At 39.7% G+C, this 72,089-nt stretch overlaps 1 protein-coding gene across 1 annotated transcript; it reads right to left on the reverse strand.

Annotated features, from left to right (window-relative positions):
• Window positions 1–2,213: 2,213 nt before the first annotated feature.
• Window positions 2,214–49,609, reverse strand: rflna (refilin A). Its single transcript, NM_001011008.1, is given in 5 exon segments — window positions 2,214–3,063; window positions 3,137–5,639; window positions 9,737–9,846; window positions 46,135–46,491; window positions 49,491–49,609. Coding segments are annotated over 3 exon segments (663 nt in total). The 5' UTR covers window positions 46,354–46,491; window positions 49,491–49,609; the 3' UTR covers window positions 2,214–3,063; window positions 3,137–5,305.
• Between the last annotated feature and the right edge of the window lie 22,480 nt (window positions 49,610–72,089).

The following is a 72,089-nucleotide window of genomic DNA, read 5'->3' on the forward strand; positions in this document are numbered from 1 at the left end:
ATTACATGAATGCAACCTTGATCCCTTCACATAGCTCCAAACTGTCCTGATTTTTACAGCTCAGCCCGCAGTCCCAGATTCTTACTGAAAAGTCCTTCATTTGACTTTGATCTCCTGCACTAAACGCTAAAAAAGATACAATGTTTCTCAAACTTAATTAGATAAGTAGGGTTTTGGCAGAGACCCTAGAATACTCAACAGGCAACACCTGCACTTAGATACACCTGTAACTAATAAGCTAAACAGGTCTCTTGGGGGAATTGAGATTTGCATCTTAAAGGGCAATTTCACCTTCATTAGCAAAACTGTAATAACACATAAAACAAGACCTCAATACCCCCAGAAATGTGTTCAAACTTTAAATAACCTGCCAAATTTTGTGAAATAGGAGTGGTATTTAGAAGGTGTGGTTGCACAAAACAGGCAGGGTAAAAAAAAAATTCTTTTTGTCCCTTTCCATTTTTTAAATGTTGAGAGGTAGGCTTCCAAAGTAGTATCGATAGGGTTGCCACCTGGTTAGTATTTGAGCAGCCTAGCCAGGGCCAGCAGGAAATGTACTTGCCAGTAAATGTATAAGCCCTATAAATCCCTCCCTTCCCTGACCCTCTCCACTACCGATCACACTTACCAACTGTGGGCCCACCTCTGCTCCACCTATAACCCTGCCAATCTGCCCATTTCCCCACCCATTTACTGGCCCCATCCACCTTTCCTCCACCTAGCCCACCCATTTCCCTATCACATAATAGCCCCACCCCCAAATAACATCATACCCCACCCCTCAACCCAAAGGTCAGTATTAATAACAGAAAAAGGTGACAAGATAAAGTACTGACTAAAGCTAAGGTTCCATAGGTTTCTTACCTAGATATACAGGGCAAGTGCTTTGCATGGAATGCCATTTGTTACCAAGCCCTAATGAATCAAACCTTGTCTCCCTTTGAATATAATTTGCCTGTCAGTGTATTTACTCCATTTGTAAAGCAGCACAGGAAAGAAAGGGCCAGCTGTGCAGTGAAACTAATACATCAGGAGCAAATATAGAGAATACCTGCGCCACTGCCAGTCTCCATCTACTGCAGCTCCAGGTGCAAAGTGTGAGCAGGTAGGAGGGAAAGGCTGCAAACTCAGCACTGCTGGGCGGCCAGCACTAGAACAACGCCTTTTTCAAATTGATATATATTTTAAAAATTTAATTTTCTACAGTTTTATTGCATTTGGATGTGCACTGTTCAGCAATTAGTGCAGCTAATAGTATTTAGGCCCAGGGCCACCCTAGGCACTACACTTATGTATGGCGGACATGATGCCACGTAAACGGGTCACTTCCGGTGACGTAAAAATTGTTCCAGACCCCTCAACCCCCAGCTCCGCCACTGGATTTCCCCTAAGGCTGCCAAGCTAGTCACAGTTCCTCACGTGCCTATATATAAATACAGCCCTGCCTTTTGAGACAATAAAATGTTAAAACCTTTTGCTAAGCACTTTCTTGAATTGGGGCATCACCTTGCAACCTTTAAGTACATTGGGACTGACCATATACCTCCATTAAGGAGATGGGGTGACAGAATCCAGGATTCAGCCTTTTTCAGCAGGATTTGGATTTGGAATCCATTGTATGAATTATGTTCTGTATAAATGACGTGATCCTCTCATTGGCATATCTTGCTGTGAAAGGAATACCTTATACCTGGCTTATTTGGCAGTTTTTTTTCCATTAAATGTGGAATCGACAGATTAGTTTTGGGGACCCCCATTAGCCAGGATAACAACATTAGACTGACTCACCTGTATAGCACAATTCTTATCATTGTTTTTATATCATATGACTCTATTGATATTTCATCTGCACTTGCACTATGTCTTTGTATGTACTATATTCAATATATTTGATGGTCTGTCCACATTGTATTTTTTATTATTTGACGGCATTATTTACATTTACAGCAACACTTGGTCACTTTATAGCACTTATCACTTTGATGCATTGATGTCACTTCTTATTGATTTGCCTATTATGGGTATATATAATGGAATTGGGTGGAAGGCACGGTTGCCCAGAAAAAGGCCCTGATGGGGACAGAAGCCTCATGTTGATTGTTCATGCTGTTTTGAATACATGTATTCACATTTTTTGTACAATATATATATATATAAATTCCCAGTTACATCAATGTGCACTAAAAAGAAAAGAGAAGAAGAAAAAAATATTGTTTAATGTTCTATGGCACCAGCTTTATTTTCAGCCAAAGACAGTTTGCTGTTCTGCTTTCTTTAAACATGCCATATTACAGAAATGTTTTTTTCATATTATGAACTCCTTTGACATCCGTGCTACACCGCAAATAAATGGACTACGGCAGCGCGGGATCACAAGACAGCATTGAACTCTGCTTAGAAGCAAGCATTATTGTTAATGACATCCCAGTATGTCCTGTATAAAAATGACAGCTAGAACACACCAGCCATTAACAATTTCAGCTGGACATATACATAATAAGAAGCAAGCATTTTTTGGATTGGTATTTTAAATTCTTATTTAAATATGTAATTGTTTTCTAATCACAGCAAGAGGAGCCCACTGATGCTTAAATGGCCATAAAGGGTTGTTTAGCGCCTCTAATATAGGAGCCTAAAGAAAATGCACATTGTAATTCAGGGACCCGCTCTACGTGTATTTATCTAAAAACGAATTATTTTCCTGAAATTAGAAGGGATTTAATTATGTTTTAACCATCTTCTTGATGTCAAAAGAAAACAAACCAGTCTTGATATAGACACACATGATTATAGGCACATGCGTAATACACTGAAAATGAATAGCAACACAATTGTGCAGGCAAATTTACACTTCTATATTACATCTCTGCATACTTGTACTTGTACAAAAATACTAAAAAGTGCTGGTTTCCCATTAAACATTAACCTTTCTCCCTCAGGCATCTTAAAACCCCATATAAATGACATGTTTAAAAGAACTATTGAGTCATTAAACGTCAGCATTTAAGCACTGGGTCTCACTTTTTCCACAAACCTGCCCCAGCCAGCCTCACCCTGTAATGTCACCTACCGTGAGAAAGCTAGGCTGTTGCCGGGTATGTCTTTGTATAAGTGCTGCAAGGGGGGTGCATTTCCATCCAGAACACCTATAAGATGCTCATGCTGTTTGGCTCATTGCCAGCAAACCCATGCTACATGGCTGCTTTTAAACCAGGGCTATCTGCACCATCCATCTGCGCTATTAATGAATATTACAGCATAATTAAGCAACCTCAAAAATGAGCAACTGAATGAAACCTATGCTGCAGGCATTTTCTTTTTGTCACTCCCTCAACATTGCATTTATGCTAAATAATAACCTTCTTTTGAAACACACAATTTCTGAAATCCAACAAGAGCTTTTATCATATTGGTATTACATTCATACTAAAAAAAAAATGTATCTTCATTATTTAGCAGTTAATTTTATTCTGATTATGTTAATGAAGTTTCTTGTGGACATGTTTGTATACATCAGGGTGCCCAGCCAATGGTTTTCTAGTGTGTTGATCCCGGGTTCCCTCAAGCGCCTTCAGTGAATCTTTGTGCCTTGAGACACATTATATTATTGCTCTCTGTTGGAAAATGGCCCTCATTAGGTGCAATGCTAATTTTATTTCCTTTATTTTAATCCAATCAAAATGTTGAATATCATGTTTCTGTATGTTGACATTAATGGATACGTTATTAATTATATATTCTAGCTTTAAATGCCCCAACACCGGACTAAAATCTTACAAAAGGCATCTGCTTCTTCCCATGGTGCTCACATTTTTCTCAGAGCCTTCTGGTTTGTGCCTATAATCAAGTTATTCCAGTGTTTAGTAATGTGCATGCCTGGCCGCTGACCCTGAGGTATCATTGCTCACATGCAGAGTGGCCCAAATAAGGTCAGTAATAACACACTTTCATGCTACCAGTTTAACTCACACCTATATCACTGCAGCAAAAACCCCCTTAACTCTCTTTGTGGAACACTGAGCATACTCCACACCAAAGGCAAGTAGGCCAGGGACAGTGCCACCGGATGCTGACATGAGCCCAGATACTGAAAGCATTTCAGCAACATTCTCCAAGGCAGGTGACTGTACGGAAGGGCAGTGATTCTGTATACACTGAAAGTGGCCTTTGTGGCAGCAGGTTCTTATTAAGCAACATTCCTTGTTTTACAGAGAAACTGTAATGACACTACAGCAAGAAGGTAAAACTTAGAAAACAGAAGCAAGCATTCAGGACAGTTTCATTATGAGACCTGATATACTGTATATGGGAATTGCATCTTGCACGAGGAGGCACTATGGCTGCTGCCAATGTATACAAATATAAATAGGTCTCCATGCTATATCCATAATGTGTCTAGAATGTGTTACTGAACACTGACTGCAAATAAGAAAAATGAACCCCATCTTATGAATGATTTATATTACTCCACATGCATCTTTTATTTCTAAAGCTCATTTGTGGCTCTCTACACCTCCTTTACCTTCTGGTTATTTCCCTTTAGCTATATACGTCTTTCCTGGGTTTTTTTTATATATTTATTTACTTTAAGTAAAGCGGCCATGTGGCAAAGCAGTCAAGGCACCCACTGTTCTGACTGTTTAAGATTGATATGAAGCATTTTAAATAAGCAATAAAGTAAATTTCTATAATAGATAATTCCACAGCTGGCAGCTGAGGCAGGGTGGAAATTTCAATCCTGAATGATTAAGGTTGTGTTTCCTTTCTGCACATACTGAATTTCCGGCTGTACCTGGCTCATTCCTGGTAGCTAGGGCACCAGAGCCACCCATTGCACTGATCTGTCTCTATAAGAGCTCGACCACCCGGCCTGCCTCTCTTCTGAACATTCCAATGCTTTTTGAAAATAAAAAACACTGGTATTCCTCAGATTCTAAGCTTGTTCTGCCTCTCCCTTGGCTTAGGCACTTGGCAAGTCTCTGCCAGTCTTTCACATGAAACTGTCAACCTTTTTTTGCAAGAAAAATGTTTGGTTTTTTTTAACACAGAAATCTACAGCCAAGACACCATCACCATGAAACTTGCAAAATCCTTTCTTACGATACATATGATACAAATCTAAGAAAGCAGTCTTAAAGAAGACACTTGAATGTTGCACAAGTCTCTTGTGCAGCTTTACTCCCATACATCTTGTGTTAGCAATGATGGCTTTCATACAGTTAGTACTGGAGGGTCCCTACAATGTTCTCTTGTTATGAAGCCAAGTGCTTTGTTATAGGACATATTCATGGAAGTTTAAGAGGATTTAGAGATTTTCTGTGTATATGATACAGGGGCTGGTCTCCTCACAGAGTTCAAGTTGCACACTGGATGAAAACCATTTCTTGCTTCCTCCACAGTTGTAGTTGAGCGTTGTTCTGTAAATGTTTTTGGTGTGTTTTGGAAAGATGATGGTTGTGCTTTGAAACCTTAAAGGCTTGTTGCGTGGTTCAAAAACCAGCTGGGATTTGTAATTCCTCCATGTGCAGTTTGGGGTGGAAATGATGGTTTCGCTGTAAGAGGTGACTGTGGGAGTTGGTACATAGAAGACATGGTCACGATAATGCTTCTCTGAATCGTATTTGATCTCTGAGTTGCACCTGAAAGAGAATTTGAAGGCGATCAGCTGTGTGGAGCCAGATGAATATTTACAGAACAGACTTTAACATTGTTTATGAGTCCAATCAGCATAGTTGTAGAATTACAGTAGGAGGAAGGCATGCTTGTCAACTACCTTCTACTTCCACTCTTGTTGTCTGATCTTAGAAAAATACACTACACAAGAGTCATGGGCAATCTTATTTCCATTTAGGAATTGTAAGCTGTGAAGTTGTGGTGAGAGCTGTGAAGTTGTGGAATTCCCTCCCCGAATCAGTCGTGCTGGCTGATACATTATATAACTTTAAGAAGGGGCTGGATGGATTCTTAGCAAGTGAGGGAATACAGGGTTATGGGAGATAGCTCTCAGTACAAGTGAGGGAATACAGGGTTATGGGAGATAGCTCTTAGTACAAGTGAGGGAATACAGGGGTAGGGGAGATAGCTCTCAGTACAAGTGAGGGAATACAGGGTTATGGGAGATAGCTCTCAGTACAAGTGAGGGAATACAGGGGTAGGGGAGATAGCTCTCAGTACAAGTGAGGGAATACAGGGGTATGGGGAGATAGCTCTCAGTACAAGTGAGGGAATACAGGGTTATGGGGGATAGCTTTCAGTACAAGTGAGGGAATACAGGGTTATGGGGGATAGCTTTCAGTACAAGTGAGGGAATACAGGGGTAGGGGAGATAGCTCTCAGTACAAGTGAGGGAATACAGGGTTATGGGGGATAGCTTTCAGTACAAGTGAGGGAATACAGGGGTAGGGGAGATAGCTCTCAGTACAAGTGAGGGAATACAGGGTTATGGGGGATAGCTCTCAGTACAAGTGAGGGAATACAGGGGTAGGGGAGATAGCTCTCAGTACAAGTGAGGGAATACAGGGTTATGGGGGATAGCTCTCAGTACAAGTGAGGGAATACAGGGTAATGGGAGATAGCTCTTAGTACAAGTGAGGGAATACAGGGGTATGGGGAGATAGCTCTCAGTACAAGTGAGGGAATACAGGGTTATGGGGGATAGCTCTCAGTACAAGTGAGGGAATACAGGGTTATGGGAGATAGCTCTCAGTACAAGTGAGGGAATACAGGGTTATGGGAGATAGCTCTCAGTACAAGTGAGGGAATACAGGGTTATGGGGGATAGCTCTCAGTACAAGTGAGGGAATACAGGGGTATGGGGGATAGCTCTCAGTACAAGTGAGGGAATACAGGGGTAGGGGAGATAGCTCTCAGTACAAGTGAGGGAATACAGGGGTATGGGGAGATAGCTCTCAGTACAAGTGAGGGAATACAGGGGTATGGGGGATAGCTCTCAGTACAAGTGAGGGAATACAGGGTTATGGGAGATAGCTCTCAGTACAAGTGAGGGAATACAGGGGTAGGGGAGATAGCTCTCAGTACAAGTGAGGGAATACAGGGGTATGGGGAGATAGCTCTCAGTACAAGTGAGGGAATACAGGGGTATGGGAGATAGCTCTCAGTACAAGTGAGGGAATACAGGGGTATGGGAGATAGCTCTCAGTACAAGTGAGGGAATACAGGGGTATGGGAGATAGCTCTCAGTACAAGTGAGGGAATACAGGGTTATGGGGGATAGCTCTCAGTACAAGTGAGGGAATACAGGGGTATGGGAGATAGCTCTCAGTACAAGTGAGGGAATACAGGGGTATGGGAGATAGCTCTCAGTACAAGTGAGGGAATACAGGGGTATGGGAGATAGCTCTCAGTACAAGTGAGGGAATACAGGGTTATGGGGGATAGCTCTCAGTACAAGTGAGGGAATACAGGGGTATGGGAGATAGCTCTCAGTACAAGTGAGGGAATACAGGGGTATGGGAGATAGCTCTCAGTACAAGTGAGGGAATACAGGGGTAGGGGAGATAGCTCTCAGTACAAGTGAGGGAATACAGGGTTGTGGGAGATAGCTCTTAGTACAAGTGAGGGAATACAGGGGTATGGGAGATAGCTCTTAGTACAAGTGAGGGAATACAGGGGTATGGGAGATAGCTCTCAGTACAAGTGAGGGAATACAGGGGTATGGGAGATAGCTCTTAGTACAAGTGAGGGAATACAGGGGTATGGGAGATAGCTCTCAGTACAAGTGAGGGAATACAGGGTTATGGGAGATAGCTCTCAGTACAAGTGAGGGAATACAGGGGTAGGGGAGATAGCTCTCGGTACAAGAGAGGGAATACAGGGGTAGGGGAGATAGCTCTCAGTACAAGTGAGGGAATACAGGGGTATGGGAGATAGCTCTCAGTACAAGTGAGGGAATACAGGGGTAGGGGAGATAGCTCTCAGTACAAGTGAGGGAATACAGGGTTATGGGGGATAGCTCTCAGTACAAGTGAGGGAATACAGGGGTAGGGGAGATAGCTCTCAGTACAAGTGAGGGAATACAGGGGTAGGGGAGATAGCTCTCAGTACAAGTGAGGGAATACAGGGTTATGGGAGATAGCTCTCAGTACAAGTGAGGGAATACAGGGGTAGGGGAGATAGCTCTCGGTACAAGAGAGGGAATACAGGGGTAGGGGAGATAGCTCTCAGTACAAGTGAGGGAATACAGGGGTATGGGAGATAGCTCTCAGTACAAGTGAGGGAATACAGGGGTAGGGGAGATAGCTCTCAGTACAAGTGAGGGAATACAGGGGTAGGGGAGATAGCTCTCAGTACAAGTGAGGGAATACAGGGGTATGGGAGATAGCTCTCAGTACAAGTGAGGGAATACAGGGGTAGGGGGGATAGCTCTCAGTACAAGTGAGGGAATACAGGGTTATGGGAGATAGCTCTCAGTACAAGTGAGGGAATACAGGGGTATGGGAGATAGCTCTCAGTACAAGTGAGGGAATACAGGGTTGTGGGAGATAGCTCTTAGTACAAGTGAGGGAATACAGGGGTATGGGAGATAGCTCTTAGTACAAGTGAGGGAATACAGGGTTATGGGAGATAGCTCTTAGTACAAGTGAGGGAATACAGGGGTATGGGGGATAGCTCTCAGTACAAGTGAGGGAATACAGGGGTATGGGAGATAGCTCTCAGTACAAGTGAGGGAATACAGGGTTGTGGGAGATAGCTCTTAGTACAAGTGAGGGAATACAGGGGTATGGGAGATAGCTCTTAGTACAAGTGAGGGAATACAGGGTTATGGGAGATAGCTCTCAGTACAAGTGAGGGAATACAGGGTTATGGGGGATAGCTCTCAGTACAAGTGAGGGAATACAGGGGTATGGGAGATAGCTCTCAGTACAAGTGAGGGAATACAGGGTTATGGGGGATAGCTCTCAGTACAAGTGAGGGAATACAGGGGTATGGGAGATAGCTCTCAGTACAAGTGAGGGAATACAGGGGTATGGGAGATAGCTCTCAGTACAAGTGAGGGAATACAGGGGGAGGGGGGATAGCTCTCAGTACAAGTGAGGGAATACAGGGTTATGGGAGATAGCTCTCAGTACAAGTGAGGGAATACAGGGTTATGGGAGATAGCTCTCAGTACAAGTGAGGGAATACAGGGGTTATGGGAGATAGCTCTCAGTACAAGTGAGGGAATACAGGGGTATGGGAGATAGCTCTCAGTACAAGTGAGGGAATACAGGGTTATGGGAGATAGCTCTCAGTACAAGTGAGGGAATACAGGGGTAGGGGAGATAGCTCTCAGTACAAGTGAGGGAATACAGGGTTGTGGGAGATAGCTCTTAGTACAAGTACAGCAAATTAGAGAGGCTTCAGATGGGGTTTTTTTTCTTCATCTGGATCAACTAGAAGTTAGGCAGGTTATATATAGGCATTATGGTTGAATGTGATGGACATATGTCTTTTTTCAACCCAACTTACTATGGAACAAGCAACAAATGTTGGGAAAGGCAGATTGTATGTTGTTAGTACGAGGCAGTAATACTTACAGTCCTCCATAGGGTCAACCTGTGATGGGAACCACAGGTTGGAAAATAGCTTATTACATTGTTTCTAAATTACAATTTGGAGAACAATAAGATTAACAGTTATTGACTGTATTTAATTTTACCTTCCCCTCTATATAACGGCAAACGCATTAGCATAGACATTTGAAGGGATCTTATATGGTAAATTATTTCACAGTTACCTGATTTCTTGTACAGGCTCTGGATTGACTTCAATACTTTCTCCAAATACAACAGGATGCATTCTTGGTCTGGTCTCTTGGGGGGAATTGTTCAGGAGAAGGTATGGTATCTGCAGGTAGAGAAAGGAGAATGTTTAGACTGATGTATTGAGCGAATGCATGGAAATAATTATAGGGTACAATCTATTAAAAACAGAGACTGCTTTGACTTCAGGCTGATGAAACCATTTGGGATCTTCCTGGGCTATACAGTCTGCCCTTATATGACCCACTAAGCAAACCTCAGAATTTCTTTGTATATATTTATATCTGGGATAGAATTTGGATATACCGGGCATTTTTAAATTCCCTTACTGCATTAGCTAAAGTAATTCAATTTCTAGCTGTCACTGTGTAAAATGAAGCATAAATATGAGCTGGGGATTGGGGAGCAAACAGCTGGAACCTTACTGGCATTGTGGTATTTGTTATTAAATCCTGGGGCAGAATGAGCAGAGCTCATACAGCTCATTGTTATTTGCAAGATTTTTCTTTTCCTTTATTCAAGTAATATAAAACAAAAAAAATAAAGAAAAAAGGCTTCATGTAAAATGTATTATCCAATAAAGCTCTACTATTATTCTGTGTAACGCAAAATACACACTGTGTAACGCAAAATACACACTGTGTAACGCAAAATACACACTGTGTAACGCATATTCACTTCAAATGGTAATTATGCCATTGCGAGTGTTATGTACCAAACTTATTCTGGTGTAAATGTTTTGCATAATTACAACAGGGAATCTTAATTGAAATTGGTAATAACACTGGCAGATTAATACCATAAAGCATGCCTCACATGATGTTGCTAAAGTGGCTGCTGTGACATATTAATGGCAAAATTACTATTAGTGAAACAATGCCCTGGTGCTTAATAACTTGCCATACCTTTAAAGTTTCCCAGCGGCATAACTACACTTGGCATAAACATGCAAATGTCCTGCAAACAACAAACTCATGTGCTCATGTCCTACCAGTAGTAACTTGATGTCATGATGTATTTTCCTTTATAGAGAAAGTCTGTCCAATGTAACATTTTGCACTTTAGTAAATATGCTTTATTTATGAAGCAGTGGATTCTGCAATCAATGATGGGGCCCTGCCGTCCTTCTCAAGTGCAGGACCCAGGGCAGCTGCCTAACCCCCTGAGAACAGCTCTGCTATACACAGTACAGCTGATGTACTTATATAGGGTAACTTTACCAACAGCAATTAACCTTGTTCATACCACTACAAGTCAAAAAATAAAAGTAATTATCTGAATGGTTGGTACTGGTAACTGCACTGGTTCTTTTTACCACCTATGGTAACAAATCAGCCCCAGTGAACCAATGCCTTATAAACCATACCAGCAAAGTTCACACCGGAGAAAAATTAATCATTAACTTAACCTGTATATGTCATAATTATAACTATTCCTAGCAACCTTCCAGTAGGTCTTCATTTTTGATTTTGGATCATTAGCCTGGCAATTCTTTACAGCCAGTAACTAATGCGACCTATAAAGTTCCAGTTCTTTATTATTTTTTACTCAGGTAACTGCTTAGTTGCTGGGGTAATTAAGCCCTAGCAACCAGATAGCAATTTAAATGTCAAACCTTTGATATAATTGACTTTTTTTTTTTTTCATTTGAATAATTGACTTTGTTTTAAATGGTTACTTGTCATTGACAGGGTTGGACTGGGGTGTGCGAGGCCCACCGGGGCTGCTACCCCCGAGGCACCTGCATCCTCTCTGGGGCCCTTGGGGCCACCACAAAAGTGGTATAAAGGAGATACATTTATTGGCTAACTAAGACAATAAGCACAGACATGTTTCAGAAGATTTTAGTTCCTTGTCAGGCTCCCCAAGTACTGTGATGGAACCGTCACAGAGAACCATATAATGGCACCATTGCAGAACTGATTACCCCAAGACAACTATAGTGTAATATCTCAAGAATCCTCAGAGTGTGTACTTACTGCATTTTTTTATTGTTCAAGACAAGCAAGATTGTTTATAGCTCATTATAGCCTCATTATTGCCTTCACCAACCTTCCTATTGTGTTACAATTCCAATAAGGGACTTCAGCTAATGTGTATGGGGCGTGGCCATCAGAATGAGTTCAAATAAGGAATTTTTTATAGCAGAAAAAACTGTGGAAATATTCTCTAATATTCTCTGAGCTTTTCCTATGTGCAAGATTCAGCATGAAACATGTTTTCTAACCTACCCAATAGTGTGTGAGGATCCCATTTCACTGTGCTACAGTATTCTCATGGAACTGCGATATTACATACCTGCAATTATAGTAGCTTAGCCCTAATGCACTGTATTTACAGCAACTTGACACATAATTGCTGTACATTATAGATAGTACCCTTGTGTTTCCTGTCACATAGACCATTAAATACCATGTTAATGACAAAAAGAACTCACACTGTGCCAGAAAGGGAGCAAACGTGCAAAAAAATTGTGATTTTGTGACCATTTTTTGCACTTTTTTAGCGACTGCCAGTGCATCTGCTCTGCACGTTACCTCAGATTTTCAGTCCAAGCTGTGGTGCAAAATGCGTTTATGCCCCAGTGCTTGCACTTGTATCCAGGGCATTTCTAAATTCCTATATCTCTTAAAATAAACCATTACACTATCTACAGATATATAACGTTCAGGTTAAAGCTGGCCATATATACACCTCGTTTTATACGCTATTTAGCACATGTATGGTGAATTGACTAGGTGCTGCCCTTGAAGGCACCCAAGCAGTAGCTGTGTTTAGGGAAAAATCATCAGATAGGGGTAGAATCCCAATTGTTTCCACCTCCATATTCCTAAACGTCATTGGAGGGTATGAAGGGTCTTTCCTGCGACCAATGGGCGCAAGAAAGATTGCAATTGTTACATGTAAGGCCCCCTTGTTCTGTGCACAGGAGAAAGGAATGCTAACACCAGTTTACAGTGCAGGTTACAGCTGAACGTATCATGTTGCTCCTGCAAATGCTGTATGTAGCCTTTCCCACTACTGGGTGCTTTTATCTGATCATCTTCTATCAGGTGGCTTCTTGACAGGCAATTATGCCTTGACAGAAGCTTTTTGGGGGGATTATAAGCTTGTAGCCACCAAAGGCAAAAAAATGGAGGCTTAGGGAAAGCTGAAAATGCAAGCTGAGGCAGTAACATGTAGGAAAAATAAAGCAAGAGATCAACATTTATATATTTATATCTTTTTTTTTTAGATTTATATCTTGGTATTTCCTGTTCCTGTTGCAAAGGCAAAACATACACTGAAGGTAAAGTTATCCTTTAAGTTTACAATAAAGGGGACATATTGTGCCAATGAATTGTAGCCATCTAAATATAGAAGGAATGTGCTTTAAATGTATGTATTTCCAGGCTGTGTAGGGGGCCGGCAGTACTCAGCGCACTGCACTGTAGGAAAGGAACCAATCATTAGCGAGGCTGACCTAATATGGAACTGAAGCCTCTCTTTGCTTGTGTGACTGCAGGGCTGTAATTCTACTGTGCTTCTGTCAGGGACCCTTAGGCTACGCCCACCCCTCATTTGAAACAGGACAGGGACCTGAGAGGATCCAGAAGGAGCTCCAATAAAGGGGCCATTTTTATAGATCGTATTAATTTTTAGACCAAACTGAAACCAGTACCATAATTACCTAAAAAATTTGAGTTTTTTAAATTCATCTATCATCTATATCTATATGTCTCTTTAAGCTGATATCTGTATATCTGAGAATGTTACAACAAGCTTGCTAGCACACTTACATAAGTTATATGTCAGCCTCTGTAAAAGCATTTTAGGAGTTAAAAGACCTTGCATCCAAGTCAAGCAGTAGCATTTCCATTTAATGACAGACGCTGATCTGTATCCCTTAAACTATAAATTCTGGACTAACTTCTGGACTGACTTCTGTTTTCGCTCCTACTATGGGAGACGTCACTTCTGTTCTTTTCCTTATGTATCATTTAAGGGAATATTGTCATATAACTGAATTATAAATATAGTCATTTGCCAGTATCAACATTGTACAGCCCCTCAGTTACCCCAAACAGAAGCTGTGAGTAGAAAGTGAACATTTTTGTGGTCAGTGCTATGGTGTGCTGTGTCATGATAAGGGTTATAGTGACTGAGCTCTTCATAGACAGGAAATTCAGTTGAACCTCACAAAAGACCTAAGCAAAGTTTATGTATGATAGATAAGGTCTACAGGGAGTCCCACAAACTGAAAACTCAAAATGAAAATCTTTAAACAAAATGAAACAATATATATATATATATATATATATATATATATATATATATATATATATATATATATATATATATATATATATATATATATATATATATAAAAGTTATACATAATGTTTGAGTAAGATCGAAGACTTTAAACAGCAGGAATAAGTTTAATAAAGAGTAATATATTTGCAGAATGAGGATCAATTCATTGGTTTGGGGTGCTAGGGGAAGGAGAAGCTTTATAGTGCCATAGCATGCAGCAGCTATAAGGCAGTATACTACAGAACTAATGAATCCACCATACCAAGCCTTGGGGGGGGTGGAGATGTCTGGCATTGTGCCCAAGGAATGGCAGACTGCAGGTGGGGTGCCAGAACAGAGAACACAGTTATAGCCCTATAAACTGTATATCTGCTGTGGAGGGGGCTTCAGGCATTGGGAGATTATATCCAAGAATTCACATGAAGATCTTTATTAGCGCCAACTGACTGGTTTTATGGACCACAGAAAAGTCAACGCATGACAAACAAAAATACTTGTTTCTTTTGAAGATCTGCATCTAAACTTAGGTCTAAGTATTTGGCGAATACCCTTAGATGTTTCAGAAGCTTTATCCCATGAGTATGTCATTGACATGATACTGTTTTTCCTAACTGCATAAACAAGGCTCAGTATGCAGTCTGTCATGGCTATTTGAGAGGACACCACAGGTAGAGGTTTAAGTAATTTTGTTTAATATAACTAGAACTGCACACGTTGTACATTGAGATACCACTCATATAGATACCACTCATAATAAGTGTTACTAAACAGAAACATACATTGTAAAAGTAGTATCATACATAACAATTAGAAAATGGTAAATGTCTGCTAGAAACATGGATTTCTATTTAATTTTAAATGAATTTACACCAAAATCATGCAAGCTATGCTTACACAAGCCATTAGGACTCTTTCACAAGGGCATTTTGCCCTGCATTCCCCTAAGGCGGATCTCTCCTACGTTCCACTGATGGGGAACATAGTAGGAAATGCAGCCCATCCTCTCCGGGTCACTCTGTAGTCATTTAGGCACATGCAAGTACCAAACACCGGTGGGTTGCAACTTGATGCGTTCTACCTGTGCTCGGCACTTGAATGTACACCAGTGAGTACAGGTATTTCTGAATTAATTGGCCATGATTCTTCTTGCTTTTCCCTGCAATGGACCGCAGGAGAGAACCATGCATGGAGAAGCATGCAAGGCATTGTGGGAAATGGATTCTTGGATGGAGGACAGCCGATATTTTTTTTTAAATTCATAGCCAGCAGTGCAGAAATGGACACACAGACACTACATTAATTGGCAATTACATTTACAAATAACTTTTAATAAGTTAATTAATGTATACTAGAAAGTTTTCTTTATATTAGGTATTTATTTATTTATTTTTGGGTTTTCATCTTATTAAGACAACCACTGAATGCACACTGACATTTGATTCCCTCTATTTTTTTACATTCCAATTCCAATATCCAATATTTATGGACCATGACTTATAATAAGCAATGAGCACTATTTTATATTAACACACACGGACATCCATAATGGTATATTTATCAAAGGAAAAAGAAAGCACTTTTCCACAAAAGTCCCCAATAAAAATTCCAAAACCTATTTCTTACCTAAGAAAATAATGTTAGAGAAAATGCCTAAAGGAAAATTATACCCCTGAACAATGTAGGACCCCTATATGTCACATAAAACAGCTTATATGTCAAACCCAGCTCATATGTCATACAATTATACTTTTTTAGTAGTATGTGCTATTGGGTAATCCTAAATAGAAAATTGTCATTGTTACGTGCTAAGGGCTTCCCCCTAGGATCACAGGAGTCACAGTACACACAAACAAACCAAGGCACACATACATGTTAGGCCACATCAGTGAATTAATGGACAGAGTTCTGCCTTTTACTCCCACACTCCTTCCTGTTACAGTTAGAGCTGCAGGGAGGGAGGGAGGGAGGGAGCACACAGCCCATCATAAACTGATGCCTTTGTAAAAAGGCATTATTTACTAATATACATATTCCATTTTGGAAAGATTCTTTAGTAGGTCACTTAATATGATACAAATTATCTGTTGGTTAAGTATTCATTCTGGGGGTATAGTTTTCCTCTAATATGGCCCACATAGGTACAGTCATGTGTAGGTGAGATATGCCAATAAGGGAATGCAACATGTATTACCTTGAATGGGCCATTAGGGTGCATAGTGTGTGTGTGTGGGCAGAAGGTAAATAATGGGCTTCATTCAAAATAAGACACTTTTTCCCCATATGAAATAAAAGGCACTAAATTTGCCCAGGAGCAGTAACCCATAGCAACCAATCAGCAGGTAGCATCTACTGGTCACCTGATTAACAACAAACTTCTTATTGGCTACAATAGTTTACTGCTTTTGGGCAAACTTAGCGCATACAGGGGTTTGACCATAAAGAAAAGAGTAATCATCTGCTTCAGCAGGAAGGCTACATTCTGCTTTTGACATTATGGTTTGCCATTAGCAGATGGTGCCATTCTAAGCTTTAGTTCGTTACATACAGAGCAATATAAAAACAATGGTGGAATGGATGAGAAAATGGAAGTTGAGCTTCAACTTACACACGAGGTCATGGACTTTGGAAACAAAAATAAGCAATAAACTTGCACTCATAATGTGACTGTGATTGAGCAGGGCTTGGGAGTAATTACAGGTAATCAAGCCCACAGCTGGGCGCTATGGCTCTCAGGCTCCTAAACGTTAGAATTACATTATTTGTGCTAAAAATGGGTATAGAACAAAAAGAATAAATGGCATTTCTCTGTGATTATTTGGTGAACTCTCACCTTTGCTAACTACCCATCCCGTGTTTGTTCTAATTGGAAATAACCAACCAAGGGGTATATTAAAAAAAATACAACATACCTATACTACACTTTTATGTACAAATTTTTACAGAAAACCCACATTTTCCTTCAAAAATGTATTTAACTTCAAAAAGTTTGCCGCAGAGATGGGGCATTTTCCTGTGGGTTCTACAAGCAACATAGATGTTTTCTACAGATATTTTTTATGGGGCATGTTGAAAAGGAATGTCCTTAATAAATAACTAGGGCAAGGAAGTTACATAGTTACATAGTTACATAGTTACATAGGGTTGAAAAAAGACCTGTGTCCATCAAGTTCAACCCATCCAAGTAAACCCAGCACACCTAACCCACACCTACCAATCTATACACTCACATACATAAACTATAAATACAACCACTAGTACTAACTGTAGATATTAGTATCACAATAGCCTTGGATATTCTGATTGATCAAGAACTCATCCAGGCCCCTCTTAAAGGCATTAACAGAATCTGCCATTACCACATCACTAGGAAGGGCATTCCATAACCTCACTGCCCTCACCGTGAAAAACCACCTACGCTGCTTCAAATGGAAGCTCCGTTCCTCTAATCTAAAGGGGTGACCTCTGGTGCGTTGATTGTTTTTATGGGAAAAAAGAACATCCCCCAACTGCCTATAATCCCCTCTAATGTACTTGTACAGAGTAATCATGTCCCCTCGCAAGCGCCTCTTTTCCAGAGAAAACAACCCCAACCTCGACAGTCTAACCTCATAGTTTAAATCTTCCATCCCCTTAACCAGTTTAGTTGCACGTCTCTGCACTCTCTCCAGCTCATTGATATCCTTCTTAAGGACAGGAGCCCAAAACTGCACTGCATACTCAAGGTGAGGCCTTACCAGGGACCTATAAAGGGGCAAAATTATGTTCTCATCCCTTGAGTCAATGCCCTTTTTTATACAAGACAGCACTTTATTTGCTTTAGTAGCCACAGAATGACACTGCCTGGAATTAGACAACTTGTTATCAACAAAAACCCCTAGATCCTTCTCCATTAAGGATACCCCCAACACACTACCATTCAGTAGATAGTTTGCGTTTATATTATTTCTACCAAAGTGCATAACTTTGCACTTATCAACATTGAACCTCATTTTCCAGTTTGCTGCCCAGTTATCTAATTTTGTCAAATCGCTCTGCAAAGCAGCAGCATCCTGCATGGAACTTATAGTTTTGCACAATTTAGTGTCATCAGCAAAAATAGAAACAATACTGTCTATGCCCACCTCCAGGTCATTAATAAACAAGTTAAACAGCAAAGGCCCAAGGACTGACCCCTGCGGTACTCCACTAACCACACTGGTCCAATTAGAAAATGTTCCATTTACAACCACTCTTTGTACTCTATCCTTCAGCCAGTTCTCTATCCAATTACAAATATTATGTTCTAGGCCAATATTCCTTAATTTGATCATTAACCTTCTGTGAGGTACTGTATCAAACGCTTTAGCAAAGTCCAAGTAGATGACATCAACTGCCATTCCAGCATCAAGGTTCCTACTCACCTCCTCATAAAAGGCAACTAAATTAGTCTGGCAAGATCTGTTACGCATAAAACCATGCTGGCACAAACTAATAGTATTGTGAACTGCAATGTATTCAAGTACCCTATCCCTTATTACCCCTTCCAAAAGTTTTCCTACTACTGATGTCAGACTAACAGGCCTATAGTTTTCAGGCTGAGAACGGGATCCCTTTTTAAATAACGGCACCACATTAGCAATCCGCCAGTCTCTTGGCACCATGCCAGACCTCAATGAATCCTGAAAAATTAAGTGAAGAGGTTTGGCAATCACAGCGCTCAGCTCATTTAATACCCTGGGATGAATCCCATCCGGCCCTGGACCTTTGTTTACCTTTACATGTTCAAGTCTCTTTTGAATTTCCTCCCGAGTGACCCATGCGTCAGTAGCTAAATTACTAGCACTGGGCATATTACAAGGGAAGCCTTCATTATCTGGCTCCTCAGATGTATAGACAGATGAAAAATAAGAGTTCAAAATTTCAGCTTTTTCCCCGTTTTCATCAACCAACGTACCCCCCCGTGATAATAAAGTTCCCACCCCTTCTTGCTTCATTTTTTTACTATTCACATAATTAAAAAATAATTTTGGATTCTTTTTACTCCTAGCAGCAATATCCCTTTCCATCTCTATTTTAGCTTGCCTGATAGTTTTTTTGCATGCTTTATTTGCTTCCTTGTACCTGATGAAAGTTTCTGCTGTCCCAGCTAACTTGAATGCCCTAAAAGCACGTTTTTTCTTACCAACCTCGACAATAACACTTTTATTCAGCCATAAAGGTTTTGCTTTGCGATGCCTCTCCTTGCTTACTAGGGGGATATACTGTTGCGTATACCTACAAAGCAATGTTTTAAAGATGTTCCATTTTCCTTCTGTGTCTAACCCCATGAAAAGCCTTTCCCAGTTGACACATTGCAGAGATGCCCTTATACTGGCAAAGTCTGCACGTCTAAAATTGAGTGTTTTAGTTACTCCCTTATAGTGCTGTCTCTGCAGCATTATCTCAAAGGAGACCATGTTGTGATCACTGTTCCCCAAATGCTCACCCACACAAATGTTAGAGATAAGTTCATTATTATTAGAAATCACCAGGTCCAAAATAGCGTCATTCCTAGTGGGTTCTTGAACTGCCTGAAATAAAAAGTTGTCATTTAGCATATTTACAAACCTACTAGCTTTTTCTGACTTAGCCACCCCATTACTCCAGTCAATGTCCGGATAATTAAAGTCCCCCATAACAACAACTTGACCCAGTTTTGAAGCCTCCTCCATTTGCAACAATAGCTGGGCCTCATCCCCCTCATCTATACGGGGTGGTTTATAACATACACCAATGATCATTTTCTTTGTGACCTTCAGCCCTACTGAAATTTCTACCCAAAGAGATTCGACGTTTTCATTGGTAATGTCTTTATTACATGGCTTTAAGTCTGACTTTACGTAAAGACAAACCCCTCCACCCTTTTTAATCTCTCTGTCCCTCCTAAAAAGTGTATACCCATTTAAATTCACAGCCCAGTCGCATTTATCATCCCACCAGGTCTCAGTGATACCTATTAAATCATAATTTTCAATACATGCAATAGCTTGCAGCTCCCCTAATTTACCCGACAAGCTACGCGCATTAGCCAGCATGCAGCGGAGATTATTACTTCTCCCTCTGATGTTTACATTAGCTAAGGGAGAATTAGAGCTAAGGCAATTATGAGACTGCTTTCCTTGTAACGGAAGCTCCTTATCTGATAAACTATATGCCCCCCTCACTCCTCCCCCACAACCCTTTGCTAGTCCCCCTACCCCGTCTACACTAATTTTCCCATGGAATTCTAGCTCACCCACCCCCCCCTTGTCTAGTTTAAACACTCCTCCAACCTCTTAACCATTCTCTCCCCTAGCACAGCAGACCCCCTTCCATTGAGGTGCAATCCGTCAGGGCTGTATAGATTGTACCCCAAGGAAAAGTCAGCCCAGTGCTCTAGGAACCCAAACCCTTCCTTCCTACACCAAGACTTTAGCCACGCATTTAGCTCCCTAAGCTCCCGCTGTCTCCCTAAACTTGCACGCGGCACCGGCAAAATTTCCGAAAAAATGACATTGGAGGACCTTTGCCTAATCTTAGAGCCTAGATCCCTGAACTCACTCTTTAAAGTCCCCCACCTACCGTTCATTTTGTCGTTAGTACCGATATGTACCAAGACAGCCGGGTCATGCCCAGCCCCTCCCAATAATGTGTCAACCCGATCAACCACATGCCGAACCCTGGCACCAGGAAGACAGCAAACTGTCCGGTTGAAGCGATCCGCTTGACAGATTACCCTGTCCACTTTCCTAATGATCGAATCCCCTATAACCACCATCTGTTTAGGCCTAGCTCTGCTCTCCTCCCCACCACTACTAGTGAAACTGGTCTCCCGGCTGTTAGAGAGATCAGCCTCACCTAGAACCGCCAATCCAGAGTTCACACTCCCATCTTCTTCACACAATCTGGCAAATCTGTTGGGATGCGCAAACCCTGGAGCAGCCTCCCTTTTCCTTTTCCCCACACTAGATTTTCTAACTGTCACCCAGCTTACTGCCCTATCATCCTTTTGCTGCTCCCCTCCCCCCCTACTATCTGACCCCACTAGTTCTTGTTCAGTTAACAAGAGACCCCTCTCAAGATTGTTGATTGAACGCAGTGTTGCGACGTGTTCCTCTAGGACTCTAACGCGAGCCTCTAAAGTGGCAATTCGCTCACATCCACAACAGAGGTATGCACTTTGGAACTGTTGTTCCACAACTGCATACATGTGGCAGGCTGTGCACTGTGTCAGACCTTCAATGTTGCTACCACTCATTCTCCCAGTTACAAGAACAGTTAAACAAAAATAGGTGTAAGGACTTGTAGTAAATACCTTGTTTTACCTTGTTTTTAACTCCCTTAGTGTTTAACTCCCTGAGTTTATAACTCCACTTACAGAGCCCCCACTTCAAGAGCAATCACTTACAGAGCACCTACCACCAGAGCAAGCTCCACTGGAGTGCCTGTGGTTCTATTTATGCAGTCTGTAAAGGTGAACTAATCAAACCCCACCCTCCTCAAGCTGAGGGTAATTACAAGGGAATGTAACCTGCTGTAAGCCTATGGATCCCACAAACTTTGTAAATTAGCTCCAAAAACAACAATTACTTATGAAAAAAAATAAATAAAACCCAACAGTAAAAAAACACAATGGTTTTGATAAAGTTAGTAAAGAATACTTATCCCTTTTTAGTTGAAATGAAAGCAAGTTGATTCAACCAGCCACCAGCCTGTTAGTAAGCAGCTCACTGGACTGAAGTAAGCAAGTTACTTACTTCAAGTAACTACTTGCAAAAACAGCCCTATCAGCAAAGAATGATCAATGTGACCTATAAACAGTGTCGAACTGGAAAAAGGCCGGTAGGCCCCGGCAGCCCAGACCTGATCCCCGCAGGGAGCTCCACTGATCTGCTGGTCTCCCTCCCCCCACGTGCATCAGGTAAGTTAATTTAGGTGCACTCGGGGGAGGGGGTCAGACAGGTGTTGGGGGCACCAGTGGAGGGGTGTGTGTGAAGGCAGCGGGGGCTATTGGGGGGTACAGGGTCCCCTGAGGCAGAAGCTCGGTGGGCCCTGCAGCCTCCAATCCGACCCTGCCTATAAGTAACTTTTTATGCTTTATATATATATATATGTGTGTCTGTGTGTCGGAACTACCCCTTTAAGCTGTTTTATGTAAGATCTGCAATAAAAAAAACAATCTGTAATTATTTCCCAATGTTTGTACCCTCTGCCCCTTTAATCCCAATACCACAGTTCATTGCATTTCCCCATAGATTTTAAAGGAGTCTTTAGAAAATCTGACCTGCCCATTCTGGATAGAACATGAAATGTATAGTATAGTACATGTGTTCAGGGAGCTGAGTTTAGCTTCTTGACTATAAAATAAATAGCACAAAGAATAATGGTACCCCCCCCATACCTGGTTCTAGTACACAGAGTTTGTAATTATTAAAGGGCAAAGGTTCCTGAAAAGATGATCTGTAATCCTTTCCGGTAGAACTTGTTCTAAGGATTAGCCTCGGAATAATTTACTGCTGCATTATTACACTATATCTGTGTTCACATTTTAATTACACTGAAACATCCTTTAAAGATGTTAAACTACTCATCCAGTGCGGTGGAAAAAGGCTTCCAGCACTTACACGTCTGCAGAGAGCAGAAATTATAACCAGCCTGACATGTTTAAGCATTTCTCTGTTATAAAACCTAGTCGCAGAAGTGGCCCCTGGCCTATCTTACAAAACATCCTTATGAATGAACACAGTGTTCCAAGTTCTAGTCGGCTTCTGCAGAAGGAAATGCCTTTGCCTTTGTTTATCAAAGTCAGAGATGTGCTGTGGTGGCAGTGGGGGGGATGGATCAGAACTAATGTTGCCTTTTTGAAAGGCATTGATTCAGCAAAGCTAAAGGACAGTTCTGCTAATCTTCTGCAAACAGAGGCAAGTCTGTGCTGTTGAATATTTGGTGATTAGTCTTAAAGTATGCTGACCCAGAAATCAGTATGGCTGCACCATAAGTGCATCAGTTCTGATATATGTGCAACTGTACTTTACAATAATAAATACAATAATGATCCCTGTTTGTTCTATTAATTTACTGTGCTGTGTCATAAGTAGTATACATAGCAGCCATTTGTTGCTAGTCGGAGGAGACAGAACAAAAACAGACATACATTATTAAAAAGTATTAGCTTCCATTCAGTATTCTGGGGTGTAAAAATAGGGGTGACAGGATCTTCAAATGCTGTGGAGTATAGCAGTGCAACCTAATGGGGCCTGGGCTGGTGTGCAGTTGTAATTCCTGTTTGTAAAATTTGTCATCCTCTCAAAGTTTTGGGAGCCATAAAAACATTTTCTAGTTATATCACTATTTGGCTGTATCCACATGGGTAGGAGATAGGTGATATCACTTGGCAACTATTTCCATAGCCCAGCACTATGTGTAACAAATAACAGAAATAAGAGAATGCCTCCTATACAGCAAGTAAAAATTGCAATCCCTGCTCACATATACACTAGCTATGTGAATGCAAAGATTCAGAGAAGAAATGTTCTGTATTCATAGAAAGTCATGCCTAAAGCTATCTTTAGGTGTTCCAGGCAAGAACATCTGTCATAAGCCCAACACCATAAATATAGGTAACATGGTGACAGGAATAGTCTATATAAGTGTTGCCCAATCCGCAGGCCTTCACTTGTTGTTAAAGCAGCACACACTGATACATGAAGGGTAGGGTCAGGGAACCAGGAAATCCAATAAACAACTTGGGGCAGATTTTTGAAAGTTCAGTCTGGGAATTCTGCAGGTTTCAAGATTCCCAGATATCAATCCACTTCTACAGCCACAACAAAAATCCTACATTGTCATCATTAGGAAATCATTTTGACAGTGTTCAGTTTGCAGTGTGCTGCTGAGTCACATGTGCCAGTTACACAGTAAGCGAGAGTGGAATGAGACTGTGTGCCATCAAAGCTTAAACACTGTCAATTCTGAAAGTTACTTTGTGTCAGAGGGGTTCTGAAATTTTTTTCACAGTTCAAGTTTTTTGCACTAAAATTGGAGTTATGGTTCAAAAACTCAAATGCCTGTTATTTATTAAGTGCAAAAAAAACTTGAAAACTCGCATGTAACAATTTGTCAGGTAAGAGCTTGGGAGTCCATGTAGAAGTCAATGGGAGCTGTCCTAGGCAAAGCCAAACAATACTTTTAATTTGAGATATTCAAGTTTTTTATTTGAACAAGTTCATAACAAATCATATTAATAAATAAGGGAGCATTCATTTTTTTTTTAAAAAATAAGAGTTTATTTGAATTAGAAAAAAATGATAAATAAGCTCATTAGAGACTCTCTGTTAAAATGTTTTACATATAAAGCTAAAAGTTGCAGTTAAGCTCTTGAGTCAAGGTCTAGCTGAGTGGGGATGCTGAGCGGGCATGCTGAGTGGGGGGGGGGGATGCTGAGCGGGGATGCTGAGCGGGGATGCTGAGTGGGGATGCTAAGTGGTCATGCTGAGTGGGGATGCTAAGCGGGGATGCTGAGTGGGGATGCTAAGTGGTCATGCTGAGTGGGGATGCTAAGCGGGGATGCTGAGTGGGGATGCTAAGTGGTCATGCTGAGTGGGGATGCTAAGCAGGGATGCTGAGTGGGGATGCTAAGTGGTCATGCTGAGTGGGGATGCTAAGTGGTCATGCTGAGTGGGGATGTTGAGCGGGGATGCTGAGTGGGGGATGCTAAGTGGTCATGCTGAGTGGGGATGCTAAGCAGGGATGCTGAGTGGGGATGCTAAGTGGTCATGCTGAGTGGGGATGCTAAGTGGTCATGCTGAGTGGGGATGTTGAGCGGGGATGCTGAGCGGGGATGCTGAGCGGGGATGCTGAGTGGGGGATGCTGAGCGGGGATGCTAAGCGGGGATGCTAAGTGGGGATGCTAAGCGGGGATGTTGAGTGGGGATGCTGAGTGGGGATGCTGGGAGATGGAGCTCACAGCAGCTGGAGGGCCATCATGTAAAATGCTAAAGTTTTTTAGTTAAGCAGAAAGAAAGGGAAAGGCCTTCCTTGCGGCCAAAAGAAACTCTTGACGCTTGACAAATACTTTAGTCTGTATTTGCATATTGTTATTCTCAATTTAAAAACAGCATGGGTTATACAGTGTGAATTTGCCAGGTTTTTCTATGGGCAAAAAAGCTCTTGGTCACGGCCAAGAAAGTAAATGCCTTGGCACTAAAAATTCACTTTCCAACCAGAGTGGAACTAAATCGCTTGCATAGGCTCAGATTTCTACTGAAATCAGCAATGCACCTCAAAGATTTAACATTCAGTCCCCCTTGGCCTCCCTCTCTCCTGACAGATCAGAATTAGAAAGGAAAACAGGCTGGGGGTGATAAAATGTGTTCAGACCTGCCAATTTTCTTTCTCTTTTTTTTCCAGCTTTCTACATAGCATTTTAAAAAACAACTATCATAGACTTTCATGTATTATTTTTGTTTAACAATATTACCATTTTCCCAATAACAACATAATGCAGAGTTGTGTAACGTTTATATGTTTTTTAATGATTTCAAACAAAGAAGTCTGTGGAGCATTTGAACAGACTGGGGGTTGTTGTTGTAAATATAGATTTACTGAAACTGCAAATAGCTTTTACATTTCATGTACAAATACTCCAAAGAGCAAGATGGTTTCAGGCAGCATAGTGCACTGAACATTTGTTTTTTCACATGAACTTGATGAAAGAGACAACACTGCTAAGGTTTCCATTGTCCCACCTCACTGCCAACTCTACAATGATAAATGTACAAAGGATCAGATAAGTACTGCTTCTGCGGTTTGATTGAATATACCAGAAAAACCAGCACAACAAGAGCTTTCTAGATGCAAGAAATACCGGACATTATTTAAAAAAGAAATGGTTGCTAGAAAGTATGGATTTAACTTTCTACAGTATTTGACAGATATTCAGAGCAATAATTATTATTTATGAGCACAGAGAAGGATAAAATGTCCCATGTAGAATAAGACTTATATTAGTACTATAGTATTATAAGTACTGTCTTTCTCAGCTACTAAACTACAAAGGAGATTCTTATTTTTGTAAAAAAAAAATCATCATTATCAAACAAGGGCTTTGATATAAATCAGCGGTTCGCAACCTGGGGGTCGAAGGACCCTTTCACAGGGGTCGGAAAACACATATTTCTGATGGTCATAGGAATAATTTTATGGTTGGGGGTCACCACAACATGAGGAACTGTATTAAAGGGTCACGGCATTAGGAAGGTTCAGAACCACTGGTATAAATGCTGTGTACATTGTTAAAAGGCACATCACTGTATACAATGCAGAAGGTGATTTTAATATAAAGCTGTCTCAGTAAAGTGTTGGCATTCTGCACATTACAATTTCTAGGTAAAAAAATGCCTTTGCCTGTCCTTCTGTAACATGTGTTGTTGTGGATTATATACAACAGGGCTATAACTTTTTAAACACAACAACAAAAACAAAAAAACTGGAATGTTCAGTGGAAAAACATATAAACATAAATGTTCTTGGCAAGTCTCTCAAACTAGGGGCACATGCACAACAAAAAAAAGCAGGGGGTACATATGCACAACTCAATAATACCACACCTAGATATAAAACAATCATCTATGTACAAGAAGAATATTTTTGAAGGGCACCCAAAAAGCACTTTGGATTGTGTACAGTATTTTACTTCTGAAATAAGCGGTTCTATATTATGACAAACCAATAAACTAACACTTATGAACATACACCAGTAATGTTGGCACTGATGGCATTTTGAACTACTGCTAAACAAATAGTATGATTAGCATGCCTTAATATCAGCAACCCTATATAGTAACTCAGCCCCAAATAGCAATGCTGAGCAACAGGATTTTCCATTTAAAGTAACTGAAAAGTAACATAAGGAAACACTTCTTTACAGAAACTGTGATAAACTCATGGAATATCCTTTTAGCAGTAGCAGGAAGTAACTCAGTTAAAGAATTCAAGCACACATGGGATTGGTACAAAGCAATTATAAAGAAGAACTAAGCACTTAAAAGCCAGATAAGAAAGGCCAGTGGATGTCTATGCTTCATTGTACATATGTATAAGAGCACAGACAAATCTCATTCTTACCATATGGAAGAAAATTGATGGGCACCTTTTTCCACAATTTTTTTCATTTGTGTGAAAGAATAGTGACCCAGTACTCACAAGTTATACAGCTAAACAGTGCTTTTAACAATTTAACTTGGTGAGACCACTGGGTCAATGTAAGATACGAAAATGCTTGGAGGCATGTTTGCCTCCTGGAATGCTCATGCCACTCTCAAGAAAATCTGTCTATTTATCTCATAAGAATTATCTAAATAAATCTAGTTTCATTTGCAAAGGCAAAGTCAAATAGAAACTGTAATGAATATATGCATCTGAACCTTGCTAAACCCATCCTGTAGGTAAAGCTGTCTTTGATCTACAATCAATTACAGTACAGTCAAAAGCGGATTTCCCTGATGGACCTGCATACCCATTTCCTGCTACTGGAAAAATATTTTTGCAAATGTTTCTTATTGCTGGAACCTAGCAAGACCTGCATGGAATGCCGCTAAACCTGTACACATGGAATGTGATAAGGAAAATAACAGTGCCAAAGATATCTACTCTAAGTAAGAATTCTTCTGTCTGCCCTGTCAGGGAGTTGTCAGTCTTAAACATTCAGTCGGTTATGGATGGAGAAATAAAAAAAACTTGCTGATGCTTTTAATTAAAGTTTAACAATTTACAGTGAAAGCTTCATGGAATATCAGGTGACCTGACTGATTCTACCTTTTCTCAAATTCATTGGATTGTGCTGCTTTGTCATAGAACTTTTGTTTACATAAACAATGGAAACACACTCAGGAGCATATTTATTACAGTGTGTAAGCCAACATCACCAGTGATGTTGCCCAGAGCAAAAAATTAGATGTTTGCTTTTGTATTCTAACTTGTAGGTGACCATTCAAATCTAATTGCTAATTGATTGATGTTGGCTTACACCAGGGGTGGGCAAACTACGGCCCGCGGGCCACATCCGTCCCGTCAGCCCTTTTAATCCGGCCCGCTGTCTCCGGCCCCCTTAAAAGAATGACGGGCTCTGATTGGTTGCGCTGCAGGGATATCAACCATTATTCATATGTTAAAGAATTATATTACATCATATTAAGACATACCCTTAAATCCATATGCCTCCTCCCCTGTGGATAGCACAGCAACCCCCAACATATAATTACACACCTTAGGGACCATTTAATGGCTATTTCCAACTGCTAACACACTCCCAGAACAAACCCCTGCAAGGTTCACCTCCCACAGGCAGCATAGGGTAGGCAGAGTATGGCACACACAGGCAGCATAGGGCAGGCAGAGTATGGCACACACAGGCAGCACTATGCCTGTCCTATGCTGCCTGTGTGTGCCATACTTTGCCTGTCCTAAGCTGTCTGTGTGTTCCATACCCTCCCTGCCCTATACTGCCTATGTACCATACTATGCCTACCCTATGCTGCCTGTGTGTGCCATACCCTCCCTGCCCTATGCTGCCTATGTGCCATACTCTGCCTACCCTATACTGTCTATACACAGGCAGCATAGGCCAGGCAGTACATACAATGTCTGTGGTGTGAAGAGGTGAATTACAGCCTGAGCCTGAGGTGTGAACACTGCGGGGGGTGAACAATACAGAGATTAAAAGGTGTGAACAACACAGGGGATTACATTTTTAAACATTACAGGGGGATTACAGCCTGAATCTGAGGTGAGAACCATGCAGGGGGCCAGTTAAACTCAGTACTGATACCATTTAATGGTTACTCAAAGGTAAGCCATCAAAGCAGCCAGACAGGTGGGGGGCCACACAGAGGGGGGTCGAGGGCCGCATGCGGCCCGCGGGCCGCCAGTTGGACAGCCCTGCCCTAGACTACTACAACAATCCCCATTATGGCCTCTTGGAGGTGGCAACTGGATGCTTATAAAAGGTTCATTTAAAAACAAAAAGCACGAAAAGTGGTGCTATTTTACGGGCCATTAAAAGTAATGACTTACGTCCAAACAAGCTCATTACAACTTGCGATTAGCACCAATTCCCCAGTTACAGCTTGCTGATAAATTGCATACAAAAGCAAAGAACAGAGTGGACAGATGAAAAGGGAGCCTTGGAACTAACACCATGGCAAAGTGTTACTGTGAGCGTTACACACACAAATGACTTAACCCAACACATTACCAATATTACAGACGTTGTGCTGGTACTGATGCCATGGATGCACAAATTCAGTAAAAAAAAACATGCTTGAGATTTACCAAAGTGGATTCTAATTTAATCAGCTGTGTGTGGGATGGAAGTGCCCACCATTATGCTGCAGTTCTGGAGAAAATGCTACACTAATTTGCATTAGGCAAACACATAGGGGGAAATTACGACATAATGATCATTTATATAGAAAAATATCTTCCTGCATTTCTGGAATTAAGATGTCCTGCAATACTGTGACTATCGGCAATATTTACATGGTTTTCTTTGAAAAGGAGAAAAGGTTTCTAGCCCTATTCTTCTCTTCAGTGCTTCCATATACATCAGCCAAAATGAACAATCTCTGTATTGGGAAGATATGGAGGAAACAGGTGCAAATGTTTAAAAATTATATCCTGTAACTTTCTTTCTTTATAATTAAAGGCACAGCTTCAGCCCCTGTGACTGCCACAAAGTGACTCTGGGTATGTAGCAGGATTAAGTAGCTGTGATCACCTCAAACCTTTCTCCTGCTGCTTTATTATCATTTTTAAACTGCCCTTGTTTGTCCCAGTAAGCTAAACAAACCTTTGAGGCAGGAAAGCTTAACCAACATCCCTCCAGCTGTTTTGAGTTTTAACACCCAGGATCTGCTTCAGTAGAAAACCAATTCATATTTTCTGTTTTGGATAAAACCCGGCCTTCTATTCTTTACCTTGCCAGTGTGCTTGAGCAGATTGTAGGGAACATTAGTGCAGAAAGGGTTACAGAAAGCTCTGACAAGAAATATCCCTGTGATCCAATACAAACAGCCCTTGTAGTTCACTACCTATAAAATGTATCATTACGTTGGAAATAGATATCAATAGTGCCTCTAAGAGCGCTGTAGTTGGCCTTATTTACATTGGAATATTATACATGTCGCAGCTTTAAACAGCCCATTTATGCAAACACATCTATGTGCCTGATGTTTGAACAATGACGCTAGTGTTGGATTGGAAAAGAATGACTCTGATATCAAATTAATCTTTTTTTTCCATTTCATGCGCAAGTACAGTGCTCTAATAGTTCCGCCTGTTCATATAAAGAAGAAAACAGCACCACTGATGGCTTTATCACCTTCTCACAGCAATGATGATCCAACACAATACAACATAGAGATAAAAGTGCATCATAAACATCTCTCACAGGACAGCAAGTGGTGAAAAGCACAGAATACAAAAAGGAAGTTTTAGATATACCCTCTTAAAGGAGAACAAAAGCTCAACAAAAAATAGGCTACAAATTACACTACTGTTCCGTTCTTCTTTATTAGGCCAAGGTGACCACAGCCATTTGGCACTAAAGTTCTGTGACACAGAACATGTCCCAGTACCTCATCTCTACTGATTCACAGCAAATACTCTGGGTAGCTGTCAGTTGCCTTGAATTATAGACCGACTTTCTCTTATATAGTATATATATGTATATATAAGGGGTAGCAGCACAAGTGTGAATCATTGCAAAGTGAATCATTCAGAAGTGAACTGCAAAGGAGTTTAAAACGGAGTTCAACAAGAGGAGCAACAAGTGAACAATGGCAGAAGACTCGGCAGCCTTAGTCCTAGTGAAGTGAGACATAATTTTCTGGATTTACTGGCATAATGTCTTTAATACTCCTGTTCATTTTATCTTTTATCTTTGTGCTTCCAAAGGTAGCACTTCAGCTGATTGCCCCTCTCGTTGTAATATCTTCCTCTCTGATCCAATCATCACACTGCTGCTACTCTTATACCCTATATAACTTTTTGAAAATCTTGCACTACCTCACAAAAGAGTAGCAATCTAAACTGCTATTTCTGCCATATATATATATATATATATATATATATATATATAAATAGAAAATAATTATCTGTGGCCAGCACACCCTTTAATGTTTCATCAAAAAAAGTTTTATTTTAAATATATTGTTAAAACCAACGTTTCGGTCCTTATTAGGACCTTTCTCAAGGAAAGGTCCTAATAAGGACCGAAACGTTGGTTTTAACAATATATTTAAAATAAAACTTTTTTGATGAAACATTGAAGGGTGTGCTGGCCACAGATAATTATTTTCTATACAGACATAATTTTGGCTAGCACCCCGCAGAATATTGAGCCTTGGAGTGCGGACACCATTTGGATTGATATATATATATATATATATATTCCCTTCATAACACTTAAACTGTTGATATAACTGCTCTCTCTAACTCTCTCAGTCCTAACCTCTCCTTCTTCTATGCTTCCTCTGATCCCAAGTTACTGGTAAATACTTACAACTCAATTCTATCATCTGTAATCAACACCCATGCCCCTTTGCAGCCACAGGCGTGCCCACAATCCCCATCCCTGGCTTAACCCTCAGACACAATCTGTGTGTCCCAGTGCATGACCTGTGGAGCACATTTGAAGGAAATCCCATGCTTATGCAGACTTCCTGCACTATAAATGTCTTATGGCCTGTCTTTGTGTTGCCCTATCCCAGGCCAAGCAAGAACACTATAATACGCTTGTAACTAAAAATAAATCCATATTCAACTCACTTCTTTATCCTTCAACAAATGAATAACTCACATATGAACACATCCCTAGGAATTTGCTGACTTTATTAAAAGCAAAGTCAATTCTATCTGCAAACAATTTTCCCAACCTTCAGATACCAATAATGTCTCCTCTTTCCATATTCAGCTCTTCTGTTCTTGTAACGGAGTCTGAAGTTTTTCAGCTTCTCCGTTCCTCTCCACTCCACTGAGACAGCATTATGCAGAGTTGCAAATGATCTCCAGACTGCCAAGGCCAAAGGACACTACTCTGTTCTCATTCTCCTAGACCTTTCCTCTGCTTTTGATACTGTCAACCATTCTGTTCCTCATGCAAATTCTCCATTCTCCAGGTATACGGTATCCTGGTCCTCTTCCTATCTTTCTAACCACTCCTTCTCTGTTGTCTCTCTCCCAATTCAGCTTAGTGTGGGAGTACCTCAGGGTCCTGTACTTGGCCCTCTATTGTTCTCCCTGTACACTCATTTGGTCTTAAAGACCACTTATATGCAGATGACATATATATTTACACCCCTTCAGTAACCACTGATGTTCAATCCCAGATTGCTAACTGCCTCCTGGCTATCTCCTCCTGGATGAACCAACGCCACATCAAACTCAACCTAGCTAAAACAGAGCTCATGGTCTTCCCTCCCAAACCTAACCCTTCTCCTCCCTTCACCATTACTATTGACGGCATGACCATTAACCCTGTTAATTCAGCATGTTGCCTGGGAGTTAGCTTTGACACAGCCAAAACCTCCCACTTTTTCCTTTGCAATATTGCTAAGAAATAGTAATAGTAATAGCTAAAACACATGACCTTATCTTTTCCCGTTTCGATTTCTACTTATTTATTGTATTTATTATAATACCTGTCCTTCCTGTGTTTCATTTTGTATACTAAAGTTATACAAATATATATATATATATATATATATATATATATATATATATATATATACACATAAACCATATATACCAACATCAATAGTAATGGCAGATATTAGTATCACAATAGACTTGGATATTATGCTTGTTCAAGAACTCATCCAGGCCCCTCTTAAAGGCATTAACAGAATCTGCCATTACAACATTACTAGGAAGGGCATTCCCCAACCTCACTGCCCTCACTGTGAAAAAACCCTACTCTGCTTCAAAAGAAAGTTCAGTTCCTTTAATCCAGAGGTCCCTGACCTTTTTTCGTGAGCAACATTTAAATATAAAAAACAGTTGAAGAGCAACACAAACATGAAAAAAAGTTTTTACAGGGTAAATTAGGGCTGTGTTTGTTTTTTTGGTAGTCCAGTGTTGACTGGAAGACTACAGGAGGCTCTGTTTGGCAATACACATAGTAGTATATTTATCATGCTGTGTAAAAAGTGGAGTAAAGCATTACTGGTGATCTTACCCAGAGCAACCAATCAGCAATTAGATTTTGACAGTTAGAAAATCAAATCAAAGCATCTGATTGGCTGTTATATACAACATCACCGGTGATGTTTTACTTCACTTTTTACACAGCATGATAAATATACCCCATGGGGTATACTAATGATGCTGTGTAAAAAGTGGAGTAGAACATTACCAGTGATGTTGCTCATAGCCAATCAGATGTTTTGCTTTGATTTTCTGACTATTAAAATCTAATTGCTGATTGGTTGCCCTGGGCAACATCACTGGTAATTCTTCACTCCACTTTTTACACAGCATGATAAATACACCCCTATGTCTTTATGCCTGTAAAACTTAGAAATTAAAAAAGCTTTAGGACACTGGGTGCAACATTTAAGGGGTTGTTGAGCAACACCTGCAAAGCTAAGAAAACAAACTTAGATTTAGGCTCTTTGGGTTGTATTTGTTGAGCAACATGTTGGTCCTGAGCCACTGGTTGGGATCACTGCCCTAATCTAAAGGGGAGGTTTCTGGTGCGCTGATCATTTTTATGGGAAAAAGGACATCCCCAATCTGCCTATATTCCCCTCTAATGTACTTGTACAGAGTTATCATGTCCCCTTGAAATCGACTTTTTTCCCTGAGAAGACAACCCCAACCTCGACAGTCTAACCTCTTAAATCTTCCATCCCCTTTACCAGTTTAGGTGAGGCCTATATGTGTTTCTCAGAAACCAGTGCAATTTGCCAGTGGCGTAGCGAGGGGGGTGCCGAGGGGGCCATGGCCCCGGGCGGCGTATCAGAAGGGGCACCATGATATTTAACGTACCCCCAACAGACCATCGGCTGCGGTTCCTTCTCTCTTATGGCGCGGCAACAGGCGCTTTTATAAGGTTGCGCCCGTGCGTATGACGTCACACGTCAGCGACGAGGCGCAACCTTATAGAAGCGCCTGTTGCCTGTAAGAGAGAAGGAGCCGCCACCGATGGTCTGTTGGGGGTATGTACTATGGGGGAAATTGGGGGCACTGTGTGGGGGCTACTGTCTATGGGGAAATTGGGGCACTTTCCATGGGGGGGGCAGGTCTTTGTGGGGTATTGTGTATGGGGGCACTTCCTATTGGGGGCACTGTGTATGGGGCAATTGGGGCTCTGTGTATGAGGGCACTTTCTATTGGGGGGCAAGGTCTTTGGGGGGTATTGTCTATGGGGACACTGTGTATGGGGCAATTGGGGCACTGTGTATGGGGGCACTTCCTATTGGGGGCACTTTGTATGGGGCAATTGGGGGCACTGTTTATGGGGGCACTGTGTATGGGGGCAATTTCTATTGGGGGAACTTTTTAAGAATAACTAAATAGAGGGGCGGCAAATTTCCGGTCGGCCCCAGGCGACGAAAGCCCACGCTACGCCACTGCAATTTGCATACAACCTGTAGCACCAGCTTCTGTGACAGACTCACCTAATTTTCATGCTTGATGAGTTCAGACAACCCTTAAGCTTAGCTTTTCAACAGCTTCCCAGAGCTCACTGAGTATGAGCAGTGACACTAAAATCCAACATAAGGAGTGCTGTGAAGGCACGGATCATTACTATAGAACTGCTGAACCTCACTGCTGGTAGTTTAAATATATAAAATATTTGTATATAAAATACAAAATGTCATTATTATTCTTTAGTTCACCTTTAAATGTAACAAGAATCTTTAAGACAAGTGTTCTCTGTAAGGTTTCTTACTATTACATTAATATACAAACTGCCATGGGCAGTCATCAGTCTGTAGAAAATTAACAGGTAACCACACCTAGATAGCCGCTTCCCATTTTAAACATTCAAGTCCTCTTTTGTATTCTGGAAATGACAATTTGAATTCTCCACCTATGAAAGGCTTAACTGTTCAGCAAAAGTCTGCTTCATGAATAGATGTTTCAGTAACACCAGCACATACAGTTAACTTTTTGCTCTTAAAAAAGTATATATATATATATATATCTCAACACAAAAGGCAACAACTGCAAAAAATCAGAGTTGTACTGTGTTCACTGAAAGTGTGTAATATGGAACAGAATGTTTCTAGGCACTCAATGTCCCTTCCCCGACTGCCTCGAACCACTGTGTTGACCTGCATTTTGCACTTTCAATAAACAGAAAAGACATACCTGCCAACTGTTACATTTTTTCACATAGAGATGTGAACATGGACTTTGTACAAATGGGGTATGGTCTTGTGAACAAAGCTGCCCTGATTTTTATATTAGACATACTGACAGGCAGTGGTACTGCCTTTTTTATTTTCTCTTTGCATTTGTCTAATGTACATTTTAACTGGAATGCAGATTATTTTCCCTAGGTTCTCTGGAGATGTTATTAGCTCAGCTTATCATTTTACATCGCCCTGCCTGTTTTCAGGACCATGATATGGAGCTGTCCTGCAAAATCTGGGACTATTCATTGGTATGGCTTAAGCCTTGTCCTGTTTTTCAGGACAGTAAGCTACAACATTCCTTATTGCCTCCCCAAGGAAACCTATTGGGGAAAAATTGTTTCAATCCCCAAGCATGAAAATGATACTTAGTGTCCCAAATTGCTCATTAAGCACATGTGTGTAACATCAACGAGTGACAATACGAGTGACAATACATGGCTGTCCACACCTGGAGCTCCCTCGTGGTCTGGGCAGCAAAGCACAAGCTACCAGCACTTTATTCACAACACAATATTGTTCCCATAGTGTTTCCATAGGTTCCCAGAGTGAGGCATTAATACTTAGCCACCTGACAGGTGTGTGGCCTGACACCACTGGGAGAATGGCCAACCAAAGAAGACCTTGGCCAACCAAAGTAGACTTTGGAGATATGGTTATAGACCATAGAGTGAGCATTCTGAATTACTGACTTCATTTTCACTACTAAGAAAAGTAACCAATGTGTTGGAAGTCCTTATAATGTACAGAATGTACATCTAACAAGAAGTAGCAAAACAATCAGTGAGCAGGAACAAGACAGGCAGTTCTGGTTGTCATACCCTTTGAGATTACAGTGGAACAAATGTCCTGCAACATTCAGTGAAAATGATGTGGCATAAATTGGAGCTAGAGAAAATGTAGGACCAACAGTACTTAAAGGACTAGTCGAGAATATAGTACTTAAACCAAGAAAGGGCAAAGTAATATCTAAGACAATTTAGTGAGCAAGTGATTAAAGGCCAAAAGAAATGACAACTGCTAGGAGGGGTCTAGAGAGCCCTTTGTTTGTCCTGACTGACAGTTTATGTATGCAAAACAGAATGGTGCTCTTAAGAGCACCAGGAAGAAATAAGTTCAAATACCTCCTTTCTTCTGGAAAGAATCTGGAATGAATCAGATATATACGTACTATTTCATATCATCAATATTTTTCAATAGTCAAACACAATATGTTTAAAAAGAAATAATTTGTATGTAATGTTGCCACTCATGACTTGATCCCTTGCCAACATTAGTAGCAAAGACCTCTGATCGATAAAAAAAAACAACACACACTAATAACGGTTTTATATATACAAGTTACACCATTTCCCGTTGGTGAATCGGTCTTCTAGCCTGAAAGCTTTAGGGAACAATTAGCCCCAGATGAATATTTAATATTATGATTTTAAAATATGTTAGCACCAAATTAAAGGCAAAGTTACTGCTATCAAATTCATATCATTGTAGCAATCATACAATATTCCTATTTACCTTAATAAACAAATGTAACACTGTACTTCTATTAGCCTCTTTATAGTTATACAATTTATACTACTGCTCTGTCACCTTAAATTTATTTGAGCACTGAATCCTTTTTTAGCTGAAAGCACCACTACAAGAACTGGATGTTCCTCATTCAAGGAAATGGAAGATGGTAGGGGCAGTTTTGGGCACTTTTCTGCTGTTTAAATCTGTCACCACATTAAAGAGCCAAAGAGGACCTGTCACCCACACATAAAAAGCTGTATAATGAACATAATTTTCAAATTAAGCATGAGACCCGAAATCTTTTTTTAAAGGTAAAGGTAATTAACAATTTCATCTGTCAATCATATATTGCCTGCCCAGCCTCTATGCCTCAGGCAGGTCATTACTTTCACTTTCCATTCAGCACTTCCTAGATGTCCTCCTCACATTCCCCCACCATCTATAGAAAAGAATTTGGAACTATTTTTTACCAAGAGCTTCCCTAATTTGCAGGTAACCCCATGAGTGCAAAACAGGAGTCCACTTTTAATTGGGCCTTCTAATCTATGGCAAGCAATAACAGTGCTGTTTTTGTATAATCAGACTGCAACAGACCAGTAAATGCTACGTGATGATTGTTGCTATTATAAACTAATATGAAAATGAATTGGATTTAAGCACGTAGGCTATTGCCAGCCTCCTATTTCCAAGCACAGACTGCATCTATTGGAAGATCAATGGATATCATTCCACGTGGCTTGTCATTTTCACAGACCTGTTTGCCACTGCTTCTGGTAGAAAGAAGATTTTATAAATCAATCAGCATATAGGAATATGTTCTCATATTTCACTTCAGCTTGTTCTCCTAATGCTTTGGCCAGACTGTTTACTTGCCTCTTTACATTCACAAAAATATGAATTTGCTCTCCACTTGAACCCAGCCGAATGTTTTTTTAACAGTATAAATCTCACATTTACGAGGTTAACAAAGCTAAAGCAAGGATTGGTTTACAGCTACTTCAAAAATAAATGACTAACGCAAACACTGGCACTGGAATATATCATATTGCATTTTTTAAAGAGGGGTTGTAAACAAGGTTACAGCTCCATGCGGTCTAGCACGGAGACACCTGTCATATTTGTACTATCTCCTTTTAAGAAAGATTGACATAGAATGATGATAATTTATCTGGAAAATTGCAACCAATACACACTCTCTGTAAGAGAATAAAGGTCTTATTAAAGTCACAGCTTAACATTTCTGACAACCCAAGGAACAGTAAAATAATTCAGTAAAATAAAAGTAACATAATCCACGGTCATCTCATGGACAAGCAAAGCAATTAGAATGGAAAATGCTCTATGTATGGCAGACACGTTTGCTAATAGATTGGAATAACTTCTAAATATAAAAGTGCAGAATTGCACCCACCAACTTGCCATCCACTAATGTGTTACAAGCAGTTAAGTACAAGTCTCCTTTTGTGTGTTGCACCTACTGATTTTCCTATATGTGTAAGAAAGTGGCGCTCATTGCTTCACATGCTCTGGAACACCAACATCATTGCAACTTGCACCTCATTTACCTAACTGAAGCAGGCCTGCACTGGAATGCTGGGTAAGAATATTAAATTGTGGCTAAAAAAAAATATTGTGCTGATTTTATATAGTTTGTACAACCTTAGTAAATGAGTTCAGTGTAACTGAGTAAGGTTTGCTACTGACAGAACTGCTCCAATAATAATAGGTATTGTCCTATCTGTCAGTCTTAGAAACTTTCTCAATGTTCTGGGAACTCTCGGGCCCCATCATCTGGACGGTTCTGTCTTGTACTGATAATGGGCTCCTAGTGGATTAGAAATGCTGAAAAATAACATTTGTGTGTTTATAAGACCCAAGTTGCCTTGGCTTTTTTATATGTCAGATAAGCCCACTATGGCCACTTACACGGTGTGACAATTAAGTGTTAACTTTTTTAAAAGCCACATGAGGTCTATCGTGCTGCGTATGTAAATATTTTTACCACAGCAATATTTAATTAGATATATTTCAGTAAAAATAAATTCTCAAACTGGAATCTGCGTGTATTTATTTTATACATGTTTATAACATATGGATGTCTCCGTGACAGATATTTTACAATATGGGCAAACATCTTGCACAAGGATGCACAGCATTATGTACATGCCTTTAGGCCCCTGAACAGTTCCAAATCTAGGAATGATGAATTGTGTCCAAAGGGGGTATGAAGTATAAAATAAAATGAAAGTTTTTCAAAGTGCTCTTTTGAACAAGTCCTTGTAAGTGACTGCCTTAAAGGAGAAGGAAAGGTAAAAACTACAAAAAGTAAGGTTTATCAGAAAGTTTTATGTAAATACAGCCATAAACAGAACAGAACTGCCACTCAGAGCCCTCAGTGAAAAGTAACACTTACATTTCTTTCCTTCTCTTCTGTATCCATTATATTCTGTGTTATTCTGTGGTTAGATGTCCTTTTCACAGAAAAATCATTTAGCACAAGCCTGCTTAGTTTTTTCCTCTCTCCCCCTCCCTTCTCTCCCTCCCTTGTTTCGTACGATACTCGGTGCATGTATGGCAAGTCGGTGAGTCGACCGATATCGCAGGAGGCTGCTGATATTGGTCGACACGCCGATCAGCCAGGTTAAAAGATTTTGATCGGGCGCCATAGAAGGCGCCTGAGCAAAATCTGCCTTCAGGGCTGAATCTGCAGAAGGAGGTAGAAATCTTGTTTCTACCTCCTTATCTGCCGTTTTAGCCCTGAACGGTTAGTGGTGGATTGAACGATTTTTTGTGTGACCGATGGTCGCACGAAAGATCGCAAATCGTCACGTGTGGCCACCTTTAGGGCTGTTTACTCAGGTATGATGAAGTATTCTGCAGAATAATTATATAAATATTCTAGCTTGCATGATTATATAAAGTCCCTTTTTGAATAGGGACTTTTAAGAATTTGTCTCCCCTTCTTGTGTGCCATTGCAATTAAACTGCTAAATGGAACTTATGGCTCAGTTTCCAATGCTGCTCCACGAGTCCACGAGTTAATAGAATTACTGACTGCTTTACAATAAGATGTCACCCTGATTAATGCTGTCATGGGCTGGAAGGGTGCAGCTCTGGCTGTTAGTGCAGCTTGAAAATTCCCAAGGTTTCATATCATTGAATACACCACCTATATATTTCCCCCTCAGCCCACAAGCTCAGCAGCTCACAGGAAGAGTTGCTGAGCCATAAGCCCAAATTAAGCAGTAAAGGGTATAAAGATAACACTCAAAAGAGTATGCTGAGCAAGTTTACTTTTATTTCATTTATTTCTGTTATCGTTTTACTTAACCGTGTAAGTGCCAGAAGTGTGTAAGACAGACAAATAGGTTACTGCTGGTACAGTACATCCCACAGGTTCAGGCCAGCTGCTATCAGAGCTGACCCCTATTGCCTGGCTGGCTTTCTAGCTGTTCATGTGCCTGCAGGTGTTGCAGAAGCACCCATAAGTAATTAACATGAATACAAATTAATAAAATTACATTTTATTAGATAAACCATGATATGGTTACAAAATATTTACAGGCAACCAGCATACGCTAGACCCACTTTAGAAAGAAGGTGCAACAGATTTAATTTGCTATACACATCTTTAACATCTGGGCAAAGGGCATCACTAATAGAGCAGAGCCAAAGGGATAAACAGCACTTAATCATTAAACTGCTGGTGAATTTCAAGCATAAAAGGCAACACTGCTGGCCTGCACGATAAATTACATTATGAAAGACAGTGGGGCTGATTTACAAACATAGGTGTTAAATTGCAAGTGCAGTTGCCAATTGGCAATTCATTTTTAACAGCCAAGTACAAGTTGTAATAGGAAAGCATTTGTGCAATTCAACACCTATGATTGCAAATAAGCCCTAATGTGTTCTTAAAAAAGAGCCTCAAAAATGCACATGCCCCATTTGCTGGACTGTAGCTTCAGATTACATACACATGCACAAGAAACATATCACCATCAATTTCTAGAAAAAAAATGTTATACATCTTCTAGATGGGATAATGAAATCCACACAACCAATTAACAACAGAGCTACTAAAACGTCCACTGTTTTTAGAATTTAACCATCCCAGATAGGTAGCAATGGAGGAAACACCTCCTTCTGAACACTGATAGAGTTAGGGGTGTCAGCAGGGCCGGATTTCCAAATTGGCCGCCCCGAGGCCGCCCCCCCCCCCCAGTGCGCATGCGCGATACAGGGGGAGAGGGGTACGGGGGGGCCTTGCGCGCGCATGCGCAGTGGGCCAATCTTGGATACGGAGCAGTGGGGAGAAGTCCCCCCATTGCTCCGTATGGGTACAAAACTTTTTAGATTTTGGTGTGGCGGGGCGGCATGCTGCCCCCAGGTTTCTGCTGCCCTAGGCCCGGGCCTTTGTGGCCTCTCAGTGCCTTACATGTTGTCTGCAGTTGGGCCCCAGACAGCAAGTTTCACTAGTCTTCAGTATTTCATTATTACAAATGCATGTGTGTATCTAACAACATGCTCTGTTCTGTAGAGTGAAACATAAATCAGCACATGAGCCCCTTAATTTTTATTAAATTGCTTGCACTCATCCAATAAGAGCAATGAGGGCCCCATGCCTCAACCTGGCCCAGTAAAGAGATCAGATCTGTCAGCAAGAAGCAAGAGCAGAAAAAAATCAGTTAAATATCCTTTCTGTGTTTCCCATTATGATCACATACTTCTCATATTTTCATCTCACTGCTCCTTCCTGTTTTTCCTTTATTCCTGATGACAGGCTAGTAAGAAGGCCAATATGAAGAGATATGTACAGCCCAGCAGGTTTTGTCATGAACTATTACAAAACAGGTTTGATTGTCTTAAAGCCAAAACACTAGAAGTGGATCAAAGAATGGATTTTTAGCATTTCTGCTAACAAGGAAATAATCGTGGTGAGAAAATAAATCTATTTCTAAGCTAAAAATAGAAAACAAATCAGTTGAAATCACTTGGTAAAGACAGACTGCAAACTAGTAAAAACAACACTTTGGGGCAGAATTATCAAAGTGTGAATTTAGAGCTCATCGCAGTAAGATCCCCCCACTCTCTATTCATTTTTATGAGATATTTAGAAGCATAGTTATCAGTGGGTAAAAGTTAAGGTGGCCTTACACAGGCAGATTTATGCTGCCAATTTGAGTTCTTCAGACCGATTTAGCAGCTTATATGCCTGTGTATGGGGACCCCAAAGTTACTCCCAGATCGATATCTGGCTGTAAATCACCCAGGTGTCTATAGATTTTATTTTCCCATCAGACTGGGGATTACAGGCCAGCAATATGCAAACTAGCAATGAAAATATAAAATGAAGACCAGCTGAAAGTTGCTTAGAATAGGTCTATGCCAGAATATTAAAACACAATAAGAAGATATACTGAAGACTACAGTTTATCTGCAGAATTAGAGTTGAGAATTCTGTAGGTAGAAGTCCATAGAGAATTTCCAGGGTACAGCACATAGTCATGATACCCAAATAAAGAGCAAGTCCATGTTTTTGGTCAATGTGCTTTACTCACAGCAAAGTCCAATTTCTTTGATAATGCAGTTAGCTAACTGCGAATATATTGTATTCTGAGTGTTTAGCATCTGAACTATAAGAGCACGTGTTATGTTCTTTTCAGATATTACTCTTACTTTAAGGTTTTAATGGAGCACTAACCCTCTCAGTGCTGTGACAACATACCTCTGCACCTCTGCCCAAATGTACTAGATTTGGGCTGCTATAGCCTGTGTGTTGGCAGCAAAACACTACATTCGCCAGAAAATGCAAATGAATTAATAAAAAGTGTGTTTATGGTCTTTGGAGATTTTTATAGGGCCAAACAAAAGAGGAAATGACCTTGCAGTGGCAGCCCTACCTGAAGGATTTCCATACTTGTCTGGACCTTTTTAATGCACTTGTTTACTCAATGGACTCAATTACAATGGCAGCATGCTAGTGAATTTGGCAAGACCATGTTAGTTACATGAAAAAAAGGGAGCACAAAAGTCCCTTTAGATCTGCCCCAAAGGGAAGGCAAAGGGATTTGCCAAAATCTACACTGCTCAACTACAAATATGGGACCCATTATCCAGAATGCTTAGGACCTGGGGTTTTCTGGACAAGGGTTCTTTCCGTAATTTGGATCTCCTACCTTAAGTCTGCTAAAAACAAGATACTGTTTTATTATCACAGGCCTTTCCGTAATTCTGAACTTTCTGGATAAGGGGTTTCCGGATAAAGGGTCCGATACCTGTACTAGATGTTCCCAATGAAGCCTAAAATGAACTTTCACAGCTGTGAGCATTGGTGAGCAGTTCAGTATACTCAGCCACTTTGAGGCGCTCTTTTGCATTTTCAAATGTTCCTTTCAGAGAATGGCAGCTATCCATGAGATCCCAATGTTTAACACATAAGGAGGATCAGACTTAATAACAGTGTTAACGGACACAACTACACCATGTGACAGTAAAAGGTAACAGGTGAGATGACAGCCATGCATTCCCATTGGCCATAAAGGACCAATATCATATATAAATATTCTTTATCCATTGGGACCATGGATTTGAGAAAAAATACGGTGAAAAAACATGAACATGAATATACTCAAGAATATTCTTAAGAACCAGGAATAGTTGGTATTTATTAAAGATAAAAATCCTTGAAAGGTCGCCAGAAAAAACTCAGCAAGTTAAAGTCCCTGAGATTGTGTTTGTGCTGTTATTGTCTGCATGGAACAATCACCTAACTAGAATTTCCCAAATCAAAGGCATTTGAGGCTCCCTATTTCATCAAATCTTGAATATGAAGCTTTATTGGTAAGTTAGTAGCTCTAATGCCCCCTAGAGATGCAGGGCCTGCTACCCCCAATAATATGACCCTGGTGATAAATGTCTGAGGTGAGTGAATCAGTGAATCATTATAGAAGCTCCCACATATATGCAAAACTGAAAAAAGTACATTTCTCATAATGAACAATACAGTAAATCTCATGTACACCCCACCCCCATCAGATTTCTGTTTTCCTCTAATATTCTACCAGTGCTGGTCATCTCTACATGCAATGATACTACAGGAGAGCTGTAATTAAGTATATCAACTGTTTCATATTTCTTACTTCTAAAGAGAAGCATTTAGCAAAAACTCTCTAAAAATGTTATACAGTTCAAAGTCAAGTGCCTGCAGTGCTAAATCCGCTCTGATGTGTTACTGAGCACAGCAAACATACACAAACCACTTGCCCTGTGGTATCTGTAGTCTCCTGACAAACTTCAAACCCCTTTTGATCACTATCCTATAACTGGGGCAGCCTTACACCCTCTGTGGAAAGCTAGGGACTTAATGATATATGATGGTGGTGTACTTCAGAGCCCACAGCATTTGAAAGCATTCATTAACCACATACAAAGATGTTTCATATTGCAACAGGTTTGCTTACGGGAAGGAAATGAACAAACACTGAATTTTGAAAGAGCTTTATGTCCAAACATACTTTACCTTCAGACATTTAAAACATTCTAAAAAAAATATGAGTTGTGGAATACCATATTGGGCTTATTTACCAAAAAATGTGAAAATAGAATTTGAAACAGATTCTCAGAGGGCAACTTTACAGATCTCTGTTCATTTGTATATGACGTAGAACACTTGAGGAATTCCATATATTGAGAACACTCTAATCCTCCAAAAAACAAGTGCTCCTTATATACTATAATACATTAAAATCAAATTTTTTTTGGTCTTCTTTGTTTCCAGCAAAAGAAGGGAATCAAAGGGTAGGTGACAAGACACTATGGGCCCGATTCACTAAAGTCCGAAATAAGGAGTGCTATTTATAGCATGCGTTAAAAATCTTATCACTTCTTATTTTTCACTCGATTCACTAAAAGGACACTTGCAGAGCGCAATATATTATGCACGTAACCATTACTTTCTGAAAACCACCATTTCCCTGAAAACTGGAGGATGCATCACTCTAGGGCCAACATATACTTGAAAAAATACGACTGCAAACTCCATGTTGTGTTGCCAATAGCTCACGAACCGCAATTTTCTTTAAGTACCGCCTGCCCCAAGTAGGGTTAATATTCACACAGATTAACACGATATTTTGCACGTTTAACGCTTCATATGTGTTTGTGAATCATGCGTTAGTACTATTTCTATTCGCTAATTAACGCAATGCGTTTTTTTTGTGCATGCGATATGCGGATTAACACATGCGAAATGACTTTGATGAATCGGTACTTAATTATCGCATGCTTTTTAATGAAAAAAACTATGCGATAAGCGTTATTGACCTTTAGTGAATCGGCCCCTATAACGCTTATCGCATAGTTTTTTTCATTAAAATATGTCATTGTAAGATAAATAACGCCAAGAACATCGCTTCTTAATTATGACAAGTGTCCTTTTAGTGAATCGAGCGAAAAATAAGAAGTGATAAGATTTTTAACATATGCTATAAATAGCACTCTTTATTTCGGACTTTAGTGAATCGGGCCCTATGTTTGGGGGAAATGTTTGCTGGATTTCTGTGACATTGGGCAGATCAATTCATCTCCAGGTCTCAAGCAGCATTGTTTCGATTGTAGGTTCTATGGCTCCAGCACTCGCTATGCCTGATAAGCTGTATACAGAAGTTCATAAAATGTGTAATGTTCTAAAGAATATATATACAGTATATATATATTCATTTTGAAAAGGGGGTGCATATCAATCCTGCAGCCTACTCTGGTGCACATGTTCTTTTATAGGAGACATCTCTGCTCTTTCTCCAAAATCAATTGCTGGCAACCAAATTTGTTGTAAAAATAAATATTAGTTCCCTAATTTAAGTGATTAAATGACTTGCCCTAGGTCACAACTCTGCTTTGGGATAGCTGTTGATAATAAATAAACTTCAAGCCAGATGTTCTCCTGGCAAAAAAATCTTGTGTACCTTTGTACAATCCTTTCCTCAATATGTACAGTTTGGCACTACTGTTGATGGAGTAAGATTTTTTTTTTTTTTGCTTTTACAAAATATGGCATTTGAGGCATAATCAAGAACAGGATAATAAAGTACAACTATTTTATAAACATAAGTGCTTCTTTAATGCTATTAAAGTTAAAAGTTCCTTACCACTTTGCCCTCCTTGATGTCCTTCCTGTAGCCATAGCCTGGGTGGTATGTTGGTGTGCTGCTGCACTCGGCTCTACCTTCAACAATGCCGGGTGAGATTGAGTAGAAAGGAGGACTGGGGCTTGGTGGAAGGCCAGAATCTGGACTGTCCAACAATCCTTCCCTGCTCTTGTCCTTCAAGCTGTCTTCCATTCCTTGCAAATGCAGGTGACCTACCATGTCTGGCAGAGCTTCAGCAAACTCCCAGGAAAACCTGATCCAATTCTTGTATATTTGTTTCACGGGAGGGATTCACAGATCACAAACAAATCTGGTTGCCTCCTAGTGTGCACATTCAGGGCTTCCCTCCAGCAAGCTCTAGGGTTAGGAATAAAATTATCATTAATGAAGTAAAGAAAAAACACTTAAGTCACCAAAAAGGCAAGAGAGGGGATTGTGCAACCTACAGATGGAGTGCTAGCTTTAGATGGCATTGCTACCAAACTGCAGTGCATTGGGGTGTTTTGCTGGCTCTGCGTGCCATCAGTTTAATGCAGTATACCACATCACTGATTTTTGTGAGCCCAGGCCAAATTCTAGACCATAAAGAGGCGCTTGAACTGAAAAACTCTGAAAACTACTAAATGGAATATGAGGTATATGTCTGTACATGCCCACACATGCACACATTTATTGCAGGCATACTGTATATATCTGTATGTGTATGAATTTTGATATAATAGCTTCTACCTGAGTCTTACTGTTCTGATGATGGTCCAAACAAAGTCCATATTGGAAGCAAGCTGTACATGTGATTTTACAATTCTTTGAATGCAGCCTATGTGGTTAGCTATGCGCTGGCCCCTGTGTCATGTGCTATTTGTGGTCAATACATATTTTAGTTTGCAGTTCTTCTGTATCTTACACAGCAGGCCAGAGTCTCCTACCCAGGAAATGCCTGAGCTTCTATCAAAATATGGACATTATTCATGTCTATCTGTGACTTCTGCAACATTGTATGAGCATCTGGTATTTCAAGGTCACTGGCCTTTTGAGATTTCTGCAGCCTGCTGTATACCCTTCAGGCTGTTTTTTCTATTGTCACTGACTTACATGTTTCATTATTAATGGAGCCAATTAATTAAATACAGTACCACTGTCTGACATATTAGCCCTTCAGCTGTTGTTTAACTTCAACTCCCAGAAATCCCTACCAGTGGCTGCAAGAAATAGCCTAAGATTTTTCCCACATAAACCAAGTTAGTTTTCTCAGAGAGCAGATATCACTCTGGATTTGTGACAGTTTGTGTATATCATAAAACATGACCTATATACCAACAGCAGAAACCACCTGCAGTAATCGTCTTACTGCAGTAAAACTGTATATATATCAGAGATGGCTAACTGTTGATAAACTACAACTCCCACCATCCTCTATCAAGAGAAAGCAGTTCAAAGGCCACAGGATGGATTTCCCTAAGCGGCACACTTGACAGAGCCTTCCAAACCTCCTGTTATGCACAGTCATATCCCCTTGCATCAGTCACTAGCAGGGCAGTTCAGCAGAATGAATAACTCACATTTAGCGAACTCACACAATGAATCCTTTGAGATTGACGCACGGAGAGTAGCTGCTGATGTATGGCTAATGAAGGCTAGATTGCAAGCTTACATTACTGCAAGAAACAGCACAGCTATGCACTGCTTGTTTTTATATGCACAATCACATAGTCATTTTGATATAGTGAGAGAGCAAGGGAATGTAGGTAATACTTGTAGTAACAGTAACAGCTTTGAGTATTTAAAAAAAAAACTTTTAACTTATTATGACATTTTCTTTGGCAAAGTTACAATAATGCAGCCTTGGTTCAACACGGGAATGGTGGTTTAGTAGCAACTGGCTCCCAAGTGCTTTCTGTGTTGTCTTATTGCCCTTTAACCCTTATATCCTTACTGTTCTGTGAGCTCCATGTGGGTTTCTAAGAGAGTTAACTATACAGTGGATATTTATTTATACAGTATCGAACCTGCTGAAGCAGCGGTTCTCAACCTGTGGGTCAGGACCCCTTTGGCGGTCAAACAACCCTTTCATAGGGGTCGCCTAAGTCCATCGGAAAACACATATTTCCAATGGTCTTAGAAATAATTTTATGGTTGGGGGTCACCACAACATGAGGAACTGTATTAAAGGGTCGCGGCATTAGGAAGGTTGAGAACCACTGTGCTAAAGTGTATTTCGAGCTGGAAACAGTGGTATGTATCCCAAAATGTAAAATTCTATCTTAGTGTTCCCTTGCAGGCTCTCTAACCTCTCTCACAGCACATGTGCACCTAACAAAACAGATTATACTGCGCTAGGAAAGTGCCTCTTTGTGAGCCAGACATGCCTGCAAAGCATTATTTTCCACCTGACAGACAGCACTGAATTGAACTTCAACCTGGGGCAGTCCGGCGCTTACTGATCTACTATTCCCAGGCAGCAGCTGTTCCAGAGTCACAGGTCAGCAACAGCCACAAAACTACAGGTACAGACCTCTGACCTCTACAACTGCACATTTCAACTCTCTTTTCATCACCTGAAACTACAGTAACTTTTAAATATGCCCTGATGCACACATATAGATATACGCCCTATATGATGCTATAACGTTGGCTAAATACATCTTGTCAGCTGGTTTGCATGGGGTTATACGTAGGCTTGGAATAACAAACTATGGATCTCTTAATCATTCGCGACAATAATGCTTTGCATAGTATATAGCAAGGCTTAAATGCCACAGACTTTCCACCACAGAGCAACAGCTCATCTCTAGGCACCTTTTCATCTACCTCCCTATAGGGCTGGTACTGACATTTACAAGTCCAATTAATGTGCCATTTATCAATGTGAACACAGCTGATAGGGTGACATTTAAGGTAGGTAAACAGCAAGTACACTAGAAATCTGTAAGTCATGTCACTGTATGATCCCATTGAAAAAGGTGTACCCCTAGCAGGAGGGGAAGCTCTCCAGAGCAACCACGATTTTCTCCTACAACATACCATTTCTTTAGTAGATATTCCCCTTACTAATAAAAGCATAAATACTGTAACACTGTAAGTTTTAGCTCCCTTCCTGGAACTGAAAGGGTTAGGGCAGTTGGCAGGCAAAGCTGGGACAGAGCAGGTAGGAATCTAGAACTGAAGCCTCACAGAGCTTGGTATACAGGGCAACAGATTGGCACACACATACCATGCATGTTACACGTACACACATAAGGGACACGTAACTCTCTACAGGTTTCTTTACATTGGATCCCCAGATGTGTAGAAAGTTGTAGTCAGCAACATCTGGGAGCCAAGAAACGAAGCAATGAAAGTAAGCAGGCTGGACTTACCGCGCTTTCCCTGCAGGCTCAGCACAACTGTATGGCTGTACAACTCGCTGCTACTGCGATTTCTGCAGAAAGTTCCTGCTCGCTTCCCCCTGTGCTCCCTGCAGCAGATTCACTAAGATCTGGATGGAGTCCAGCCCAGCGCACAGGCTGCCTATTATTGTGTTTTTTTCCCCTTCATTCAAGGCAGCGGAGGGAGGGACGCGAATGGGAGGGGGAAATACACAGCTGATCTGCAAATGTCAAATTCTCCCTTATGGGAGAGGGAGCAAGAGATTGCAGCCCGGGTAGGAGCCCTCTCTGCTACAGTCTCCCTGGTACCTGAGCACCAAAGGTGCCAAGCAACCTGCGCCATCCCTGGAGTGTTCCTCCCTAACGCTTGCCAGCTCCTCGGCCATATGCACAGGCTAACCAATGAATGGCATTCTCACATACAGAAAGGCGAGCGGGCAAGCTGCTGTGTTACACTCCTTCCCATAGGTATGAGGCAGGCATTCTTAGCTAATGGGGACTTGCCCCCAAATTGGGTCCTCATGCTGTTTAGACTGTGCCCCCTTATTCCCAGTATTAATAAAGTGACACTTCCTTCTGCGATAGTAATGAGAAGGGAGACATAAGTCTACAGGAATTTTGCTTCCTGAGGTAGATTTAGAAAATATTTGTATCACATTCACACTGGTTATGGTTAGTTTTATGTTTGTGGAGATCAGCTTATATACAGTACTTTTCTATAGAGTTTGTTTTATGGTAACACCGGCTAAGCCTGTATTTTATTTTAACCATGTATGACTGGCATGTCAGTATATGGTGTATACAAATGAAGAGCCCCTCAAACACATAACATAATAATACTGTGCCAAAGTCATGTATAAGTTACCACTTCATCCCACAGAATGAATGTGGTGCTACTGTTGTAAAATGGCTCTATGAAATGGCTCAGAAATGCCAGTTTGAGGTATAAAGCACTAGAATAAAAAGATGATAGATGTAGAGTAGTGCTAGCATTAACTATAATATTGCCCTACACGTATGGAATAAATATTGCTGCAATGGGAATTATGCCCCAGGACAAAGGGAACATTAAATGTAAATATTTTGATTTAACAGATTTTACTGGTTTGCTGGTTTACTAACATATACTGAAACATTATCATATACAGAAACTGCAATAAGTCAGTGCCTCACTGGGTGCCCTATAACTCCTTGCCCCCCTGCCTCTGTAATTACACCCCTGATTATACTTTGAGTAACCCACATTTGAAAGAAGAGCTAGCATGGCTGTGGGGTGAAATTCTCAAGCCTGATGAAGCAGCAGACAGCTGCAGTCAAATGGTTAACGTTAGCCACAAGCACGGGTTTTTGTCACAGTGGCCTCAGATGCTATCTGAAACTCATGGGTTGGATCACTATGGGATTTACAGCGCTTAACAAGATTATTTAACAGAGTAATTAATATAAGAAAAAAAGGATGTACTGAACCTATAATAAGTCATAGGTATTTAAAATGGAACTCCAAACAAATAATTAGTTTTTTGCATAATGAAGTAAAATTTAAATCAACTTTCCAGTATGCATTAATTATTCATGTTTCAGTGGCTTTAAAATTATTTGTATATGTGATTACTTTTAAAAGCAATACCTGTCTGTCCCCTTTTCTCTGCTGGTTGTGACTATTGAAACAACTTAGTAGACACCAGGTCTCCTCCCTCAATGTGTTTCACACTCCTTTACAGGGATGTTGAAGAACTGCTTCTGCTACATTGTTTCAAGAGTCAGAACCAGTAGTGCAGAGAAAAGAAAGGGACAGTCAAATACTACTGCTTTCAATAGATAGCTATTATTTGTTATATAGTTTTTGAATTATGTTACCCCTCTTTTGCCTCTTTCCAACTTTCAAAGGGAAGACAAACAGAACTATTGCTCCGTGAGGCTACAATGTTTTTGTTATTACGTATCTTTGGACTCAGCCACTCTCCTATTCATCTTCCAGTCTCTCATTCAAACCACTACCTGGTTGCTAGGGTTAATTAGACTCTAGCAACCAGATAAACAAAAAGCTAAATCATTTTTGAAAAATTCACAACATAAAAGAATGAAGACTAATTGTAAATGGTTTCCAAATATCACTGCATAAATTATTGTAAAAGTTGATTTAAAGTTAAACTATCCCTTAAATACCTCACAGCTAGTTATATGTGCATTCTCCTATAACAGGACAGTTACTTCACAACCAAAACCATTACAATAAAGTAGATGTTGTATGTATATATATATATATATATATATCCTGTATAATGCACCTCTATTTTGTATAGACATTTGTTAATTAAATGACTTATTGTTTCTTATTTATTTGAACCAATAGATTGCTTACAACCTTTCAGTCATATAATATATTTGCAGCGGAGTATAAGTAAAAAGGATAGGAGGAGCAGTTGAACTCAGTTTTAAAAATATTTGCTGTAGATAAGGCAGTATCTAGGAGGATAGAGGGAGGTATGTATATAAATGAGCTTGGTGTGTGATCTTGATGCTCTCAGCTGATGTGACAGACTGTGCTTCTACCAGTCACATTCCTCTGCATGGTATTTATTGATTGCACATGTTGAACTTGGCCCTTTTTTTGTTGTCCTGGGGGATAGAGAAAGGAATTTTATACTTTGGCTCTGTTGTTTTTAGAATGGTTCCTAGTCCTCACTTTGAAAAGGCACCATATTTCAACCTAGGATTTGGATTTATTTTTCTGTAATTGTTCAGAAAATGTAAGGCTACAGCGCAGGTTATTCTGTACAAGGAGTCTTACCTGCATATTGTGTTGATTAAAATTTGTGAATAGTTTTTCACAGTTCTGTCAATGAAACTACTCTGTCAGCATACTAAAATTAATGTTTACCCATGGTAACATTTGGTATAGTGTTATAAACACATGGGATCTATCACTATGCATAATTCTTCTGTTGGTGCTTACAGCAGCTTGTTATGGTAATGTACCCCCATGCTTTGCTCGGTAGCCTTTATTAACTTCCACATTCAGGCACAATGACCTGGCTAACCGGCTATACTCACTTTACTCAGTATGGCTTTACAGATACTGGAGTCAGAAAGGTGTTTGTGTAATTGGTGTAGTTCAGCTTGCAGATTTAAATGACCACCAGTCGTTCATTTACTTGAATAATAACCACATCACAATGAAGACGCAGCCTAGATTTCATTCTACCCTTTTAAAATGCGTGGCTCCCCAAATCTTCCCAAACACAGATACCTGAATTCCTGGGTTGTGGGGTAGAAGGTTGGTGAAAAGCAGTGACACTATTTTAGAATTTTTGATTTTAACTTGGATCTGTAGCTCATGCTATAAACAGCTGACATGTGGCGAGTAAAAAAAGCATTTCCTGCTTTCCATTCTGAATTGAGCTCTGTTGCACCTATTTACACAGGGGACCCTGGGGTGTATTTAATATACCTCTGCGTTGTGCACCTGATGTCACACGCACCAACATAGCGACAGTGACGTCAAACAACGTCACTCACAATGATCGTCCCGAACCCCTTACCCCCTTAGCCCACTGGCCCTCAGGTGCCCCATTATAAATACGGCCACAGATGTTAAATGCCGAACCCCAGTAATGACACCAACCGGACTTCCATGCAATGGTGTCTGATTTGCAACTAAATGCACATGCAGTTTCATCATATTTGGAAAGTGATATCTCACTTAAAGACTATAGTTTCACCCTTTCTGCAGGATAGAAATTGTTGTCTAAAGGTTAGTAACTCACCAAATAAATGATTACTCTTGGCCCCAATCCCAGAGTTTTTTGCCAGACAGGCATTAGATAAATCATTACCTGGCTGAACAAAATAGGAGTCCTAGTTATCACAGGTATTTACTCTGCTTCACATTTGATTTTTCTTTATATTTTTTCCCACAAATGAGGCCAAATTTAATGTGCAAATGTGGTTTAGTATTCATTTAAATGGAGTGTTTGTTCCAAAATAATACAATTTCCAAATGTGGGTGAGGTGCAAGGCACATCCCTTATACAATGTACAGAGAAAAGCAGCTTTGCACAGCTGCTAGCCCTGATAGCTCACAAGTACAGGTTTGTAGGTACAAAGATGAGGGACAAAAAAGAGAAAGAAAAAAAACGTGAGAATAGCATATCATTGTTTGTGGTGATAGCAGTTAAATTAATGGGAAGTTAAAGGAGGTCACAAACGATGTTAAGAAAATGTGGAAGGCAAGGAGAGATATAACTTTTCATTGAAAAGCAGTTACTAAATTGTATAACAGCACAAGCCATAGCCACACTTCAAATCCAACTTTCAAATATTAGTTGGGTGTTGTCTATGCACAATTAAGTATTTTATTCCACACTTCTCAGGGATTACCTTGATGACTTCCACTGTTGAACACTGGCCCATGTGCATTGAGTCAGCAGAGTGGTACAGATTTTTACTTGGCTGGAAGTAGTAGCTTATGTGCCAGGGTTTTAGCGTGATGGGTAAGATTTGTGTCTCCCTGCCCATGTACTGCAGTTAAGTACGCTCCACTTTATTCCTCATATCCTTATAGATGAAGTGTCTTGTTACAGTCTACTTAGTCTACTTCACATTTTATAAAAGTGTCATTTTTGCTTGGTAGACAATCTAAGAAGAAAAGAAACATATGTTTATAATGGAAGTTCCTTTTAGAACATGGGTTTCCACATGAATCATTCTGTGCTCTTTATTCTATTTCTCTTTCAAGCCCATTCAACCAAAATACAGTGATAAGGCTTGCGCTCATATATTGCTTTTTTCTTTTATAGCATTATGGAGGATTTACTAAAACATTTACATTTTTTTGAAACCATGAAAAAATGAATTTCAACAAATGGCAGTCATTTAACAAAAACATTTAACAAAAAATCCAAACTGAAAAAGCACGGACAAGAAAAAGCTGCGTAAAAGTCACGAAAACTGCAACTTTTTCAACTTGTTGCATGATAACTGTGACTTTTTCGTATTGTTGCTCAAAACCCAGTGTGATAATACCTGAAAACCTTGAAAACTATGAAGCAAAGAAAGATCTTCAGGTTGTAAAAGGGACATCTGCCATTGACTTCTACATGATCTTGACAAGTTTTAGCTAGAGTTTTTTTGGATTCAGAATTGTTAGAGTTTTGTTGCATAATAAATCTCGAAAAAATTGCGTTTTCTTCTGCAACAAATTCAGGTTTTCGGTGATAAAGAGCCTGACCCAAATCTGTCACAGTTTAGTAATATTAAAGAGAAAAATACCTGCCTCACTGTCTCACAGTCAATGTTTTATACCAATTAGAATGCTTGCTAGCTCTAAAACATCTTTAAATTTAAGGTCTACATTAAAGGCATATGTTTTAGGAGAATCAGCATGTTATTTTGAATGCCATGTAATAAAGATATTTATTAAATATATAGATGAAACTTGCCAAGTAGGGGATTCCAGGCTAGAGAAATCATTGTTTCAACCACTTTACCCCAAAGTTTCACACATCACATCACATTCTCTAGTCCTCCTGCTAGTGGTAGGACCAGTGGCTCTCCTGCATACTGTTCAGACTGGCAGCCAATGGATAATGCAATGGCATGTCTGCTATCAGATAAAAAATTACTAATTTCTATTGGCTGTTTCCAAACTCATCAGGTTCATGTAGACTCATCTGGCCTCTTGATTGTATGATGATGGGAGCTCATGGGGGTAAATCAGGTGACACAAAAAGATGTTTTACTGAAACAGCAAACAAAAAAAGCAATGACTGTAAATGACAGTGTGGTTTGTTTAGAAACAAATCAGAACAGTTTACAGTAGTCTTTAAATCCCCTGCAAGGCGGTTTAGACTTTCTCCCCATAATTTCAAGGCTGGGTCAGATCTGTATGACCTTATGCAAGGACCAGTGAATAAGGCATTGAGAAGGGGGATGAAGATTATGCATTACACTGGTGGTGTTCTTCAACAGAGTGCTCAGGCGAAGAATGTCCAGTTGTTGGCTGATTTAAAAAAGCTGACATGCTTTTATAAATGCAGATAATTTTAGGGTATGTAGTTATAAATCTTATGTGCTTTAGAACTGAATTATCCTTTATACAACAGCAGCATGTTTTGTAACGCTATTCCTGGCTAACTTAATGCCATGTCACTTTATCTGGTTATTTAGCAAGGAAGAAGCAAGGGTTATATTTTCCATCAGGCATTTACATATTTTATGCTGTTTAAGTAAAATGCTGGAATAGCAAGGCTTTTCTTCTTGACTTTGGAAACAGCTACCAGTGCATTACAGTTAATACTGCTGCACAGGGTGGAATGCTGGGTGCTGAGTGGTATAAAGAAAGTGACTCTGCCCTATAGAGGGTTTATTCTCCCTTTTATCCCCCCCTATGTTTTTTAATGGTCGTTCCAGTGACACACTGGTGTTCCCTTTAGTTTGCAGGTTAGTGGGAACAAAGGACAGTAGTTTTTTCAAGGCAGACTCCAACTTTCTTGTTGCACCTGTGTTCCACTTATTTTGTACATTATGTTCCCCTATTTTACAAAACACACCCACAAAATATTCCATATTTTTATTCTGAAAAACCCTGTTTTCTTTTTTTTCTCATCTTGTTATTAGTTGGTTACTGACACAGTGAAAAGGCAGTTTGTTGATCTTTGTTGGCCAATATTTGTTTAGAAATTAGTACTTTTTGTACCCACTTTTGGGTTCAGTAGTTGGCAGGGGTATTTTGAAAATTTGTATGTGGGTTCTATGTTATGGTTGTTCTTCATAAGAGTTAATTCTTATACATGGCAAGGACAGTTTGTATGGTTTAATAATTACATCTCTGGCTAACCAACATCCTAAGAACGCCTGAGAAACCCTGCATATGGGGACTGGCAAAAGCATTTGCATCCCAAGTTGTCCAGCTTAATTCTTGGGTGATAGGCTTTCTGAGGAGAGTAATCATGCAAAAGGTGTTGATGCATAACGGCTGATAATGGGGGGGAGGGCAAATGAATGGCTTAAGTAGCACTTCCTGGCTCAAGTGGTAATTACAGTAAAAATGTACACTAGTGACTCCCAGATTGAAGTTGTTTTGGGAAATACCAATGTGCAGCAAATATTGCCAGTCTGTAACCATCTATACTGGTTTCAGTGACTTGTTTCTGCTATGCTTTTCTTAAAGGAATACTGCCATGGGAAAAAAACCAAAAAAAAAACCACATCAGTTAATAGAGCTTCTCCAGCAGAATCCTGCATTGAAATCTGTTTTTCAAAACACAAACAGGTTTTTTATATTTAATTTTGAAATTTCACATAGGGAAAGCTATATTCTTAATTTCCCAGGGTGCCACAGCCATGTGACCTGTGCAAGATAGCAGCCCCCAGTAGATATCAGAAAAGCACTCAAAAGTAAGAAATCCAAGTCCGGCTTGGCTCCTCCAGTTACATGGGAGTAGGAGAAACAATAGGTTACTTAAAAGCACCTGTGCCGTTCCGGCTCCTTCTGAAACTTAAAGAATTTAGTGAATTATTTGCTATGTAAACAGTGTAATTAAAAAAATAAAAAGTATACCATAAAAATCAAGACAGTATCCCTTTCAAATAAAAAAAAAATGTTTTAATGCCTTTCTATCTATCCACCTATCTAGTCCAAAAGCAACAAGGAAACAAGGAAACTGTATTTTTCAGCTTTGATTTTAGTTCTACATGAATCAGCAAATAAATCTGGAGATATTTCCCCTCATTAGTATTGTAACCAAGGGAATTTCTGCTACTGACCTTTCACTTCTTTACTAGAAAATAAAGAGTGGTCCTTGTTAAACTCCACTTAGTCAGTTGGGGTCACAAGAGAGACCAGCAGGGAATCCCACACTCTCTACAGAAAGCTGCTGGAGTGATTTGTATTTTCAGGACACAGAGAACAAGTCTGATTCACAAATGTCAAACAGCCAACAACCCACACACAGTAACCGAGATGAATGGAGTACCTCTGACCTGGTCTCTGAAATAGCAACTCACAGGGTGCAGTGATAAAGGGCTAGATTCTGTGGGATTGTTCATTTCCTCCACACAAAACAGCTTATCTGAAAATGTCAGGAGCAGTGGAAAGGTCAATATTTCCATATGTTTTAGTCATCATTAGCACCTTGTCTGGGTTATACTACAATAATTAGTAACTAGAGAACCATTAATCCAACATTTCAGGCTGCATTTCTATAAAAATATAAGTAGTAGTAAAAACAGATATGAAGTTATATTTTACCATGTATTAGGAATGATATAATTATACATATTTTTTAAGGTTGTTAAACAGTATTGCTCGACTACAGCTCCCATCAGTAGGATGGCTCTGTAGCACACTTATTAGCATTTTGGCTCACATTTTCTGCCTTGGCATCCAGTATATGCTGACACTGGCATTACTGTGTCCACTAGAGAGAAATTAAATTTGTAAAGTCCACTGGGTCAGGTAAAGATGCAAATAACTGAAAACTGTGAAAAGCTATGAAATTGGTTAGAATATTAAAGCTAAGGCTGGAGCAAGAGTAGGTTGGGAATCACCCGGAAGCTATCTTATTAGGTTTCTTTTCCTTAATCTGAAGACTTTACTGTTTATCTTTTACAACTGTGCAAATTTTATTTGAGCATCTGTGATTTTTTCAATTTACATTTAATTACTTTTTCATGTTTACTAAAGCTTTATCAATACTGTTCACTTCTCCCGGTCTACCACTACATTCTCTCACATGGATATTTTCTTAGCAAAAGGCACAGTAGGCCACATTGTAATTAGTGAGAAAAATGTTTGTTGTGTCTCTTTAAATTCTGCTGGGCAAACCTAAAGTTTGGAATCACCCATAAATTTATATGTGTTTCTATTAACCAAGGTACCTTTAAATTGTTTAGACAATGTGAAAACATTATTTTTATTTCATATAATTGTTCCATTCTTTAAACTTTACATGCATCAAAGAACCCTCCAGAAACCCAATTCCAGCTTGGCAGACAATGGCATTGTACAGTAGCTGTTTCTGTTTTTGAAGACATTCAGGGAAATTTTGAACCATAAATTTTAAACATAATGCCCAAGAGAGAGCACATGAAAAGTAGTAAAATCGTACTGCACCACTCACATGTGGTTACAACGGCTGCATAGTTGCTGGAATGGGCTTTTTATATTTAGATTGTGTGAAGGGATGGCTACTTTGATTGGTTAAAACATAACTTTTATTAATAAACACTAAAAGAAAACATTTCTCCCATATTTTAATAAAAGCAATTAAAAATATATGTAAATGAATGTAAGGATAAGGTGTTCATGTGACAAAAAGCCACCTGATTTGTAGGGTTCAGTTCTACCAAGAGCGTGGATTTAGGCGAATCAGAATCTTGCTGAAAAAGGCAGAATCTTGGCCGAATCCTGGATTGGGTGCTACCCTAATTTAAATAGAGGCCACTACCAGTGTATTTTCACTGCGGAATCCAGACATGTACGGGTAAACACATATATTCATGCTGGAAAAAAGGAGAAAAGGCACAGGTTACGTATCAGATAAGAGATAAACTCTGTGGAGTACAATGGTGTTTTATCAGTTATCTGCTATGTAACCTGTGGCTTTTCTCCAGCTTGAATGGCTGCCCCAACAGCTTATTTATATAAACTATAGTAGTCTTTCTAAAGCAAACACACCAGTTTTACCAATACAAGGTAAAAGTACATTATATTTTAATTACTTTAAAACACTTTTATTATTTGGTGTAATTGTTCCTTTAACTGACAATTGTAATTAGTAAGAGGCGCATAATATATTTTTGTTGTTTAATACTTTGGTAAGATGATGTACATGTTTAATCTGGGTCTTCTGAGGGTAAGAGTTAACAAACCCTGCTCTAGACCAACTGTGTAATACTTGGCAAAATACTAATGGTTTTTTTTTCATTTGTTAATGCCAGAACAGCCTTGAGATTGGCACTTTCACTTAGTTGGAAACCACCCAAAGAGATTTGGAGTTGTTAACGTGCATTATTTCTATAAAGCACAGAAAGAATCTTGGTGCATTTAATGGTACCTAGCAAGCCTGAAACCCTTACAGGAGTACTGAGACCTGACCAGTTATAGAGGATTAGCATATGTGAGAAAATGTGTAGTGGTCTGGGTGAGCATAAGCCTTGCCATGCATATACAGGAATAGTGGGACTTATTGACCAGCATTATTACTATTATTATTATTATTATTATTATTATTAATAAGCATACTGATTAAATACATAAAGAGACAACTGATATTTGACAGAAGTCATAAATGAGGGATGTTTTATGGAGGTTCCTTCCACTGTGACTGCCTGCTACCCAGACACTTGTTAATGACAGAGCTGGCTGACTATCTTGGTCTTAGTTAAGTTGCTTAAGTCTAGATCGAGAAAAGAAAAATTGCTGTGCAAGTAAGGGAAATTTATTTTTCTCTTGTACCAGTAGAATCACCAGACATCCTTTATGGATACTGCGGGGTAACTCAGACTTTTCACAGATAGTACATTTTGAACTTATAGGACGTTATGTACAACACTATAAAACATTACATTTAATAATATAAAAAAGTTCCACCTATGACACCAAATAATGTTTTTGTGGCACAATCCTTAATACTGCCTTGTAGGCCAATGCAGGTGTTTGTACTAGAAGCCATTAGTCTTCAGAATTATTTTGTTAAGCTTTAAAGAACTGCCATAACCTGCTCTTCATTAACAAAGAACACAAACTCTTTGCCCTGTTTGGTTATAGAGAGTGGCATCAAGAAAGGCATTGTATGATACTAAGAACCTGTACACCGGTCAGGAGTAACATGTGCTGTAGACCTTCTCGGCTATCTTCATTGGCAAATGTGGCACAACTAATTGTGAATAGGTGGGTATCTGATAGTAGTTTAGAGTGTATTAACAGGGCAAGAGGACAAGAGAATGAAATAAAATATGTCTGGAAAAGAAAAAGTAGATTGTATTATTATTTTGTGATACATTTATTTTGGTTTGGAACTTTATGGGAAATTAAAAATAATCCTAGTCATCCTCCAAAAGAGATAGCTAACATGCTTTAGATGACCTTTCCAAACTCAGCTGCAGCAAAACACATTCAGCAGCTTAAAAAAACAGAACAAAAGACTTTGTGATGAATTATTAAAGAATGCAGAATATTTTTTTCATATTATGGCTCTGTGGAAAATGCCAAAGCTACATTACCATGTGACTGCAATACAAAGAGCAAAGTCTTTTAAAGCCATCATTTCAGAAGTCCATCTGCAATGCTACAGCCTTTCTTCATATGTAGACTGCACTTATGCAACCTCCTACTCACTCCCTTCACTCTTTCTCCCTTCTCCCACTATGTAGCATGTACTGTCCCAGGGCAAGACAGACAAGGATTGATTGCAAACCCTCAGTACTGTGGCCTATTATAGCCCCACCGCCAAGAAGCAGCTTACAGCACATGGTATTGATTATTGCCCCAGAATTTGAATCATAAACAGCGCTCGTACTTAACACTGAATTTATGCAAAGTCTACATTAATACAGTGTTTACGTATGGCCTGTGTTAAGTGCCCAGGTTCAGGGATGAAGGGTCTAATAAGTCAGTTATGAGGCTTGTGACACATTTTGATAGGGATAGGGATACCTATAACAGATACATATAATTTTCCAGTCTGTCACAACTTCTATTCAAAATAATATACACGTCATGCAGAGTTGCAATTCGTGCCACAGTAAAGGCCCCACAAATCTTTATTCTTTGTGAAGCCCATGTTAGCCATTTTCCTCATTTACTAGCCTAAGGCATGCTGGAAATTGTAGTTGAGCAGTAAATATAGGCTGGAGGTCTGTCATTTGTAGCTTTACACAAGCAAGCTTAGTTTTAGAAATAAAAGCTCTAGTACAACAACAAATACAGACACAATAATCCATAGGATACTACTCTCATCAAATCTGACTGCACTGCCCCAGAGGCAATCTCATTACCATCTTATTACCATCATGTGTGTGTTCTACATTTCATGGAATATAAATGGGTTGTTTTCTTTCTCTAAATTGTTTACAGCTTTTTCATTTTTCCATGGAGTTATTAAAATTTTAAAATTCCTTGCAAATCATCTATACTAAAACTTGCCAAAGGGGAAATCTTCTATGCTCCAAAAACATTGAGATTAAAAAAACAAAATGCATGATATACACAAAATTGATACTTTTACCTCCATATAATTGATAATTCATTTTCGCTTCTTTTAACCTTCTTCTTCTTCTTTCTTTATGCCGCCTTCTTTACACTTGCAGGCAACACACATTTCCTAGATAGAAAAGTGAAATATTTTGTAAGATTAGAGATCACATCTATTGATAGAAATACATAAATTAATTAATAAATATTATATATATTTATATATATATATATATATATATATATATATATACTGTATATGGAAAGGCATTTTGTCTCTTGTTAAAAATAAGTAGAGTCATTAATAAAATGTAATATTTGTAGTACAGTTATTAAGATTCCTACCAAACTTCTACTGGAGGAAAGTAAAAAAGTAAAAAAAAAACAAGTGCAGACCTAAGAAAGTACAGAGGCAGTTACTAGTGAGGTGATCCCACTATACTTAGGAATAAGGTAGAAGCAGTTACATTGCTGGCCATACCATTATTCTGTTTCATGAATAAATAAGACCAGTGGTATGCCACCCTTGGGTGAAGCTAGTATATATGTATGGGTAACTATAGCACTCTCCATTGAGACCCCTCACCTTCCCCAGAATCGCTATGATTATTTAAACTATAAAATTGTTTTTTTAAATGAAAACAGCAGAGATCTGAATGGAACCAGTAATATTAAGCAGATAAGTATTGTAATACAGTAGTGTAATCCGAATCAGTAACATAAAGTGCAGCAATAAGGATCTTACACAAATATTAATGTTATATTAAAGGAAAACTATACCCCCAGAATTAATATATATATATATATATCAGTAAATATTGCCCTTTCACATCTTTTACCCTGAGCCCCCATTTTGTGATGTCCTGTGTGCTCCCTCAGAGATCACCTGACAGGAAATAATGCAGGAAGAATTGTTGGAGTAAAAGACAGAACTTTGTACATTACTTGGCTGATGTGACCTAACATGTATGTGTGCCCCGTGAATCGTATGATGCCGGAGCAGACCTTATTACTTAACATAACAGATATTTATTTATTTAAATGAAACAGGGTTTTACATATGGGCTGTTTTATGCAATATATTTTTATAGAGACCTACATTGCTTGGGGTATAGTTTTCCTTTAATTACCCTATTAATTACCCTATCAACACATTGTGATTTGTGAACTTTGGAAACCTTATATAGTTGCTGCAAATGAGTAGCTATTGGTGCTGTCCCTATATGCCCTATATGTAGAACAGTTAGCAGTATAAGGCTGGCAGTTTTGTAAGGTGTATCCACATAGGGTAGAAAACTGTAACTGCAAGTAAGAAAGAGCAGAGTTATCTCCAATTGATGGTTATTCAGTCCCCCAATTATGGCTGTATGCTGGAAGGTTACTCACAGCCTGTGTTTAGGGTTTCCTGGGTCACTCGGTGCTGCAGATCCAGGCAGGTCTCTAGCAGATGGGATCACCTTTGTCTCGGTTTGGCCTTCCAGCTTGGAGCCTTCTTGCCAGACAATCACTCACTCAGCTCTATTCCCTTCAGGCTAGCAGTGATAACAGCTATTGTACAGGTGCTTGTTCCTAAACTGGGATAGCAGGGTGAGATTCTCTTCATTCTCTTTCTCTATCTCTCTCTGTAGCAGTCTCTACTGGATCAGGATTAGTGATGTGTGTGCCAGTCTGAAATCCACAGGACCCATAGGGTGGTAAACACACATACTTGGCGGATTGCAGGCGGATGTGGGACAAACTCTGCCCTTGGCCTATATACTGTCCGCTTTGTCATTATGTCCCGCTTCTGTGTCTGGCCATCACAATTTATATACTCATATATAAATTGGGCATGTCTCCTGGGTATATAAGTAGGATTGCCACCTGGGTGGTAAAATTTATGCTTAATGCCAATGTTATTAATAGGGAAAAATAGCAAAAATATAGACTGGTATTTTTTTCCAGAAAAGGTAGGAAACCCTATATATATATATGTAGTGATGACTGGTGAGTTAGGCAGGGTTTAGATGGGTTAGGAGTAGGTGCAGGTTGATTTTTTGCCACATCACTAATCAGGATTTATGCTGGTCTCACAGCATAACACAGCAGGTTTAGCAGCAACAGCAGCAGTCTCTCAAACCCCTTTGTTTCCCAGTTTTCTTTTTATATAGTAGAAAGAGAGGGCTAGTGTATTTCCTAAAACTTTTGTACCCTTTTAAGGCACTGGGCACAGCATCTAACAATACTAGTAGTAGATGACAAACAATATAAAATACTGTACCTCAAGTTTTTCATCAGTTTCGAAAGCTATGTACATGATAGGAGAAAACATGGAGACAAATAAACTAGCTAGTTCCAGGCATCATATTTGGTATTATATATTGTTATTACTATCCTAAACATCTGTGTATCTTGAAAATAAAATATTGATCCATTCCATTGTCTGGTGAATAGTGGCGCTCAATTACATTTTTTTGTGTATGTTATCAGTTCATCTGTACTTCATTTCTGAATATTTGTGCCAGCCAAATCTTCAGATAGGAACTTGGCATCAGCTTAAGGAGATCTGTGGAGATCCAGATGTGCTTCAGCATTTGGGGTATTGGGGTATGTTCTTCTATTTCATTCTACCTCAAATGCCCTTTTGGTGTCTGTATTGGGCAGGAAATAATACAAAAAAAATCACTGATTATGTGTTACTTTTAATTTATCAGATGTTAAGAGAAGTTTTATAGATTCCACAAGGGATGCATTAAAGGCTCTCTGTATAGCTCATTATTTTGTGATTATGTCATCAGTATCATCAATTTGTAAACAAATTTGCAATCCACAGTTATTTTAGAATTCATTGCCCCATATAAGTAGTACAAATTAAGATATTCCATATTTGGTTCTTTACGCAGTAGATAATTATATTAAAAATACAAAGCCCCCTCCCTTCATGCTTTGTTTTGTTACCAGGAATCCATTATGGAGAGGGATTATCTGTGCACTGGTAATCTAGTTATCTACCTCACAAGGACCAATCTTGGAGTCGCACCTATTTCCCTGTCTGGGGATAAAAAAAAAAAAAATAACAAAAAACATCTACCTTTGGTGAGTAAAATAACAGGCCAAAAATATGTTTCTTTTATTTGTGTTCTTTTATTATATTAAAAGCATTGTACATTAATGCAGGCTATTCTAAAAACTAAGTTTAATACAATAATTTATGAAGGGATGGAGGGGGCATAAGAACTGATGCAAATCTTCAAATTCTTTGGCTAAAGGATACTTTGCTGCCTCTTTGTCTCTAGGAGTAGTGCAAGCAATGCAAGCTTTATCAAGTGATGGTGTTTTGCTTTGCAAGAAAAATGCTGCGGGATTTGCGAATTGTAGATACAAAACGGCTTCTGAGCTTGTATTAACTGTGTGAGTCTAAAAACCAATAATGTTATGAAAAGAGTGAATTACAGCAGAGAATATCGTAAGCAAACAGAGCTGTTAGGTAAAGCCCTAAAATCAGCATTTAATACATTCTAAAACCATTCAAAATTATATTTAAAGACAACATTTATATAGTAACCCTTATTCTTCAAAAAAACAAATGTTGATCCCTTTAAGTTTAATAAAATGCATTTAAGTGTATTTCTCCAGGAATGCAATAAAACACTACAGGGTGTACATGCTTTCTAAATAACTGGTGTGCCTAGCGTGGGATGTTACTGTAGATAAACGGCCCACATGCTGACCTTTCCACTGGATGGAGCACAGAATGGCTAATCAGGCACAGAGACACAGATATTGCCAAAGCAATGTATTTTGTGAGGAAACCTGAATTTAAAGATACATGAGGTTAGATTTACTGAAAATCTCTCTTAAAACTATTATCCACAATGTCTTGGGTAATTCAACCAGATTTACATATCTTCTTTGAGAGTTGTCTTTGGGGGTATTCAGAAAGCAACTGCTCTGACCCTGCATATAGTGAGGCCCCACGGAGTAGCAGTTATATAAAAGAGTTAGGGGATGGTAGAACAAAAGCAGCCTATGTATAGACCAAATCATAGGGTTTGATTCACTAAAGTGCGATAAAACGAGCGATATTTATAGCATGCGTTAAAAATTTTATCGAGTCTTATTTTTCGCGTCTTAATGCACGATTCACTAAAAGTATATTTGCGTTAATTTAGACGCGATGCTGTTTGCGTTATTTAAGTCGCAAAGACTATTTTTGTGCGGTATTTGACGCAACGCGCTACTTGCCGTGCACGCTAATTAACACGTGCGCTACTTTCCGCGCGCGCACCATATTAGCCATTTACAGCATTACGTTCGTAAATCTACTTTTATTTAAAATGACCATTTCCCTGCAAACTGGAGGATGCATCATTCTAGGGCCAACACATACTTGAATAAATCAGAAGTATGTGTTGGCCAAAAGCTCATGAACTGTACTTTTGTATAATTACCGCCTGCCCCAAGTAGGTGTTAATTTTCGCATAGACTTATGTGATATTTAGCGCATCTAAGTGTTTGTGAATCATATGTATTATTTATGCTAAATACTTTAGCGAATCACGCATTTTTTTCGCGTCTATTTTAACGCAAAAAACCATGCGATAAGCGTTATCGCACTTTAGTGAATCAACCCTCATATCTCTTTGGCTAATGTTAAAGCACTTCCTGCACCCACCTACAAACTAACATAAAGATACACACAGGTTTAAATAAGGCAAGGTGCAAAGTTAAAAAAATAGTCTGATGAAAGGACATGTCCCCTAAACATCATATCATGGCTGATTAGCATCCCACAAGACCTCATGCTGTTATGTTTAGTACGGTTAGTTCAATGACAAGATTTTATTAGATACGGTAAGTCTTTCCAACCAAAGTTTTTTATACAGCCCATGGCTTAAGCTGGCAATACATGTGGAGATTTGGTCAGTTTGGTTGATTGTGATCATGTCACCAACCATTTGCACATTTATGTCACTTACATTAAAGTGATTGCATGGAATTTGACTGCAAAATAAAATGGTGTGCATGTTTGTATTTGTGGCACTTTTTATATTAGTGCAGCCTTTCAGAATAGGCATCAGTGTTGAGTGGGACAGACCGACAGAATTATGTAAGTTGAATAGAAATGATGAGGGATCATTGCGCCGGAGAGCTCACAAAGCAGGCACTATGTCACAGGATTCTTTACATAAACCCTGCAGCATAGTTTGCACAGCTGCAGTAGAAAGCGAGAGCGTACGCTTAGCTGACCTGCGCTGACAGCTTTGGGCATTAAGCATGAGCCCTTCCAGATGTACAGTGCAGCAGGCTAACTCATAGGTCCATTGTCTTTGGAAGGATTAAAACATGCAATTTGTAAAAATTGGGACACATTTTACTTCCATTAGGGCTATAGAAAACATCTTTTTAAAATATCTATAAATCACACTTTTTATGAGTGGTAATTACCCTATTTAGAATCAAATTGGATTTCTGTGGTCACAGAGAGCAGGTGCAGCCATTACGGGGCAGATTTATCAAAATGTGAGTTTTGATCTTAATACATAAAAACTCACCCACATTCTATTCACTCCTATGGGATTTACATTTATTTATAAATGGGTAAAAGTTAGTTCACAATTTGATAAATATGCTTCTAAAAATCCCATAGGAATGAATAGAACATGGGTTCGCAAGTTCGCAAGTTTGCAAACTTTTAGCAATTTTGGGTTCGCCTTAGCTGGAGCCAAATTTTGACCTCTCACCCCAGAGCCAGCAGATACATGGCAGCCAATCAGGCAGCTCTCCCTCCTGGACCACCCCCGGACCACTCCCTTCCTTATATAAACCGAAGCCCAGCAGCCATTTTACATTCTGCCTGTGTGTGCTTGATGAGTTAGCATAGGGAGAGAGCTGTGCAGGGATTTGAGGGAGAGTTTAGGTAGCTTTGCTGACTAGTAATCTACTTTCTACTGCTCTGTATGTAGCTGCTGTGGGCAGCTGTCCTGCTGATCTCATCTGCTGTAACCCAATAGTCCTTGCAAGAGCAGTTTATTACACAAGTTTAGAAATGTAGTGTGATTTCTTCCCTTTACAGCACAAAACGCAAAGCTGTGTCAACAACGTATTTTTCAGAGAAATTTTTGCCCTTGATCCCCCTCCTGCATGCCACTGTCTAGGTCGTGGCACCCTTTAAACAACTTTAAAATCAGTTTTCTGGCCAGAAATGGCTTTTCTAGGTTTTAAAGTTCGCCTTCTCATTGAAGTCTATGGGGTTCGCAAAGTTCGCACTTTTTGGCAGAAGTCCGCGAACGGGTTCGCGAACTTTTTTTGTGAGGTTCGCTACATCTCTATATATGACACAGAACTAGATACAAGAGAACCCATGAAATCTGTCTCAGAACATATACAGATGTACAAACAGACACCTTCCCTGTATGGAATATTCAATATGCCTCAATGTAAGGGTGCTTGCCAGGTAATGGTAGGCTCTGTGGGAGTTCTGCAGCTGTCAGTTTACCAGAATGCATGCCCTGGGTTATTGCCAGCTACTTTTGCCAAGTCCTGTCCAGTTGATCCATGGCGTATTAGACTCCCCTCAGGCTTTATTTATTTACTGGCACACACTGCACAGCCAAGCAGCCATGCTGGAGCAAAATTACTGCATCTATCTGTGAACAAGTCTGACATTACAGATGTACACTACAAAAAAAAAACACAAAATGCCACATCTAAATGATGCTGAATGCTGGACTGATGGTCAAATTATATTGTACAGAACAATTCTAGACACTGAAATGAAATGCAACAAACAAAAGTTTAAAAAGTTGGAGCTGTTGCTAGATAAACTGTACACCCCTGAGAGTTTAGAAACCTCTTGGTCAGAAATCAGTCTCCACAGACAAGAGAGATAGCAGGGGTCATTTATTGTTACCAGGAGGGCAAGTGCTAGAGTGCTAAGGTTTGTAAGAGTGTGCACATTAGTGCTCACTTACCAAGTACTTGCACCCAGGGAAATGCTGCTTTGTGCAGAGAGCAGTGCCAGGAAGCGTAGCCAAGTGCTGTCCTTACTGCCTGGGCCCTGTTGCAGGCCATGCCTCCTGCTGTCATTTAGATAAGCAGCAAAGGGGCATGGAGTTGGATGCCTACAGATGCCCCTGCCCTTCCCTCACCAGTACCTCAATTTTATTAGACTTGCATATACAGTAGTAGATCATAAAATTCAGACAAAAAACTTTTTTCAAAGAATGTGACTATAGCAATTATGTGGCAGTTAAAAGTAATCATAATCCTGTCTGGATTAGGAATATTCCTATGAACAGTTTAAGAGAGTGAGGTAGAACTGCACTTTAGAAATATTTGAGAACCAGATAGGAACTCTAAGGCTACTGCCAAGAATTTATTAGGCTGATTCCAGACGAGGCGTAGGGCAGATATTTTCGGCAAGCTAAAAAACGCTTGCCGAAAATTCCGCCCCACACCTCCTACTTGTGCCTGCACCCGAATGAATGAGATACGCTCGGGTGCAGGCACATGTAGCGGAAATACGCATAAAAACGTGAGAGTTTGAAAGTCTCGCGTTTTTATGCGTATTTCGGCTTTTCCGCTTGCCGAAAATATCCGTCCTACGCCTCGTCTGGCATTAGCCTTACTGAGTCCCTCATTTCCCTTTGATCTCCTGCGCTGAACCAAAAAAGATACAAATTTAATTAAAAGTAGCTTTTGGCAGAGAGCCCAGAAATCTTAACAAGCATCACCTGCACTTAGATATATTGTTTCTCACATTTAGTTAAATAAGTGGGCATTTGGCAGAGAGCCCAGAAAAACTTAACAAGCCACACCGGCACCTAGATACAATTGTAACTAATAAGCTAAACAGATCTCTTGGGGGGAAAGAGACTCGCTGCTTAAGAGGCAATTTCAGCTTTTTTAACAAAACTGTAAAAACACATAAAACAAGACACCAAAACCCCCAGAGATATGTTCAAATTTTAAAAAACCTGGCAAATTTAGTCAAATGGGAGTGGTATTTAGGAGGTGTGGCTAGTGATGAGAAAAATTTTTCGCCAGGCATTTGCAGTAAATTGGCGCATTTCAACATTGGCTCGGTGGGAAAAAATTTGTTGCGTGGAAATTTTTTTTGTCGTGAGTCAAATTGATCGCGGTCGCGTAAAAAAAGGTGCAGACGCATCAAATTGGTCGCAGGTGCGTCAAAAAATGCAAACGACAAAAAATAGACCCTGGCCACAAAAAAGACATGGGCGACAAAAAAAAATGTGCGTGTCACAAATTTTCTTGCCGTTTTGCAAATTTTATGGCGAAGTGAAACGGGACAGATTTGCTCATCACTAGGTGTGGTCACCAATAGGGGCATGGTAAAAAAAATTGTCGCTGCGTGGTATGATCCAAAAGTTACACAATTTTCGTATCCGAACGATCGTAAGCGGCGCGAAAAACTTTCTGACTTTGAACCTTCAGTGCATGGTTTAGGAAGCCTCCCATAGGACTTAATGGCACTCTGCAGCTCCAACCTGGCCCAAGGAAAGTCACGATACCGAAGCTTGAATGTATCCAAAAAAATTTTTTTACTTGTTGTGACAAACATTATTTTGTCGCACAAATTGACGCAAAGTGCGAAAAAATTAACAAAAATATCACAGAAAATACGCAAAAGTTGTAAACTTTAGAAAAAATACCAATTTTTTGTAATCGCACCTGTCATACTTTAATGAATGTGCCCCACAGTGTGGATTTTGGTGCTGAAATGCGCCTTCATGTGTTTCAGCGCCAACATCCTCTCCTTGTGTCTGCACCAAGGCCAACACAGTGGGTCTGCGTGCAGGCACAGGAGAAGGTTGATGCTAGTATAGGGGCTGATTCTTGGCCTGTATTTATCCATAGGCCAATAATAAGCCCCTTGTGCAAGTAGCTATAAGGAGAATTTTTTTTGAGAACAGTTAAAACAAGGAAGTGGTGGACTCAGCTTTAGAAACAGTGGGAAGGGAAGATACAAAGGATAATAATGCCTGAAAAAGCTAATAAAGTTGTAAGTAGCTTGAGAGATCTGAGGCTGTATTATACATTTTATATAGGCACTTAAAGATAATTCTTTGTGTAAGCACACTGTGATACTTTTTAAGAGAGTACTTTTTAAAAATGGATTATTAACACGTGGACTTAGTAAGGACTGTGGCATTTATGTAGATGTGAACATGTAAAAGTGGATTACTCGTGATGCTTTAGTTATTATTACATGATCTGTGAAAAGGCTGTTATTATATACTCTTACACAGTTCAATAAGATCAAATGGAGATGTTTAACCTGAACCCTTTGTGTGATCTGGGGAAGTGTTAAACACTGGTGGGATTGATATATTCATATTTAAGATAAATAGAACTAAAGCTTAACTTAAGAAGTAGGCTAGGAATGCTGTGCATTATGTTTTGGGCTTCTGTACTAGGACTAGTTTTAGTCTTCATTTAAGTGTGAGAACACTTTTTGATGTGATATCAAATTTCATATAAATTACTATATTATATATATTTTTTTCTCTCTTTCTTTCCCTTTTTTCCTCCCCTGTGCTATGCGTGCTGGTGGTTCTATATAACTATATATTATAGAGTTTTGAGAAGAACTTCCATAATTGGCTGAGAAGGGACACATTCATTTTATGGGACTTATAATATTATTGTGTAGTGATAAGGAAACATTTGTGCAGGAATACAGGAGTCACTTACTGAGACCCTGAACACCAGCACAAGAACACTAACAGCACCAAAGCTCGCTCCCTTAGTGCTCAGTTAAAAAGCACATCCATCTGAATTCTCATTGCACTCTGCACCTTGCTGTAGATAAAAAAATTCAAACTTAAGGTTCAAAGTGCAGTGCTGGCATGTGCGAGGGAGTCCTGTCCTTAACTGTTGGCATCCCTTAGGGTGAGGACAGACAAAGCATATATCTGCTTGTCTCAGCTCTGCACTTTTCTGCCTGGCTAAGAGAAATGGATCAGTTTCCATACACCACTCTGTGTGCGTGCACTAGAAGCAATGGCCAGGCAGAAAAGCGCAGGGATGAGAGAAGCAGATATACATTTCATCTGCCCTCTCCCTTACTTGCAATTCTGAATGATGTGCAAGTAAAGGGGACTGGCATGGGGAAGCCTACTTGATCTAATTCTGATAAATAGAGCACTATCAAATGCAGACAGCACTGTATTCAATGATCCCAGGAGGAGAACCTTAATTCTTAAAATGGCAATTTTCTATTTAGGAGTACCCAATAGCACATATTACTAAAAAAGTTCATTTTTATGCAAATGGTTTATTTAGATGAAGCAGGGTTTTACATAGAACTTGTTTATGCAATATATTTTTATAGGGACCTACATTGTTTGGGGGTATAGTTTTCCTTCAACCAACAACTCACATGGCCACAC

This window comes from Xenopus tropicalis, chromosome 1 (genome assembly GCF_000004195.4).
Source record: "Xenopus tropicalis strain Nigerian chromosome 1, UCB_Xtro_10.0, whole genome shotgun sequence".
NCBI classification, from domain to species: Eukaryota; Metazoa; Chordata; class Amphibia; order Anura; family Pipidae; genus Xenopus; species Xenopus tropicalis.